This window comes from Erithacus rubecula, assembly GCF_903797595.1.
Source record: "Erithacus rubecula genome assembly, chromosome: 23".
In the NCBI taxonomy this organism is placed as follows: domain Eukaryota; kingdom Metazoa; phylum Chordata; class Aves; order Passeriformes; family Muscicapidae; genus Erithacus; species Erithacus rubecula.
Genome location: NC_136675.1, coordinates 7,462,941 through 7,530,139, shown reverse-complemented (window position 1 = coordinate 7,530,139; position 67,199 = coordinate 7,462,941). Strand labels below are relative to the sequence as shown.

General features: G+C 55.1%; 5 protein-coding genes across 11 annotated transcripts in view; 3 read left to right on the top strand and 2 right to left on the bottom strand.

Moving 5' to 3' along the window:
- Positions 1-8,743, top strand: part of ASAP3 (ArfGAP with SH3 domain, ankyrin repeat and PH domain 3) — a 17,423-nt gene extending 8,680 nt beyond the window's left edge. For 2 of the 4 annotated variants that reach the window (XM_079325556.1, XM_079325555.1), the window contains 19 exons: positions 463-548; positions 1,341-1,416; positions 1,518-1,604; positions 1,824-1,933; positions 2,158-2,227; positions 2,747-2,834; positions 3,318-3,366; positions 3,455-3,642; positions 3,733-3,866; positions 4,262-4,356; positions 4,625-4,805; positions 5,176-5,261; positions 5,373-5,488; positions 5,578-5,645; positions 5,819-5,926; positions 6,048-6,649; positions 7,140-7,284; positions 7,434-7,556; positions 7,833-8,142. In XM_079325556.1, coding sequence (XP_079181682.1) covers positions 463-548; positions 1,341-1,416; positions 1,518-1,604; positions 1,824-1,933; positions 2,158-2,227; positions 2,747-2,834; positions 3,318-3,366; positions 3,455-3,642; positions 3,733-3,866; positions 4,262-4,356; positions 4,625-4,805; positions 5,176-5,261; positions 5,373-5,488; positions 5,578-5,645; positions 5,819-5,926; positions 6,048-6,649; positions 7,140-7,284; positions 7,434-7,556; positions 7,833-7,907 — 2,487 coding nt within the window. In that variant the 3' untranslated portion in view covers positions 7,908-8,142. Of the gene's footprint in view, positions 1-462; positions 549-1,340; positions 1,417-1,517; positions 1,605-1,823; positions 1,934-2,157; positions 2,228-2,746; positions 2,835-3,317; positions 3,367-3,454; positions 3,643-3,732; positions 3,867-4,261; positions 4,357-4,624; positions 4,806-5,175; positions 5,262-5,372; positions 5,489-5,577; positions 5,646-5,818; positions 5,927-6,047; positions 6,650-7,139; positions 7,285-7,433; positions 7,557-7,832 lie in introns of all 4 variants that reach the window. The other 2 variants (XM_079325557.1, XR_013776708.1) reach the window with 2 other exon arrangements.
- Positions 8,744-9,459: 716 nt separating this feature from the next.
- TCEA3 (transcription elongation factor A3) lies at positions 9,460-16,269 on the top strand. Its single transcript, XM_079325448.1, has 14 exons — positions 9,460-9,701; positions 11,124-11,186; positions 11,276-11,381; positions 11,678-11,840; positions 12,104-12,172; positions 12,369-12,437; positions 12,560-12,631; positions 12,912-12,989; positions 13,107-13,261; positions 13,558-13,643; positions 14,517-14,660; positions 15,176-15,322; positions 15,397-15,468; positions 15,606-16,269. Exons 1-14 carry the CDS (start codon positions 9,633-9,635, stop codon positions 15,612-15,614), a joined length of 1,302 nt encoding a protein of 433 aa, XP_079181574.1. The 5' UTR covers positions 9,460-9,632; the 3' UTR covers positions 15,615-16,269.
- An 11,770-nt stretch (positions 16,270-28,039) lies between these two features.
- Positions 28,040-36,106, top strand: OPRD1 (opioid receptor delta 1; the record flags this gene model as incomplete). The annotated part of the gene is made up of 3 exons (XM_079325583.1): positions 28,040-28,411; positions 34,552-34,901; positions 35,577-36,106. The coding sequence occupies exons 1-3, from the start codon at positions 28,146-28,148 to the stop codon at positions 36,104-36,106; spliced, it is 1,146 nt and encodes a 381-aa protein (XP_079181709.1). The 5' UTR covers positions 28,040-28,145.
- Positions 36,107-39,704: 3,598 nt separating this feature from the next.
- RCC1 (regulator of chromosome condensation 1) lies at positions 39,705-48,497 on the bottom strand. 4 transcript variants are annotated; one of them, XM_079325655.1, is made up of 13 exons: positions 48,397-48,497; positions 48,154-48,199; positions 47,727-47,764; positions 47,299-47,345; positions 44,744-44,818; positions 44,452-44,639; positions 43,737-43,916; positions 43,569-43,665; positions 42,870-42,992; positions 42,532-42,687; positions 42,092-42,211; positions 41,540-41,692; positions 39,705-41,029 (listed from the first exon to the last, which is right to left on the bottom strand). In XM_079325655.1, exons 5-13 carry the CDS (start codon positions 44,808-44,810, stop codon positions 40,854-40,856), a joined length of 1,260 nt encoding a protein of 419 aa, XP_079181781.1. In that variant the 5' UTR covers positions 44,811-44,818; positions 47,299-47,345; positions 47,727-47,764; positions 48,154-48,199; positions 48,397-48,497; the 3' UTR covers positions 39,705-40,853. The 4 variants fall into 4 exon arrangements, with proteins under 4 accessions (XP_079181781.1, XP_079181782.1, XP_079181779.1 ...); XM_079325656.1 differs by lacking the exons at positions 48,154-48,199; positions 48,397-48,497 and having other exon boundaries at positions 47,727-48,103; XM_079325653.1 differs by lacking the exons at positions 47,299-47,345; positions 47,727-47,764; positions 48,154-48,199; positions 48,397-48,497 and adding an exon at positions 45,204-45,305.
- A 2,035-nt stretch (positions 48,498-50,532) lies between these two features.
- Positions 50,533-66,903, bottom strand: PHACTR4 (phosphatase and actin regulator 4; the record flags this gene model as incomplete). The annotated part of the gene is given in 19 exon segments (XM_079325637.1): positions 50,533-50,574; positions 50,576-50,614; positions 51,444-51,473; positions 51,475-51,582; positions 52,172-52,233; positions 53,138-53,193; positions 53,773-53,923; positions 54,306-54,327; positions 54,329-54,397; positions 54,399-54,525; positions 55,102-55,651; positions 58,483-58,842; positions 58,970-59,134; positions 59,831-59,866; positions 59,869-59,895; positions 59,898-59,909; positions 60,304-60,343; positions 60,345-60,481; positions 66,785-66,903. Coding segments are annotated over 19 exon segments (2,079 nt in total). The 5' UTR covers positions 66,831-66,903.
- Between the last annotated feature and the right edge of the window lie 296 nt (positions 66,904-67,199).

Genomic DNA, 67,199 nt, shown 5'->3' with positions numbered 1-67,199 from the left:
GCAGACCTCCAGTGCTGGTGTGCTGCAGGTGCTCGCTTCTTGGAATCTGATATTTTGCGAATAAAAGGGCCATGTCTTGAAAAATATTTGGCCTTTTTTTGTTATGTTGTTCTTTGGGGTTTTTTTCCCTTCACAAGCTGCCTTGATTTAATAAATAACTCCAGAAGTAATGAGCAGTGGGAGAAGCATGCTTGGCTGGAAACCCTGGAGGCCTGCCTCAGTCCTTGAACTTTCCATGTCGTGGAGGACTTCCAGAGCCAGGTTTTTTGAGGGTGGTCCCCAGCGAGCTGACTTCAAATCCAAAATCATGACTCTACTTCTTGAAACCCAGCCAGCGTTTTAACCTTGCTCCCTGTGCTGTGAAGGGAATCAAGGGCTGGGCAGGCTCTTGCTTTTTCCTCTGGGATATTTTCAGCTGGTCCTTGTCTCTGTCAGCTAACCAGGTGTCTTCTCCCCCTCCAGTACCTGCTAAAAGCCAGCGAGTCTCAGATGAAGCAGGGACCAGATTTCCTGCAGAGCCTCATCAAGTTTTTCCATGCTCAGCACAAGTAGGTGCCACCTGGGTCAAGATGGTTCATCCCTAGGACTGGTTGTCACCTTTGGATGGTCCCACAATGGTCTAGGGACTTCTACTCTCATCCCAGACCTACAAAGCTATTGGTGGAGATACTGGGCAGAGGCCATCACTCTTCAGTTTTCTCTGGGGAGGTTAAATGTGCTTTGTTGTCTTGTGGAGCTGTAAATGTGTCTATGGGGCTATGGGAGGGGCATTGGCTTGAGATATATCTGATTATTTGGTTTCTGGGTAGATTTCCAGGGATGAGCTCAGCTGAGCAGCTCTGGCATTAGCCATGGGGCTTGTAATGAGGACGTTTGGAGTGAGGATCAACATCCTCTTGCGTTTCCTGTTGCTCTGTGAGGCTGGAATAGCAGTCTGTGGGAGTCACCATCTCCTCCAACTCTCAAGCAGGGAAACTGAGACAGATGGAGACAGTCACTGTGGTTATAAGCTGTGGTTAATGTCTTTGACTGGGACTGTAACCCAAGGACCCTCCAGCATGTGGCTTTTGGCAGCACTGTTCCCCTGTGAGTTGAGCCGGGATTAAACAAGAGGCCAATCCTGCATCCCAAACACCCCAAATATTTGGGGTATCCAAATCCCATGGGCTGGGCTTGGCCTTTGGTGGGGTCTCCAGATCCCCGTAGCCAGAGAGACACAAAACAAGCACAACTTTCCAGGGAGGGGAGTGCCATGATCTCCTGCCACATTTTCTCTAAAAGCCCTCTTTTTTCCTCCACCTTCACCATCTGCATATTAATCACCCTCAACAAACACCCAGTTTCTTCCAAGACGGCTGGAAGGCTGCCCAGAACCTCTCGCCGTTCGTGGAGAAGCTGGCGGTGTCCCTGCACACGGTAAGGCCCCGCCGCTGCCCCCGGCGCCCCTCGTGACCCCGGGGCCCCCGGGGCGCCCGCGCAGCCCCGAGAGCCCGAGCGAGGGCGGCGCCCCTGTGCAGGTGCGGCAGGTGCAGGAGCAGCAGCTGAAGCGGCTGGCGCAGACCCGCGACGCCCTGCGCAGCGCCCTGCAGCTGGACGGCCGCGAGGTGAGCGCCGGGCTGGGCAGGGCAGGGCTGCTTGGGCATGGGCAGCAGAAGGGAGGAGGGAGCTGGGTTAACCCCTCCGGGGATGCTGGGAGGGCCTGGAGCTGTCTGGCACCCTGCTGGTCTCTGCACCCTGTAGGGACAAGGTCACTTGGGGCAGCAACGGCCTCTGTGACTCTCACTTTGCTTTGTAGTTTGGTTTGTTTTGTTGTTTTTTTTCAGGAAAACCTGAGCAGGAAGAACTCTGGCGGTGGCTACAGTATCCACCAGCACCAAGGCAACAAACAGTACGGGATGGAGAAGTCAGGATTCCTGTACAAGAAGAGCGATGGGTGAGGATCAGTGTTATCCCAGAGGCTCCATCCTGATGTTGTCAATGCTTGTGGGAGGCCCCAGAGCTGGAATCCAGCTCACAGGACATTTAGCACTCTATGACTTGGAGAAAGCACAACCCCATGTCTTGAACAGCAACAGGCCTCTGCTGTGGCTGCTTTGGGCTGTGGGCATGGGTGATTGCAGCTGTGCAATCCTCACTCCTCCCCTTCCTTCTTCTCAGGATCCGCAAAGTGTGGCAGAAGAGGAAGTGCGGTGTGAAGTACGGCTGCCTGACCATTTCCCACAGCACGGTGGGGAGCGTGGGGGCTGCAGCCCTGACCCTTCTTTGTGTGCCCTTTGGGACTTGATGTCCACTGGATTTCAGGTTTAGTTTTGCCCAAACTGGTCGCAAATCTGCCTGGCTTAAAATTCAATATGGATGGGACCGGAGGGTCCAAAGGTGCCCTCCCCACCCCATGTCTCACAGGGATCCATGGGAGAGGAGGCTGAACTTGGCTGGGGCAGAGATGGAGACGGGGGTTAGGGTTAGGGTTAGCCCAAAGGGGATGGGGCTGGTTGGGAGGGAAGGGCTGCCCCCTGGCCTTAGAGGCTGGAAACTACAGGAGGAACAGAGGAACATCTTGGAGCCATGTTCTCCTGCAAAAGGTCCCTGTTCTTCTAAAGGGTCAGACAGAATCTGATTTGCATGGTTGTCCCAAGAGAAGCCATCTGTGCTGGTAGTTGTACCACCACAGCTGCCACTGGCGATGGTGATGCCCATCCCACCCCTTCCTGGTCCTTTAACCCACCTTGGTCCTCTCACTCTGCAGATAAACCGTCCCCCTGTGAAGCTGAACCTCCTCACCTGCCAGGTGCGGCCCCATACTGAGGAGAAGAAATGCTTTGACCTGGTGACACGTGAGTGCCTGGAATGAGGTGTTTGACCTGAAGGTGGAGGCTGTGGCAGGACCTCTCCCTTTTTGGAGTGGTTTTCTCTCTGAAACACCTTAGCACCCTCTTGAAATGCTTTTAATCTGGCTCTAGGTGTCTTCCTGGCTGTCTTTACAGATGAAGGACTGATCTCTCCAAGGAGATCCAGAAAGCTGAGACAAAAAGAGGTTGTGACAGGGCTCAGGTGATGGGAGAATGATGTGCAGTGATTTAATTTGTAATTAAGCAGTCCTTTGAAGAGATTTCAGCCGATTCCTGCTGTCCTGGGCATCGCTAGACCATAGAATCCTAACATGGTTTAGGCTACCAGCAACCTTAAAGACTGTCTTGTTCCGCTCCCACACCATGGGCAGGGACACCTTCCACTAGACCAGATGGCTCCAGGCCCTGTTGGGATGGAGACACAATTTCTCTCCTTTCACTTTCTCCCCTCTCTCCCCATCCTTGCAGACAACAGGACCTATCACTTCCAAGCGGAGGATGAGCAGGAGTGTGTTGTGTAAGTGCCACAGCCCATCCCTCCTGCTTTACGTTCCAGATCCTGCTCCGCCTTCCCCATCCTCCTCTTCCTCCTCCCTGCTGCCCAGGTGGGTCTCGGTGCTGCAGAACAGCAAGGACGAAGCCCTGAGCAATGCCTTCAAAGGGGATGGGGGCGGTGGCGGGCTGGCGGCTGGCGCGGGGGCGGATGGCAGCGTGCAGGAGCTCACCAGGCTGATGATCAGCGAGGTGAAGAACATGCCAGGAAACAAGCAGTGCTGTGACTGTGGTGCCCCAGGTACGGCAGGGCCTGGGGTGTCTCCCCACGCTGGGTGTGAGTCAGCTCTCGTGGGGGTCACAGCATCTTTGGGGGCCGCTCCCGCTGCAGATCCCACGTGGCTCTCTACCAACCTCGGCATCCTGACGTGCATCGAGTGCTCTGGTATCCATCGGGAGCTGGGTGTGCATTATTCCCGCATCCAGTCCCTCACTCTGGATGTTCTCAGCACCTCTGAGCTGCTGGTAAGCTGCTCCCTGAGCCCAGAGGTCTCCTGGCTCCTGGGAACCACCTTTTCTGTCTCCCAAACCTCCTGTGATGCATGGTTCATTCCTTCTTCCCCACCCCATCTGTACCCAGTTTTGCAAACTTGCCTCTGTCTCCCCAGCGCAGTGGTCTGGACAAGGGGGGCTCTGCAAAGCCATTTGCTACGTGAGGGGCTGCTGGCAGCTCCCCAAGATTTTCTCCCTCCTAAAACAGATTTCCATTGGCATAAGAAAGCATCATCCTGACAAAGATACTGCTCTACGAAAGCCCTGGGTGGATCCAGTGGATTCCTTCCTTCTGGGATGGGATCTGGCTGGAGCAGGGCGAGTGTAGCCAGGAGGGCTCATGTCCCTCTGCTCTCCTCTCTCCCTAGCTGGCTGTTAGCATTGGGAATGCTCGCTTCAATGAGATCATGGAGGCCACGCTACCCACACAGGACTGTCCCAAGCCCTCGGCCAGCAGTGATATGTGAGTCAGGGACTTGGGTGTGCAGGGAAGAAGAGGAGAAGGAGGAATAGGAGTGCATGGTGGGTGCCTTGTTCTCGTCCCCATGCTGCCACTGCCCATCAGCTCTAAGACAGCCCTGGGATGAGGCATCCTGGTGTCACTGCTGGATTGTGGTGGGGATCTGCGCCTCTTTGGAGGTTTGGCCTTGATCCTGAGGCTTCAGGAGGAGACAGGAGCACAGGGCTTCAGTCCCTGGCTCCATGCCCACCCAAGCCACCCCTTCTGACAGGGCTGCGCGCAAGGAATACATCATGGCCAAGTACATGGAGCGACGCTACGCACACAGGAGCGGCCAGGACAACCCCCACGGCCTCTGGGAAGCCATTCGAGACCGTGACCTCCTGGCCCTGCTCAAGGCCTTTGTTGAGGGGCATGACCTGACCAAGCCCCTGGCCAGCCCTGATGGTCAGGTGAGGCTTGCACCTGACAGGGAATGGATTTTCCCTCTCTGGGTGTCAGTGCTTGGGGTTGTCCTGGGCTTTGGGCAAGGATGTGCTGCTGGGAAGATGAGCATCCTCAGGTCCAGCCTTCTTCTCTCTTACATGTAGGACATGAAGCGTTGTTCAGGCCACTCTACTCTCACTTTCATATCTTGGGAGATGAAGCATCCTTGGGTTCAGCTGTCCTTTCCCTTCCTTCTTGGGGGAGATGAGCATACATGTGTACAGCACTCCTTTTCATTTGGGGGGAAAGATGAGCATTCTTGGATCCAGTACTTCTTTTCCCTTTATCCTAAGATGAGCATTCTCAGGGTCATCTCTCCCTCGCACCTCTTGGCAGGATGCAGATGAGCTGCCGCTGCACGTGGCCGTGCGCCACGCCGACAGATCATCCCTTCCCTTGGTGGACTTCATTATCCAGAATGGGTGCGGCCCCAAGTGCTCCCAGTGTTCCCCGCTCCTCTCCCTCATGGGAGGAACGTACAGGATGCTTGTGTGTTCTCAGGCCTTGACTTTCCTACTGCTGGCCCTGCACAGGGGAACGCTGGACCGGGTGACACAGGATGGAAATACGGCCTTGCACTATGGTGCACTCTACAACCAGCCCAACTGCCTCAAGCTGCTCCTGAAAGGCAAAGCCACCTTCACCACGGGTATGAGGTTGGGATGGGGGTTTTGGGGCTCTTCGGTAGAAGTGGTAAGGCTGCATCTTGGATTTATCCCCATTTTGTCCCTTGGGCAGTGAATGCGGCAGGCGAGACGGCTCTGGATGTGGCGAGGAGGCTGAAGTACAGCGAGTGTGAAGAGCTGGTAGGTGGGATGGAGGAATGGGGGAGAAGTGCAGAGTAGGGGAGAGGGGACCAAGTGCCTGAGGAGGGCTTGCATGAAGGTGGGGGGCTTCTGGGACATGTCCCTCCAGTGCTGAGACCCCTGTGGGCTGCCCCATCCTGGAATCCTCCTGATCTGCCCCATCCCTCTGGCAGCTGGAGCAGGCGCAGGCAGGGAAGCTCTCCCTGCAAATCCATGTGGACTATGACTGGGAACCCCAATCAGAATTCCCCTATGACAGTGAGGATGAGCTGGAGGAGAAGGTACCTGTGGGATGGTGGTGGGGGGGCCTCCACATCCCCAGTGGGGGAGCTGGGGGAGCGCAGACCCTTTTGAGGGGCTGGCGGCAGTGGGACATGCCTGGAGCTGTGCATGTAACCCCAGGTGAGCCCCCTCCAGCGCTCCTTCAAGGGCACATCAGCACTGTCTGCCAGCCCGCTGCCCACCTGCCCCCAGAGCCGCTGGAGCTGCGTGGGGATGGACATCACCAACAAGACCTACGAGAGCATCCTGGTGCCCTCGTGCCCTGCTCCCCGCCGGGCCCACAGCGAGGAGATGCCCCCGCCGCTGCCCCTCAAAAACCCCACGCGGGGCAGCTCTCGCCCCAAAGCCAGCCCCAGCCCCAGCGGTGAGTCGGAGTGCGGAGTCACGGCGGGGCTGTGCCTTCCCCCAGAGACCACCGTTACCGTCCTCGCTCTGTGTGTTCCCCCAGAGCGCCCTGAGCTGCCCCGGCAGGCGTCGGAGCCCCAGTGCCCTGGGCCGGCGGAGGCGCCGGCAGCGCGCAGCCCGCCCTGTGCCAGCAGCACGGCTGCCCCGGATGGCAGCCCCAGCGGCCGCAGCCCCGGCGAGAGCCAGCGGGCGCCCTACTGGGAAACGCGCTCCGAGCCTGAGCCCAGCGGCAGCCGGCGCGGGCCGGAGCTGAGCCCCCCACCCACGCAGCCCCCGCCCAGCGGCACGGCCCTCGACGTCCCCCCTGTCAAGTTTGGGTAGGGACCCTGCTCCAGACTGGGCTTGCGTTTGGTGTGGGGTATCGTTGCGTGGTGCTGGTGGGTGAGCTTCAATCTCTGCCACCCCCATGGGCATGGAGAATCGCTGTGAAGCGAAGGGTCCCCACCTTCTGGGGGCCAGACAAGCTGATGGTGGTCTTGAGATGCAGGAGGAAACAAGGGCAGCTGTGGGGATGCGGAGTTCTCCTTGGAGACAATGATTCAGATTATTTGGGAGAGCACTAAGATCTTCTGTGCAAGTTATCATATGTATTTTTTCTCTCTTTTGGGAAAATGGGATGGGATGGGCTCATTTGAGGAAATTTGGGTGCTGGAGACCCTTTCCATCAGCATCCAGGGTGCTGTGGGTGGGATTCAGGTCCTGTGGTGGAAGCACTGACTCCCTTGAGACCTCACAGGAAGGAAAACAGGGAGGGGGAAGGCAACAGAAAGGGGAAGGGGGTGACAATGTTGTTGCTGTCACCCACAGCTCAGAGAGCACCCGCTCGTACCGACGTGTCAGTGCCATGGTGGCCAAAATGGGGGTGGCTGGGTCCCCCCAGAGCCCTGGTGGCCCCGAGGACCCCCCTCTCAGCAAGATGCCCCCTGTGCCCATGCCCAGGAGATTTGCTCCGGTAGGTATAAATCCTCTTCATTCCCAAGCATCCCGGCTCCTCTTATCCTGGAGTGGCAGACGGAGTAGCAGGGGGTCGTATCCCTGTCGTTGCCTTTTGGATGGCCTCGGGGGGGGGGGGGTCTGTCACCCCTTTTCATTCCATTTCAGGCCAAGGGGAGGCAGAAGCGGGTAAAGGCAGTGGCTGATTGCAAGGGGGACAAGGCACGAGAACTGACCTTCTCCAAGGGGGAGGTCATTGTGGTGACACGCGAGGAGGATGAGCAGATCTGGGTGAGTCACTGTGGCACTGACAGGTGCTGGCATCCCAATCCTGGTCCTTTTCCCCCTCCGGTTCTCTTCTGGAGGAGGCTGGGTTTTTCAGGGGGGGCATGGATGGCAGACTCCTGCCCCATGTATGCATGGAGAAGGGCTGGGAGGGCTCCACTGATGTGTCACCAAAGCTACGCCTCGCTAAATCCCTGTTGGAATTTAGCAGGTGAGAGGTTTTGGGCCTGATATCTCGAGATAAGACTTGCACTCCCCTGAACCCTCTTTCTGCACCTCCAGGTCGGCTTCATCGAGGGTGATGGCTCCCGCACTGGAGTCTTCCCTGCCAGCTTCGTCCACCTCTTGCAAGACTGACCATGTGCTGGTGGCCCACTTGTCACTGTCCTATTGGCTGGGACTAGAGGCAGCTCCCTGCTGGGGGCTTGGTAGAGCCAGGACACAAGGGACATGTGCCCAGGATCCTGGCATGAGACCACTGTCCTCCAAGGGGACCCGGAGCCCCACTGCATTGGGAGAGGCATCCATGGGTGGTGGTGGTGGTGGGGAGCTGAGGAGCAGAGAATGGACATGCTCACTGTGCTGCTGGACTGCTCTTCGTCCTTTCCCGTGGCCTCTGCCCATCCCTCCAGTTTTCTTTTTCCTTCTCTGAAAGGAATTGGGGATGGGGGAGCTGTATTTGGTGTCTCCCACCCTCTGCCAGATAGTCATGAAGCCTCCTCCTTATCCTGGGGGCAGCCATGCACTGCCAGCCTCTTTCTGTACCCCAACTGTGAATGGGATGGGCAAGAAATAGGAGAGGGTTTTTTTGTGTCCATCCCATGTTCTGGCAGCTGCCTGGACTGGCAGAGTTTGGGAATGCTTCAAAGGATCTCCAAAACTGGTAGTGAAATACCGTTCCCTTCTTTAGAGGGCAGGGGATGTTTCAAGTGGTACCACAGAGCCCCTGCCCCATATCCCTTATGTGGGGTGGGTGCTGGATCACCACCCCTTCCCTGGGGAGGGCTCTCAGAGGGGGCTTTGCAGATTTTTCTAGGACCAGAATACCCCTGTACCAGTGTCCTTTGGGAGCCACCTGCCTCCACAGCCCCTCACTTTAACCTTCTCACTTCTGTCCCAAATGCTTAATCTCAAAAAATATTTTAAAAAATGTTTTCTGTCTCTGATTTCTAATAAACCATAATTTTTTTTAAGCACCTGGGAGTTTGTTGAGGCTACAATCCCTGCCCTGGTGGTCCCCAGCATGGTGATGCTGCTAATGTGTCCCCAAGGCTCCCAGTCACTGGCATCTGTGAGCACCATTGTGGGTAGGGCTGGGCTGGGACGTGACATGGGCACATTCTCTGGGATGGATACTGGGATGAGTGCTGGAGCAGGGAAAAGCAAGGATGGCAAGGTTGTCACCTACATCCCCCAATGGCCTGTGCCCCATCTAGCCAGGCCTGAGGGGCTTGTGGTTCCCATCCCAGGCTGGCACAGCAGCAGCTGGCAGGGGCTCTGCTGCTCTTCAAAGACTGCAGGACGTGTCATCACACAATCATGGAATGTTGGAAGATCATTCCTTCCACCCTTGACATAGTGGGGACACCTTCCACTAGACCAGGTTGCTCCAAGCCTGTCCAGCCTGACCTTGGACATTTTCGGGGATGGGGTATTCTCAGTACCAAAATACTCCAATATGTGGAGTACTCCAGTATAAGAACTATTCCTATATACTGGAATTCCACCTATATTGGAACATTCCAGTATAAAGATTATTCCCCCAGCACACTGCAGTGTACTTGTGACCCTCAGGATTCCCAGCTGAGCCATCCCGATGGCCCCGTGGCCACGCGCCTCCCCCTCTCTGGCAATCCTGGCTCTGGGCTATATTTAGCCCTCCCCCGTGCTATTTCGCTTTCCTGGCAGGAGTTTATAACTGGCTGGGACAGCCCCACCTCCTTTCTGCTTTCTCTCCCTTCCCTTCCCTTCCCTTTCCCCTTCTCCCCTCCTCTCTGCTCCCTCCCCCGGCTGCCCAGGAGCCCCTGTCCGCAGTGCCCAGCTGTGCCCACAGCCCGAGTCCTGCTCCCTGCAGCCCCCACCATGGGGCCCGCTGAGGAGCTGGTGCGGATTGCCAAGAAATTGGATAAGATGGTGGCCAGGAAGAGCACGGTAAAGTAGCCGAGCTGCCCGGGGCGTGTGCGTGTATTTACACACACACATGTATTTACACACGTGCTTCTTTACATGTGTGTTTGAATGCTGATGGTGGCTTGGGAAAGGGGGGCCTTTGCTTTTCACACCCCCCTTGTTGTCCCTGGAGGGGCTGAGTGGGTTTAAGGGGTGCTGCCTATGCCACCCAAGCCCAGCCTCAGGACATTGTAGTTGGCACCCAGGGGATTTAATTTTACTTCTAATTTGGGGCTCTCCTGTACCCCATTGCTCCCAGAGACTGGAACTTGGGGGTAAGGGAGGATTTGTCCCATGGGTGGCAACTCTAGACACCACTTGGCAGTGCTGGATTGTGGGCGACAGGTGTTTGGCCCCCATCCTGTGCACCAACACCGGATCAGGGCCAGGGCCAGAGGCTCGTGCAGCAGCAAGGAAAAGCTCTGGGCTGGGGAATGGAGCTGCCTCAAGGCACCCAGCACAGCCCTGCCTGTTGCACAAGTGTGCAAAGGAGGGGAGGGTTCAGTCAGTGTCCTGGGTGCTTTTGATGGTTGAGTGCTGGGGAAGCCGGGACCCAGCCCTGCCACCCTTGTGCCAAGCCAGGATCCATCTGGGGATCCTGCTGTACCAGTGGTGAGTGCCAAGCCCTCCCTCAGGGTTAATATTTGACCATTTCCACCGGCCTTTGCCCTGACAAAGTGCAGGCTCCTGGCTGGGGGGCAGTGCTGCTGTCTCCCTGGATCTGGTGGCTTTTTGGGATGCCAATGCTTGGTATCAAACCAGATCCCATGGCTCTGCCTTCTGCCAGGAATTACCTGGGGTCTCCTGCTGCACTTTGGGATGGGACAGAGCCAGGGTCCAGCTGCAGCACAGGAATGTCCATGCACCCATCAAACTCGGGGGTCCGATCCAGCCCCTGGTGGTGGGAGTCCACGGAACCGAGTCCCTGGGTGGGGGTACATGAGAGATGGTGTCTGCTGCTGAGGCTCTAAAAATACCAAGGAAGAGGAGGGGGGAGAGAGGGAGGAGGAGGAAGGCTACACACAGGACTATCTTTATCCCAGCTGCCACTGCAGGGTGTCAGGATGAAATCCTGGGGTTTGTGTCCCATGCACCTTCACACCCCTGGGTGGGGGACACTGGGGAATCCCCCAGCTGTCCCTAGCTCTCACCAACCCAGATTTTTCTTGCAGATGGGATTTTCCCAAGTTTTAAGAAAAGCTCCTGCTACCCAGCTGTAGGTGTGACCTGGTGGTGGGATGGCCTAGCAGGATTTGGGTGTGGGATTTTCTGTCGGTGTGGTGACACAGAGGGTCAGGCAGTCCCAGGGAGCAGCCCACGGCTGCTTTGGATTCTCCTTTCACACCCTTCCTTGGTGCTGCCTGGTGCCTCCTTGAGGGCCTCTGTGGCTTCTCCCTGCTGCAGGAAGGGGCACTGGATCTGCTCAAATCCCTTACCGGCTACACCATGACCATCCAGCTGCTGCAGGTGAGGGCTTTGGGTGCGGTGGAGCAGCTTGAGCTGTGCCCTGTGCCAGCCAGCACGTCCCTAAGGATTGTCCCTGGGTGTGTTCCCAGAGCACGCGCATCGGGGTGGCTGTGAACTCAGTGCGGAAACACTGCTCCGATGAAGAGGTGGTGGCCTCAGCCAAAATCCTCATCAAAAACTGGAAGCGGCTTCTGGGTGAGTGATGCTGGGGGGAGGCAAGAACCCCGCAAAGCCGCAATCCTGCCTGGGCCATCCCTGCACCTCGAGCCCCGGTGCTTTCTGGGGGAATGGAGTGCAATCAGTCCACAGCTACGATGTGCAGGCTTCTGTAACCTCTAACCCAGATTTTCCAAGGGCTTGTTTTCACTCTGGGATAGAATGGTGTGCCCCACCTAGGGCTGAGCATCTCCACAATCATTCCCCGGACAAAGATGCACCTCTGCAGGTGCCCTGTGCTGGTTTGGGTTGTGACACCCAAATCCTTCCCCCAGAGTCTACCACCACAAAAAAAGAGAAGGATGCAGACAGGAAGAAGGAGAAGGACACAGATGGGGACAAGGAGAAGAAGGGGCTGGATGTTTCCAGCTGCCCCAGTGAAGGGGTGAAGCACAGCAAGAATACAGCTGAGAAGCCCAGGGAGAAGCACAAGGAGAGGTGAGGGCTCCTGCCTGCTGTCGGGGGGGGCAATATGAGACCACCCCCTAGGGGCTTGGTCCTTGAGAGTTTATCCATCCCTGCCTACCCATGGATGCCAGCAGCACCTCTGGAGACCAAACTGCCTCTGGGACAGCACCAGGGCAGTTTTTGGAGGAGGGAGAAGTGACCATTTTTTATTTTCCCTTCTCTAAAATTAATTGTTCCTTGGAAGAGGTCAGTTTGCACAGTGCTTTTCTGACCATTGCTCTCTCTGTCCCTAGGAAGCCCAGCAAGTGTGGCTCTCGTGCCAGCAACACCCAGGGCCACTCTGTCGACTCCAGCCCAGAGAGGTACCTGCTGAGGGAGGCCCTGACCCTCACAGCAGGCTCTGCCAGGCACCGCCAGCCCAGGGGAGGCTTTGCTGGCAGCCTGGGGTGGAGCTCAGGGATGGGGGATGCAGATGCACAGGATCCAGCTCACAGCTTGCCAGAGTATGCTGGGGTTGCTGAGAGCTTCTCTCCCTTCCTTTGGGCCTCTGTGGGGAAGAGAGTCTAGTGATGGTCGGAGCCCCACTGCGTCCTCCAAGAAATCGCCTCTGGATGGCAAGAAGGAGAGGTGGGTGCTGGGCTGGGAGGTGGGAGAGGCTGGACCCCAGCCCCTCACTGGGCTGTGGTTGGGGTGTGGACCCAGCACTCATCCCAGTCGCTGCCCTCTGACATGGGGCTTGTCTTTGCCAGGAGAGCCTCTGCTGACTCCAGGTCCTCAACCATCTCCTCTTCCTCCCCACAGAAGAAACTGTCAGGAGAGAGGTAAGGAGGGGGTGTCCTTGGGCAGCCTAGGGATGCTTTTAGGGTCCCCCTTGGGGATGCCCTAACTATGGAGTGAGAAGTGGCTGGGAGCCCTGATCCTCCCACAGCACTAGGATGTTCCCTGGGAGGAGCAAATCCTCCCCTGGGGAGATTCCTGTTGGCTTCTGAGCACTCTCATCGGTGTGCTGGTGCCTGAAGTCCTGCCCCCAGTCTCTGCCCCCTGTCCTCCCTGCTCCATCTCTGGTGTCATCCCCACTGTTCCATCCCGTGCCACCCCCAGGAGAGCCTCTGTGGGCACCAGCTTCTCTCCAGTTCCCACCAGCTTCCAGAGAAATTCCAATGACAGCAAGGAGGAAAGGTAGGAGAGAGGAAGAAAGGTAGGAGAGAACCAGTCCCCTTCCAAGGGAGCCAGGCGGTCCCTGCGGCTGTGCCAGAGCCCTGGCCCCTGCCTGTCCCCCTCCGTGTGCCCCTGCAGAGCCAACAGCAGCAAGCCCAAAGCCGAGGCGCCACGAACCCCCAGCAGTCCCTCCTTCTCCCCCAGCCCCTGCTGCCTGGCTCCCTGCTATCTCACAGGGGACTCGGTGCGAGACAAGTGCGTTGAGATGCTGGCAGCTGCACTCCGCATGGATGGTGAGCAGTTCGGGCATGCTGCAGCCCAGTTTGGGCTGCTTTTCCTGTGGGACAGTCCTAATAGGAGCATTCAGCCCCAAAAGGAAAGAAAAGGAGGTTGGGTAGGGTCTCTGATAAGGGGGTTGGATGTGAGAGTGCATCTTTGTAAGATTCAAGATGGGTAAAAATAGGTATTTTAGAGATTGAGTGTATGGGGCACATACAGGGGGAGATGTGAGATTTTTTGGGGGAGGTACAGTGAGACTTGTGGCTGGTTTCACAGCTGAAGGTCAACCCTTAACCTCTCCACCCTTTAGACGACTACAAGGAGTTCAGTGTCAACTGTGAGAAGATGGCATCAGAGATCGAAGATCATATCCTTTGGGGGGCTAGGGGACCCCAGGCTCCATCTGCTGGGGGGCGTGCGTGGCCTCAGGAGTGCTGCTGGGGACAGGACAGAGGGTGGCAGGGACAAGGGCAGAGGGTGACAGGCTCTGCCTTGCTCGCTGCCTGCAGAGGGAGCCCAGACATCAGTTAGAGGAGGCTGAGGCTGAGGCTGAGGCTGAGGCTGAGGCTGAGGCTGAGGCTGAGGCTGAGGCTGAGGCTGAGCAAAGCATCTCCTGAGCACCCGCCTTTGTGCAGGGGTCTGCGTGTCCCCCCCAGTGCCCTCTGGTCAGGGACCTGCCTTCATCCCTGGGGAAATAAATCCAAACCCAGCCCAAGTTTTTTCCATGAGCCTGCTGTAGGTTCCTGTGTCTCGTGCCAGAAGCAGTCTGTCACAATGTCCAGGCTGTGCCGTGCTGGCCGAGATGGAGCCACCCGTCCACCACCAACTCAAGGCTTGGGGTTCTCCTGGCAGCCCCCTGAGACCAGGACCAAGCCCAGGATGGTTCTCTTCCTGGGTTCACTTTTTGGTGTATCCCAGACTGTGCCCAAAGCTGCTATATCAACCTGTCCACATCCGTGTTCTTTGGGAGGAGGGACTAGACCGAATCCTCTGCACCCTGAACTTTTGTCCCAGCAGAGGGCTCGGTGACAGTCCCTAACCCCACAGCCTTGCCTGGACGTTAGACATTCCAAAGCAATGCAAAGTTATTTTCTTCCCCACATCTCAAGCTGTGCTTCATCCTCTTAAAGCCAAGGATGGGGACACTTGCCACAGGGAGGAAAGCCCCAGTGAGATCAGCCACATGCACGTGACCATCAGCTCTGGTGACAGCAGCACCCAAGCTGGCATCCCCCCCTGATTCCTTGACGGACCCCACATATCTTCCAGGAGCTGAGGAGCACAGACATGAAGTACCGCAACCGGGTGCGGAGCAGGATCAGCAACCTGAAGGACCCCAAGAACCCCGGTCTGCGGAGGAACGTGCTGTGCGGGGCCATCGAGCCCGGCCTCATCGCCCGCATGACTGCTGAGGTGGGCGTGGGCTGTGAGGCTGCTGCCCCTGCGCCTCATCCACTCTGCCTCTCTGCTGCCCTGTGCCTGCTCTGGGCTTGGGGCTCTCCACAGTGGGGTCTCAGCACCTCCCTGTCCCACCCCTGGGCTGAATGCGGCACAGGGAGCATTAGGAGAAAGCTGGCAGCATTGCTGGGTCCCCTCAGAGCCTTGCAGGCCCCCAGCCCATCACAGATCTGGCTCCGGGATGTCACACTGGCAGGAATCAGGCTGGAGTGCACCCATTTGTCCTCCTCAACCAGGGTCCACAAATCAGAAGCCAGATTTCCCCTGTGGGGAGACAGATCCCTGCAGGCAGCAGTTTTCATTTGAGGATGGGGTGATTTTTTCATCTGGGTGGGTCGGAGCCCTCCAGCAAGCACAGAGAGCAGGATTCCCCCTGTTTTGGGAGGGGATGGGGAAGGTGTTGGACTGTGGTGCCTGGCTGTGAGCAGAGCCGTGGCTGCGCTGACCTGTGCGGCCGCTGCTGGTGGCAGGAGATGGCCAGCGACGAGCTGAAGCGGCTGCGCAGTGCCATGACCCAGGAGGCCATCCGTGAGCACCAGATGGCCAAGACAGGCGGCACCGTCACCGACCTCTTCCAGTGCAGCAAGTGCAAGAAGAAGAACTGCACCTACAACCAGGTCAGGGCTGGTCCTGGGGGCTCTCGGCCTGGGGGGCCAAGGGTCTCCCCTGAGCCGCTACTGCTCCACCGCAGGTACAGACGCGCAGCGCTGATGAGCCCATGACGACGTTTGTGCTGTGCAACGAGTGTGGGAACCGCTGGAAGGTCTGTAAGCATCAGCAGAGAGGCTCTGGGCAAGCCAACCCTTTCCCAGCCTTTGGGGGTGGCAGAACCCCCTGATGTGGTGCTGTGGGGGCTGGCTGAGGGCTCACCACCTGCCCTGGGCTCTGCTTCTCCCACAGTTCTGCTGACGCTGCTGGCGACTGGGCTGGAGGGAGCATGATGCAAGACAAGAGGCTGTGACACCACATTGGGCAGCTGGGGTGGGGAGGAGGGGTCAGGGTGGCACCAGTCCCTAAACCTCTCTTCTTGCTCCCTTGCACTGGGCTCCCTTGGGGAGCCAGCCTCCAGCAATGTCCAATTCACTCAAGAAGGTCCCTGTGAATTCAGTGGTTCTTCCCTGCAAATACCTGCCTGCCCTTTGACTCGGGTATGCTGGGATCCCACTGGGAACAGATTCATTCCTGGAAAGGGAGATTGGTACAACTTGGGCAGCATGTCTCTCCCTGAGAGAAATCTGGGCTTGGATGATTAGAGGGCAGGAGAGACATTGCTTCCTGGACATGGGGCTGTGCCTGGGAGCTGAGGGCAGCAGAGGGCCAGGTTTTAACCCAAACACCTTCTTCCTCACCTAAGTGCATGAAGAGGGAGGACATGGAGGGGACAAGGTGCTTGCAGCATGTCCAGATGCTGTTGGGATGCTACTGTGTCCCTCTGCTCTGTGACAAATGGACTATCCATCCTGGCTTGAAGGAACCGTGGCCAGGAAAGAAGGAAGGATGGCAGGGAGAGGAGTGAGGAAGAACCCTTCCAGCCAGAGTAATAAAGGTGTGAACTATTCCTGCAGCACAGACTGTTTCTTAAGGTGGGTCTGGGACCTCAGTCTCAAGTTTATAGCTCCCCAGTTTAAGACTCAAGGGCGTTCAAGATCCCTCACCAAATTCCAACATATATCTCAAATCCACCAGTCCCAGCCTGGGATAGAACCATGGCTTACTGCTCATCCATCACCTGACTGGTGATTAAAGACCTTCAATTAAGGCTGGAGCAGCTCCCTGGCTTGCTCTGGATGCTTCAGGCTGCCCCATGGCAGGGCAGAACTTCCACCAACAGCAGGGAGCACTTTCCACAGAGAAAGCATCAGGGAGCAGCTGGGAGTCATCCCTTTGGCTGCGGGGTTCTGGGATGGAGCCTCATGGCACCGAGCGTGCACCGGCCTCTCCCCGTGGCAGTGAGGTGTGCTGGGGACACAGGAAGGTCATGGTGAGCATGGGTGACCATGGGTGGGGATGAGGGTGCTGCTCCCATGCCTGCGTGAGCCTGAGGGTGAGGGCGGAGAAGGATGGTGAAGTTAATTAACCCATCATTAATTTTTTAATATTGGGCTGAGGTGTGAATTTTTTGACAGGCAGTGCTGTTTGCAGCCAGACTTGGGTGCTAAACCCTCCGTGTTTGGGGGTCTCCACCCTCCTGAAGCCCCCTGAGAGCTCTGGGCTGCAGTGCTCGTTAACACGCTGAAGTGATTGATGAGCCTCCAAGGCAATTATTTATGCTTGTGACAGTGCGTGTGGCTGCAATTAAAGAATACCGTGGATTGTAGGGGATGAATAAAACATCAGTGTGACCTTGAGCTGTGAGGGGAGCGCAGGCAGGGCAGGACTGCGGCTCCCGGCCGGTACCAGTATGCCTCAGCACACGTTTGCCTGCCACAGGGTTGCAATAGGGGGATGTGGACCTGCATTTTCTTGCAGTCCAGCCTAATACAGTTATTTAAGTGGTACTAGAGGGAGCTGGACTCCAAGCAAGTTACGATGGATCTCCTGGCAGTCCTCTGTATCCTTCTGCCCCCCTGTGAATTTGTCCCCAGGGAAAATATCACCCTGTGCCCCCTCCCCAGGTTCCCTGGGAAATCCCAGAGGAGGAAAGGAAAGGGCGAACTGGGGAGCTGGGAAAGCAGGGGCTCTGCTGGCACCCATGCAAGGATGTCCTCCCACGCACCCAGAGAGAGCTTTTGCACTTGGCTGGGCTGGAGGAGCCCGTGGTGCTGGGAGCTGCTGCAGCCCTGGGGAGCTGCAGTAGTGCCCAGGACAGGGCACAGCGAGGGGCTCTCTGTGTGCAGTTGTTGGCAGCTCCGTCCCCGGGCTGAGCCTCTGACCTGCTCCACAGGCAAGGCACAAACACGTGGGTGTGCGCGTCTCGAAAGTCCAATTCCCAAACTTTCAGTGCCGGACTGCGGACTGAGACCCCCGGGATGACCTGCCATCCCCTCCCACCCCTCTGCTCCAGAGCTCCCCGGAGCTCTCCCCTCTCTCGTCCCCTCCTGCCCTCCGCCGAGGAAGAGGAGCAGGGAGCCGCCCGTGCTGCCAGCGCTCAGCTCTCTCTTGAGCGTTGCTGCAGTGGGCACTCAGTTCTCATTTCTCGTCAGTGCTGGAGAGGTGGAGCCGTGGCTGCGCAGCGGGCAGGAGGCTCAGACACGAGCCCTGGGATGGCTGCGGCAGCCCCAGCCCCATGTGCGGCTGCTCGGGATCCTGCAGCGATGGAGAGCCCCTTCGCAGCTGCTGCCAGGGCTTGATTCACCCAGCCCGGAGCTCCAGGTCTGGATGTTCCAAAGCTTCAGCAGAGACTGGTGCCTCTCCCTGCCTGTCTAGATGAAACACAGAATCTTTTCATTTGGAAAAGACCTCCAAGAATGACTGAGTCCAGCTGCTCTCCCAGCACTGCCAAGCCCACCACTAAACACGTGTGCCCAAGTCCACATCAAAACATCTTTTAAATCCCTCCAGGTCACTCCAATGAAGTGCTCAAACTTCTGACTGATGGAGTTTTTACATTCAACCTCCAACCTGCAACACCTTAAACAACCCCAGAGAGCGTCCAACCTCAGCCAGGCTTCCCTGCGAGGGGACAGCCACTACTGGTGCTGCCAGAGCACATCCCCTCACCAGGGACAGTCCTTAGCCAGCTCAGAGACACTGTTGCACAGAATCTGGCCCATGACCAGTTTTACTTTGCAATCCTGGCTTGCCCAGAGGTCACCCCCCATCATACTCCAGCCCCCCCAGCTCACCCGCAGCACAGGGTTTTGCTGCTGCCCTTCTCCCCCGCATTTTTCTAGCCTTGAGAAAAAAATTCAGCACTTTGCTGTTCTGTGGTTTCCATGGCAACCCCATTTCCCCATCCTCTCACTTTATGAATCTATAACTGCCCCCAGCCCGGTCACCGACCCCCAAAGCACAGTGCCAGGTCCCTGTGCACAAGGATGGGGCAGGAGGTGACGTGTCCTGTCCACCACCAGGACAGCTGACCCTCCTCGGGGCTTCCCAAGCACCTGGGCTTCTTGGAAAGGGATGGAGTGGTGGTGGTTCGTGTCTCTGAACTGAACTGAATTAAAGCAGGTTTGGAGCCCGTCTTTACCTCTCTGTGTGTGTCTCAGTGCTCCTGCTGTGTACAGGCTGCCCAGAGCAGCTGTGGCTGCCCCTGGATCCCTGGCAGTGCCCAAGGCCAGGTTGGATGGGGCTTGGAGCAGCCTGGGACAGTGGGAGGTGTCCCTGCCATGGCAGGGGTGGGATGAGATGGGCTTTAAGGTTCCTTCCAACCCAAAGCATTCCACCTTTCCATGACTGGCAGGCTCTGTGACAAACTGAGCAGATCCTCCTGCCCCTTCCCTTGCTCACTTCCAATGAATAGGTAATGAATAGGCAATGAATAGGTAATGAATAGGAAATGAATGATCCCTCACAGGCGCTCCTGTCTCCCCAGACCCCAGATCCACTCGCAATATTTATCTGGTGACAACCGCAGGCTCTCGGCACGATTCAGGCAGACAGGGTTCAGATCTCCTGGGAAAACCACCCACCCACCCCCCATCCATCCCACCTCCTCATCACGGCTTCTCCCAGGGGTGGTGACACCGGAGTGACGCTGAGAGGGGTGGGCACACGGCAAGGGGACAGCCTTGATCAGGAAGTGGGCAAACTTCCTTTGAAGAGCAGGAAAACACAGCACTGGAGTGGTTTAGGGAGGGCAGGAATGATGAAGAGGGCGCTGTGTGGATTGGGAGGAGTCCAAAAAACTCCCTGTGACTTTGTGACCCGGGAAAGGTGCCCAGCGTGCCCCCAGTACCTGGACTCCAACAGCTCCTCCCCAAATCCCAGAAGGCAAAAGCTGAGCAAGCCCTGCACCAGCCTGGGACTTGATGCTAAATGCAAGCAAGAGCTGTGGAGACCCTAAATTTTTTTTTAAACCTCAGCAGCTGCACTTCATTTGAGCTGTGGCTCAGCCAAAGCCTTCCAAACTCTGGGCTTTTTATTCACCTTTGGTTTAATAAACGCCTAAGCACTGGTTTTCCTAAGCACAAGGTGCTGCCTCTGCTGCAAGGGCAGGTGGGGGCTGCCTGGCTGTGGGTCTGGATGGGGAGCTTGTCAAAGGATGCAGGGTTGTGCTGGTCCCTAAACACCCGGAGGAACCAGGCAGGGGTGTTTGGCAGGACACTCCCAGCACTGAATGACACACAAATAGCACTGAAATAGGAGGAAAAAATTGCTAAGCCTCCCAGTGCTGAGCCCCTGGTTGGGATACAAATGGATTTTCCTTTCTCTTTCATCGTTTAGTCTTGCTCTGAGTGATTCAACTGCTTTGGAGTGGCTCTGAAATAATTAGTGATTGCCCAGGACGGCCACATGATCCAGCCTGGATCTTCAGCCGAGCCAAAATACTTGAAGCAAAGCCATAGATTTGAGCTGGCTGGATATTTGCTTTGTGATGTTTGTCCTGGGAAAAAAGCAAACAAAAAAAAACCCCACCAGTTTTTATCTGCAGTGTTTCAGTGTTTGCTGTCCATTGGAAGGCAATGATTTGCTGAGGTGTATGGCTGCAACTTTGCACACCAGGCTTTGTGATGGTTAAAAGCACAAAACAAAACAGCCAAAATTGGACCCAGACCTTTATTTCTAAAGTGAAATTTGTTGCATGGAAAATTCAAGAATATAATTTTTTTAAAGAAAAACCCTGTGCCCTTTTATTTCCTGACCAGAGAGGTTTGCTGAGTCTGCAGAACACTTTGATCTAAGCCTTCCTAAAATCACAGTGCTTGGCACTGACCTTTTTTTACCCCCTCCTTTAGCTGAATACATGGAGAACTGAGCAAAGATCCCCCATCAAAAGCAAAAATCTCTCCACAAAGTACAATTTTTCCTCACTTTCAGCTGGAATCATTCACACTTACAGCTAGGATGGAGGAGATGACAGCGAACAAGCCCCAGTAAATGCTGCAAACCCCCCAGCTCCCTCAAACCACACAAATTCCCATCTCTGCACTTCCCACATCAGTAGGTCGACCTAAATATTGCAGAGGGAAAAAAACTTTAGCATTTTTGCCTGCCACTTTTTTTTTCCTCCCTGCCAGGAGCTCTTGGGCTCTTGGCAATTAGGAGCTGTGGATTAATCTTGAGGGATATAATGAAGTGCTGGTGGCTGGAGAATAGAGCTGGTGAGGGGGGGTGGTGGGGAGGGGAGTTGCTGTACAGATTAACGTGATTTAGGACAGGTTTAGTGCAGGTAGTGCACCCAAGGTGATGGGAAAAAGGAGGAGGAGCCTGGGAGGCTCAGTGAGATATTGCAGCTCATCCCTACTCCACGATCCTCTGCACCTAAATGCGTGAACTGGACAGGGCTTGTATTGCAGGGGGAAAAATATCTTTGCACACTTTCTAACCCTGCTTTGCTTGTAATGTCCACAAAATATATTTCCACCTGTTTTACACCATCCCAGTCTCCCAGCCTCATGTCAATTATTTATTGACGAAAAATGCCGCAGGAGGGCAGGTTGGGCAGGTCCCAAGCTCTTCCCCAGCCATACTTGTGCCCCCTTTCACAGTCACAGAATCACAGAGTTCTTGGAGTGTGAGGAGCCCTTCAACTCATCCAACCCCACCCCTGCCATGGCAGGGACCCTCCCACTGTCCCAGCTGCTCCAGCCCCAATGTCCAGCCTGGCCTTGGGCACTGCCAGGGATCCAGGGCAGCCACAGCTGCTCTGGGCAGCCTGTGCCAGGGCCTTACACCCTTCCAGGGAACAATTCCTTCCCAATATTCCAGCCATCCCTGGCAGGGGAAAGCCATTCCCCCTTGTCCTGGCACACCAGACCCTTGTAAAAAGTCTCTGTCTGTCTTCCTTGACAGCTGCTGCAGTACTGGGAGGCCACAATTATGCGACCTCCAAGCTTCTTTTCCAGGCTGAACAATCCCAGCTGTCTCAGCTCTTTGCCTTCTCTCAAAGGTCTCCATAAGGCTGAAAGTTGAGAGCAGAGGGCACTGAGGGCCACGTTCTCCCACCAAACCACCTTGTCTTCCCAAAATGAGAATATTAATAGCTCATCCTGTAAGGCTGTCATTACCCAGGAGCTGTGCCACCAGCACCGGCCACTCACAGCAAACCCATTACCCATAGCAGCCAATTTATTCCCAGCCATCAGGGAAGCAAATGCTAATTAATAGCACTGTGCAAAGCTGGTCTGAGTACGGCTGTAATTAGTGAGCAAAATGCAACCATCCCAGTGCTGGGCTGTGGGGAAAGAGGACACGGAACAGCCACCGAGGAGGGAAGGGGGGCAGCTTCAGCTGTAGCTTGGGATGAGGGCCCTGATTGCACTGGGGACACGAGTGTCACACTGTCACCCTGACTGCGCTGGGGACACGAGTGTCACTGTCACCATGATTGCACTGGGGACACGAGTGTCACACTGCCACCCTGACTGCACTGGGGACACGAGTGTCACACTGCCACCCTGACTGCACTGGGGACACGAGTGGCACACTGTCACCATGATTGCACTGGGGACACAAGTGTCACACTGCCACCCTGACTGCACTGGGGACACGAGTGTCACACTGCCACCATGATTGCACTGGGGACACGAGTGGCACACTGTCACCATGATTGCACTGGGGACACGAGTGTCACACTGCCACCCTGACTGCGCTAGGGACACGAGTGTCACACTGCCACTCTGACTGCGCTGGGGACACGAGTGTCACACTGCCACCCTGACTGCACTGGGGACACTCCGTGTGTGTGCTCGCGTCCCTCTGACCCTGCAGCCCCTCTCTGCTCCAGCCCCCATCCCTGCTGCCTCTGCCCGGCCGTTCTGCAGGTAAGCGTGACATTTCCTCGGGGCAGGAAAGACGCTGGGAGTACAAAAGCTCCTGGCGGTGGGAGATGCAGAGCCCAGGAAGGAGTCGTGCTGATGCCCTCGCAGCTCTGCCGTGGTGAGTCATGCGGGCCCTCAGAGGATCCCGGCTCTGCTTGGATACGGGCAAGGAAAAAGCACAAGGCGAGATGAAAAATTTCTTTGCTGAGAAGATATCTCGGTTACAGCGAGGAATAAAATTGTCCCCTTGGCACTCACCCTCAGCTCTGGCCCCACAGCCACGGGGAGGAGGGTGTGTTGTGCTGTTGGGTGGGCAAGAAGGGCCCCATTTGTGGGAAAATGGGAATACTTAGCCTAGAACATTCAAGTTGTTAATGGAGTGCAATTATAAGTGGAAGGGAGGAGGGTGGGTGTTTCCATCAGGCTGATGGAAAAATCCGTTCTTCAGGCTGGAGCATCACCTTGCAGGTGGGGATGGGCAAACTCTGCCTCCCTTCACCCCGGCAGCGCCTGCTCTGCTGCACAGTCCCTCTGCACACCCCTCTGGAGTGTGTGCTGCTCCTTGGGGGGACAGGGGGACAGCTCCTGCCAGCTGTGGCCACCCCAGCCAAATTTGCTCCCTTCTGTGCCATGGGGAGCAAGCCAAGAAGGGCAAGTTAAAAACCCAGATTAACAAAATTCTTTAAATCATCGACATTTTATCTAAGCCAACACCTCCCTGAACCGGGGCTGGTTCTGCCTCCACTAAACCCAGCAGCAGGAAGGGATTTATACATCAAACATCCTCTCCCTCAAACTGCTGAAGCCAAAACCTTGAGAGAGAGGAAAAAAATCTGTTTCCAGCCGTTTTCCTCTCCATGTAAATAAATATCTATTGGCAGAGCATTTCCTTCAGCCTAAGGCTTTCATTGGACATAATTTATTTAATATTGCTCTTTTAAATCCTTGTGTTTGGCTCTCAGCTGCTTCGCCCATCTCAGAGCAGGAATGTTGGCACCTTGTGTTTAGAAAATGTATATCTGTGTTTAGATAGGCAGACAGATAGCTGTGGAAGAGGAGCAGTCCCAATCATTAAACCACCACTTTCAATTTTTCCTTATTACTAGTCTTCATTTAACGACAGGCCAGGCTGGCCAAGTGCTCTCCGGGGACAGCCCAGCTGAGCCCAGCAGGTTATCAGCTCTAAAAAGGGTCTTGAGAAAAAATATTACCCCAATCTGTTAATCAGGGAGGAGATGTTTCCTGAAAATGTCTTCCCAAGGCAGAGGCACTCAGGAGGGGGACCATGACGTGGCTGGAGTCTGATCCTGGCTGCCTGCTAGGCTGGAATATTTTCAGAGAGGAAGAGTGGGACAGCAGGTGGGAGGAAGATCCCAGCGCCTTTTCAAGATGCAGGGGTTGAAAGGGTGGGTTTGGTGCCTTTCAGGAGAAGAAAGAGAAGTGGTGCAGACACCCTGCCCTGAGGGACAGCCTCTCCACACACAATACCGAGGAAATGGTGCTGCAAAACCCCCACCTCACACACACCGCGCAGAATGGTGAGGCAGAGAAGAATCTCATCTAATTTTAACTCCCCTGACGGATGGGCTTTGTTCTTTGCAGCAGCTGCCCCGCAAGGTATGAAAACACTCAGATATGTTGACGTGGGAAAACAAAACACACAAATCAGCCCATTTTCCTCTTCAAGGCTGATTTATCTGGAGCTGTCAGCGGAGGGAGGGGAAGTGATGAGCCCTGGGGAGATGAGGAGCAGCCTGGACTCGCAGCTCGGTGGTTACCAGTGCGGTTGGGCTGATGCTCATCGAGCATCTGGTCCATTCTCTCCCAAGCCCCAAAACGTCTCAGATCTACAGAAAGCAAAGTGACATTTTCTGCTGCAATTCCCCAAGGTGTGATTCTGTGCATGTCCCGGCTCATCCTTATAAATGGGGGGAGCCAGATGCCAATGGAGCCCCCCAAAGTGGTTCACCACAAGCTGAGCTCCATCCTGGGCCCCCATCGCGCTGACCACTTGGTTTTCTGAGTTGGGATGGGTGGGAGCAGCCCCTGGAGAACGGCAGCAGCTCAGGGGGAGGAGAGGAGGCTGGTAAATCCCTCTGCAAGGGTTGGTGCATCACTTGTGTAAGGGGAAGGGAAGGGAAGGGAAGGGAAGGGAAGGGAAGGGAAGGGAAGGGAAGGGAAGGGAAGGGAAGGGAAGGGAAGGGAAGGGAAGGGAAGGGAAGGGAAGGGAAGGGAAGGGAAGGGAAGGGAAGGGAAGGGAAGGGAAGGGAAGGGAAGGGAAGGGAAGGGAAGGGAAGGGAAGGGAAGGGAAGGGAAGGGAAGGGAAGGGAAGGGAAGGGAAGGGAAGGGAAGGGAAGGGAAGGGAAGGGAAGGGAAGGGAAGGGAAGGGAAGGGAAGGGAAGGGAAGGGAAGGGAAGGGAAGGGAAGGGAAGGGAAGGGAAGGGATTCATCCCCCGTTTCCTCCTCCATTAACCTCCAGAGGTTGCCATGGATTTTGACTGGAGTCCAGCCAGAGCAGATCCATGGCTCCTGCCTGTTATATTTATGTCCATTTTGATTAAAACAAATAAATTCCAGAGGAGAGGGTTTTCTCACCGTGAAATGCACTTCGTCAAGTTTGCAGTCTCTGGATAAATCAAAACACTGCCATTAGTGGCTCCAGCTGTAAATCCTCTTGGATGGACCTTAACTCAGCAGGCAAATGAGTGACATGGATTGTGCTCCTCGACAGCCTCAGCATTGCTCTCACCACCTCAATTTGTTATATTATTTATTTTTCAGGGTGTGGGGGAGAAAATAAGAGCTTAGGCATTGCCATACAGAGCTTCTTAAGAGAAGCTCTGTGGTACTCTATCCAAGATCACAGAATCACAGATTGGTTCAGGCTGGAAAGGACTTTAAAGCTCATCCAGTCCCACCTTCCACTGTCCCAGGTGGCTCTTTGCCCCATCCAGCCTGGCCTTGGGCACTGCCAGGGATCCAGGGGCAGCCACAGCTGCTCTGGGCTCCTGTGCCAGGGCTCACACCCTCCTGGGGAAGATAAAGTGGCATTGATCAAACTCAGGATGCAGAGAGAAGTCCCAGCAGCAGTGCTGGGGGTGAGGACCTGCCAGACCCACCAGGCTGCATGTATTGCATTAGGGTGATGCTCTGCCCCTAAACATGCCCCAGTTTCCCTAATTTTGGGAACTCCATCCACGGCAGCAGCCAGGCTTGGCTGCTGGAACAGCAATAGCTGAGAGCAGGCAGATGAGCAGCAAAGCCCTTTAAAGATTTTCCATTGGTTTTATGTGACCACTGGGTTTATTTTTAACATTCCAGCTGAAAAAAAAAAATTCTGAAGAAATGCTGGAGCTGAGCTGAGAGGACGTGTTAGCTGGAACCTGCCAGGATGATTAGTCCTTTGCAGATAACCCATTGGAAAAGGGTCAGTGTGGGGGCTCTGGCCATGCTGGGAGCCAAGGGAAGGGATGGGTTCTCTTCCAGAGAGCTCCTCAGCCACACTAAAAGCTATTTTACACTCCCCAACCTGATGTTTCCTTTCCACTGGGAGAGGTCAGTAACTGGGCTGCATCAGAGCTGGGCACAGCAGACACTCAATACCTTGCTCTAGGTCTGGGAGGCTGTTTTCACCCAGAAAGGTGTTTAATTCCTGTATTCTGGACCACACAGAGGTGCAGAACATCCCCCCTCTGTCCTGCCTGGGCTTGTAAAGCCACTGCAGGAGGGGAGCAACCTCTGGTAAGGAGACTGATGCGTCCAATGTGCAGGACCTGAGGTGCACAGGTTCAATCCGTCCCTGTGGTTCCAATTCCTGCCTTTACCCATCCCACCAGCCCTGTGGGACAGAGCCAGGACCATGCCACCTCCCACTGTGGGAACAGAAATCCACAGCACACTGCTCCTGCCCCTGCTCAGCAGCCCTGGAGCTGGTTGCCATCTGAACCACGGGATGAATGAAAAGCCATTCATTCCCTCCGGGGCGTTTTTATGAGACTCTTGATGAAATGTCTGGATGCTTCAGCACTGCAGGAGTTTGATGCTGGCAGAGCTCTGCACAGACTGAGAACCCCATCTCCAGGGTTGAACAAACTGGTGTCCTCTCCTGCATGTCCTATGTCCCCTGCTCAGTCCCTCTGGAGCCAAATGTACCCAAAACTGCAGCAAATCATCCTCTTTGCCTGAGCCAGCACTGTCCCAGGGCACAGGGCAATGAATCAATCCATCCCCAAAACAAATAAGAGATGGGGACACCCCAATGACATGCACCCACAGCCTCCCCCTCCAGTGGGGCTCCAGGGAAAATAAGGTTTCTGCCTCTCAGCTTTGCAGACCCTGAAAGGAGGGAGCCCTGCCAGAAGAAGGTAGTCCTGCCCCAAGGCTGAATCCTTGGAAAGGGGAAGGTGACCCTCAGCTTCCCACAAAGCCCAGCTCTGTTAGGCTGTTGCTGGGTCTGTACTTGCAGGTTCAACATCTCCCTACATCCTTTAGCCTGCACAGCTCCCCTCCTAAGCTCCCAGAAACCCTCTTTAGTGCCCCCAGCATCCCTACTTACTCCCTTCTAAGCATTCCTCCTAAATCCCCCCAACATTGCTCCCCAAATCCCTCCTCAGTATTCCTATATCATTCTCCTCCCAGCACCCCTGCAATTCCTTCCCTCATCCCACAATAATCCTCTTGAATGCCCCTTCAACATCCTCTGAGACCTTCTCAGTGCACCCAGACCCATCCAGCACCCCCAACCCCACAGCACATGGTGGGGAGACTGAAGGAGAGAAAGAAAGAGCAGGGGGCAGGGGGAACTGGAGACTGCCCGGCTTTGCTTTGTGGACATGGGGGCTGTTTGTCCCCCTGCTTTCTTACAGACAAAGAAAACCCAAAACAGTCCCAGCATCGGGATCCATCGCTCTCCCCCTGCAGCCAGGGGACCCTGGCCGGCTCCGAGGATGAGCGACAGGCAGGGACCGGGAGGGGCTGGGGGGAGAGGCAGAGATTAGGAAGTCAAGTAGGGAGGGGAGGTAAGGGCAGGAATGGGGTGATGGGTGTATGGGGAAGGAGGCAGGGACTGGGGAGAACGGGGTCAAGCAGGGGCTGAGAAGAAAAGAACAGGGAGGGGAGGCTGGCAGAGAGAGAGGAGAGGCTGGGGAGAGAGAGTGACAAGCTTGGGAGCGGGAGAAGGGGGGCGCAAGAAGGGGTCTGTGGAGGGAATGGAAGCATGGGGAGAGGCAGGCAGGGATGCGGCGAAAACGGAACCGTGGAGGGAAGACAAGGCCGAAAGGAAAGAAAGGCAGACAGCGAGTGAGGTGGAGGAAGGCGGGGACGGGGGGGACAGGTAGGGAGCGAGGGGATAATCGCGGGCGGGGAGCGGGCGGGGAGCGGGCGGGTGGGCAGGGCCGCCCCCGGCCCCACGTGGCTCGGGAGCACCGCGGCTATAAAGCGTTCCCGGGCCGGCGCGGGGCTGTGAAGCGCTCCCGGGCCGGGGCGGGAGGCGGCGGCACCGGCCGGAGCGGCGCTCGGACCCGCGCGGCTCGGATGCGCCCGGCGGCTCCTGCCGGACCACGGCCGCCCGCGGGCCATGGAGCTGCCCCTGGGGGTGACCATGGACGTGACCGTGGGTGTGACCGTGGAGCTGCCCTCGGTGCTGCCCACGGCCACTGCCTCCCCCTGGGGCAACGACAGCGCCTGGGTCGCCCTGCCCGGACACGGGGTCAACGAGACGGGCCCGCAGCGGGCCAAGAACGCGACATCCATCCTCATCGCCATCGTCATCACCGCGCTCTACTCCGTGGTGTGCGTGGTGGGGCTGCTGGGCAACGTGCTGGTCATGTACGGCATCGTCAGGTGAGAGCGGCGCTGCCCCGAGCGGCGGGGGGGAAGCGGCAGCGAGAGCACCGGGCCGGGCCAGGGACAGCGGGCAGCGCACGCAGCCCTGAGGCGCTGACACCGAGTGGGTGTGCCCCAGGAGTGAGTGTGCACAGAGTGTGAGTGTGCCCGGGTGTCAACCAGCAGCAGGAGGAATGGGTGTGCCCCGGCTGCTTGTGCACAGGCAGCAGCGGGTGGGGTGTTCCCCGCTCTGTGATGTGTGTGAGCAGTACCTGTGCAAGTAGGGGGGTGCAGGGGCTGTGTTTGGTGAGGGGAGTGGGAATGGGGGGACACAGCCCGACCCCAAGATGTGTCCCTTGTCCTTTGTGGGGAAGAGAAGCCACGGGGCTGGTCACCTCCGGGTGGAGCTGCCCTCTTTGCAGGGGCGGGTGGGGTCCCAATGCTGCCACCCCATTTCACCCATGGGAATTACCCACCCAGCCCATTCCCAGTTCCTTCTTGTGCCAGCACCTCCTGCAGCTACCTGACTTGTGTTTTTCTCTAACAAAGAGCAGAAACCGCATGGCCCAGCCCCATCTCCCACAGCAGCTGAGCTCCCTCTGGTCCCCTCAATGTGGGTACCATCTCCCGCAGCCAGGACTCCTGCTTTGGCTTCATTCAAGACCTCGGCACCTGTGGTGAGGCTTTCCCTCAGGAAAGGGTCTGTGGGGTCTCACACCCCAGCACAAGCAACACGACCCAAATGGCCCCTGCTTTAAAGGTGGGGCATGGCAAGGTGCTGCTGTATCCAGCCAGGCACTTGTGCTTGGGTACAAAATCTCACCAGTCCCTTTGTCTGAGACACTGGTTAGTCCTACCTGGGTAAGATGGGCTGACACGGAAAATGGGACCATAAAGGCAAGTCTTGTGGAGCACAGGAGTAGCAGCAGCAGTGTGGGCTAACAGAGCTCCTCTCCAGCCCTGCCAGCAGCAAAGATAGGGCTGTGCTGGCAGCCACACTCTGTGAAGGCACAGGCCCCAGCACCTCCAGCCTGACAGGAGGGAGCAGAAGGGTCTCACTGGGTGCCACTGCTTTGGAGGGGGCTTGTTCCAGTAGGTCAGAATTTGTGGGATAATTCCAATTCCCAATGCCCCAGGTGGTGCTGTAACCCCAGCTTGGCCAAAACCCTAGAGCCGAACCAGAGCTCATGGCTTGATTTAAACAAACCCCCCAAACTCACATTTTTTAACCATTCCCACACTCATTTCCCCATCTGTTTCAGTCCATAGCTATTGTTACAGGAGGTCAGCACAGCCTGGCACTGCCTGCACACAAATAAATGTGGTGACTCACCGGAGGGAAGGAAAGCATCTTTGGCAGGAAACGTGTCCATGAGCCACCATGGAGTTCCCATTGCCCTAGTATCAGGCTCTGCTGCCCCTGCTCCCCAGTCTCTGCAGGGCTCTGCTGGGTGGTTTTAACCACCCAAGAGGGTGAGCAATGGGGAGTGGGAGGGGGGAGAACCTCACTGACCCAACCTGACCCCTAATGGGATTTTTCATCCACTCATAGTGGCATTAAAAATAAGGCCTGGTCTGAAAAAGCAAACTCAGGTATTTGCGGCAGAGACAGATGCCATGAGTGATGTCAGGGTGAGGGATGAGCGTTATTAGACCCCCTCCAGCTGGTTCTGCTCTGGGAAGAGAGGGAAGGCATCTTTAAGAGAGTGATTTCATGTGCAAACAACATCCTCCCTATTTTACTCCCTGAGTAACTGCATGCTAGCCTGGCTTTAGAAAGCCTGACAGCCATGGATCCCATCCCTTCTAGGCCCCCATTTTCCAACTGATGCTGAAACTGAACACAGAATCTCAGAGTGGTTTGGGTTGAAAGTGACCTTATGGATCATCTTGTTCCACTACCCTGCCATAGGCAGGGCTGCCTTCCGCTGGACCAGGTGGCTCCAAGCCCTGCCTGAGCTGGCCTCCTCCAAGTGTGGGGAATTCATCTCCCATGAAATGAGCAGATACCATCCTCCATGCCCCTGGGACAGGAGGGGCTGCAGCAACACTGCCTTCACCCCTTCCATGGCCAAAGCCACCTGCAGTTCCCCGGGCTCCTTGTCAGGGTCATTCCACGTCCACAGAGTTTAGACCAGGCCCAGGGGAGAGCTGTGTCCACGCAAGAAAGGGCTGTGAGGCAGGATCAGCTTGGGTTTGGACCTCATTGCCAGGGAGATTCCAGGTATTTGCCCTGTGTTCTTCTCCTAGTTCCACCTCTCAGTGCCCCTGGAGTCCAGGAAGGGTGTCCAGGCAGTCTGGGAGCACGGCTGGAGCACATCCTGGGGATCAGGGACTTCTGGAACCACACTGCATTTGCCACAAAGCCCATGAGTGCCAGCAGCTGGCAGATGCAGACACAGGACTCTGGCATTTAGCTCTGTGAATGGACACACCATGAGCCAATATGGCCAAACTCCAAATGAACCACTCTCCAGAGCAGCCAAACCTGCACATCTGGAGGGAGCCCAGCACACCCAGCCCCCTCCCCACCACAGCTCTGACCAGCCCTGCCATGCCCACTGCATTGTCAGGTGATTTTAAAAATACTCCTGGAAGCAATTTGCAGCTGTGAGTTCGGGCTGCAAGTGGCCTCATCCCCACCGAGCCCATCAGCCCCCAGCAGCTCCCAGCCAGGCTGCAGGGACAGCTGGGTGCAGCCTTGGGCAGCCAGGCTCTCTCAGGCGGCGGCTTTTAGCAGCTCCCGGAGTTTCTCTTTCACTTATTATTCGCTTTCCTTTCACTTATTTATTTTCCAAGAGGTTTGGAGAGGGCATCCCTACTTGGGAATCAGGCTGGAATGCAGAGCTGCCCTGTGCTTGCCCCATCCCCTCCCTTCTCTTCTCTCCATCACCGCCTCCCAGATTGTTCCGTTCAAGTACATCACTTCCCAATCAAGGCACTCACTTAATTGCAATGGGTTTGGCAGCCTGGGGAGCTCCATCAGCAGCAGTGGATGGTTTGCTCTAATGTGGGCAATAAACCTCTTTCTTGGAGCAGCAGTTTAATTTGCAGCTCAGGAGGATCCCCAGGATACATGCCTCACCCTGTGTAGGGGGTTGAAACCTCAGCCCAAATCTGGAGGGGGCTGAATCTTGCCCCAAAACCCCAGTGCTGGAGGCTAAATTGCCATCCTTACTATCCCAATCATCCCTATCGCCATCCCAAGTCTTTCCCATCATCCCAGTCAAGCCAGGTATCATCAAGTTATCCCCATCCTCGTCCCAGTTATCCCCATCATTCCAGCCACATGCATCATCAGAGTTAACTCATCACTCCAGACATTACCATTATCCTCCCAGTCATCCCCATTATCCCACTCATCCCTGACACTGCTTTGCCCTCACCAGCCCCATCCTGCCTGGGGATGAGTGACAGCTCTGGCCCTCGTGTCCCCCACTCCTGGCACATCTGGCAGGGGGTTGGGAAGTGCTTACCCAGCACAGCCAAGCACATCTGGCAGACCATGGAATGAATAACAGAATTTTTTTTACCATTTTACGCAAAAAAACAGAGACCAAAGACATGTGAATCTACCTGAACTGACTGTTCTTACTGGAGAGGCAAAACCTGACAATACCACAAATTCTCAGCATTTTATTTAACCTGGGAGGAAACTTTTCTGCAAAAGCGCTTGGAAAATAACACTAAAGAGAACAGAAAAGGACTTTTCAAGGACAAGACATTTTTAATGCCATATTTAAATTTAAAAAAAAGCTCAGCTTGAATATTTCCACCCTTGGGCAATGGGCTGCCATTTGCAGCCATGGTGTAGGAGACAGGAATGCTCTTGGAGCTGGGAGCTGGGTTAAGCTGCTGTTTTCTATTTTCTCTGAGAGAAATGAGTTTTTCAGCTCCAGTTCCCAGTTGTATCAACAATGAAACCTGGTGGGTCTCTGTCCCCACCAATACACTCTCTCGACCCTGCTGACATGGAGAAAGGATAAGGGGAAGGGATTGGGTACCATCCTCAGTCCTAGGGGCCTCTTTCCCACACCAACAATGCCCCGAGTTCCAGCCAGGGCACGACCTGACCGCTGACTCCCTAGGTGGGAGCCTGTCAATCCCCCCCCAATTTATTCCATGTGTCCCCAACATGGAATGAGCTGTTCCAATTGTCACAGAATCCCAGAATGCTTTGGATTGGAAGTGACCTTAAAGCCCATTGCCTTCCACGCCCTGCCATGGGCAGGGACACCTTCCACTGTCCCAGGTTCCTCTGAGCCCTGTCCAGCCTGGCCTGGAGCACTTTCTGGGATGGGGCAGCCACGGATTCTCTGGGCAACCTGTGCCAGGGCATCACCACTCTGATATCTGATCCAAAGCTGCCCTCTAACAGTTTAAAACTGCCTTACTCCTATCACACATATGAAAAGTCGCTTTCTATCCATTCCACAAGTACTCCAAGGAAAACAATCTTTTAATCCCAGCAACAAAGGTGTCATCTCCCCTCTCTGTGCCTTACCCCACTGCTGCTGCAGGCAGGTTTAGCCATGCACAGAGATGGTTTTATGCAAATTGACCCTGGCATTAATTAATTAATTAGGGTACATCTAAAAAAGCTTGGGACTGTGAGGAGGATGCTGTTTGTGAAATGAGGATTTACTGGAAGGGAGCACAGGAAGAGCTGAAGCTGCTGCAGAAACCCTGCAAAGAGCAGGCAGCCTCTACAGAGGTACTCCCACCCCATGTGCTGGCCTTTGGAAGTGCCCAGCAGATCCCTCAGTATCTATTTCCAAGTATCGATTTAATCTATCTATCTATCTACCTATCTATCTATCTATCTATCTATCTATCTATCTATCTATCTATCTATCTATCTATCCCTCAGTATCTATTTCCAAGCCACCACACATTCAAAGCATCCCTTTGTGCAGCACTTGCAGGACTGGATGCTCCTGGGACACACACACACACATCCCTGCTGCTCTGGCATCTGCCATATCTTTGCCTCATCCCTTCAGGAAAGGTCTGGACACGAAGGACCAGGCGTTTCTCTTGCCATGGTGTGACAAGAACCAGAAGCAGAGCCAGCCCTTCCCAAACGCCCTGGGGGATACAGCCAGACTTCCCCAAAGGCTCTGCAGCTCCAGCCTGGCTAATTGGGCTGCTTCCAGATGGCCTCTTTCCGGGGCTAATCGATCCAATTTCTGCAAGCAAACTTGACAGGGAAACAGGCTGGATAATCACAATTTACTGGGTAGAAAATCAAACGGAGACGGGTTGAGGGGATAAAGGACATTTTGCAACTGGTTCGGGGAAATGGAGCACATCAATCTCCTTGGAAAATGGAGTTATCTAGAAAGTTCTTTATTCCTTTGAATAAAAGCAGGCATGGAATGAGTGTAAATTCCCTGGTCAGGTACAGGAAAACCATGTGGCAGGGGCCAAACCATGCTCGGCATGTCCCAGCTCAGCAATGTGGATGTCATCCCCTCCTCAGGTACCAGGATCTGGTGCGTGGCTCCCTGCCTATGGCTGAGGAGTGAAATGAGCTTTAAGGTCCCTCCCAACCCAAACCATTTTGGGATTCTGTGATTTTATTACTTCAGCACACAAGAACACAAGTACAGAATCATAGAATGGCTTGGGTTAAAAGGGACCTTAAAGCCCCTCCACGGCAGGGACACCTTCCACTATCCCTGTTGCTCCAAGCCCCGTCCAGCCTGGCCTTGGACACTTCTAGGGCACCCAAAGCTACTCTGGGCTCCTGTGCCGGGGTCTCACCACCCTCCCAGGGAAGGATTTCTTTCCAATATCCCATCTAATAGCCTGTCACTCCAGTCCTTTGTGAAGAGTCTCTCCCCGTGTTTCTTGCGGGCTCCTTCAAGGACTGGAAGGCCACAATCAGTCACCCCAAAGCTTCTCTTCCCCAGGCTGAGCAATCCCAACTCTCTGTCTTTCCTCATAGCAGAGGTGTTTCATCCCTCCAGCCATCTCGGTGGGCTCCCCTGGGCTGTCTCCTTCCTCAGGGTGCACGTGGAAAGCTGCTGAGCCCACTGGTGCTGCACCAAGGCACATCACACAGCTGGTGTCACTCGTGAGCAGGCAGGCTGTGCCCCCCTCACCACATCAGTGCCCTGACCACCTGGACCACATCCTTTCTCTGCCCCTCCCAGGTACACCAAGATGAAGACAGCCACTAACATCTACATCTTCAACCTGGCGCTGGCTGATGCCCTGGCCACCAGCACCCTGCCCTTCCAGAGTGCCAAGTACCTCCTGGAGACCTGGCCCTTTGGGGAGCTGCTCTGCAAGGCTGTGCTCTCCATCGACTACTACAACATGTTCACCAGCATCTTCACCCTCACCATGATGAGCGTGGACCGCTACATCGCCGTGTGCCACCCGGTCAAGGCCCTGGACTTCCGCACGCCGGCCAAAGCCAAGATCATCAATGTCTGCATCTGGGTGCTCTCCTCCCTCATCGGGGTGCCCATCATGGTCATGGCAGTCACCAAGTCAAAAGGCAAGTGTCTCTGGGGACATGTCCAACCCGGGGGGATCTGGCAAACTTGACCTCTGGTCCTGTAGCAGATTTGTGGTCAGTGGTGGGCACCTCTCTATGACACCATAAATGCCCTGTCTTGGAAAAAACATCATGGTGTGATTTCCCATCTTGGAAACTGCCCCAGAAATTGTCCTCCCTTCCCTTAAGTGTAGGAAATCCCACACCTTTCCCCACCTCCAGTCCAAGCAGTGCCCCTCCCCACCCCCTGGGACACAGATGCCTAAAAAAACCCCCAGGGCTGCTGCAAAGTCTCCAGGTGGTGTACATTGAGACCTGTGGCTCCTGTGTGGGGACGCTGGCCTTTGGCTGCTAAGAAAGCTCTGAGCATCTCAGATTTCTGTGGAGGGTGACATGGTGATGTAACATGGGGATGTCCACCCTGGGAGTTGGGAGAGGGCAGGATTGGCCTTGAATGGCCCAGGAGGCTCTGCAGGGTCACTGCATACCCTCAGTATCGTGGACAGGGGTCTGACGGCACAGAGCTCCTGGGGAGCCTCTGCCAAGAGCAGGCAGGTAGGAATGCATCTCCCTGGGGTTTTAACAGGCCATGACCGAGCAGAAGGCAGAATATTCTCAGAATATTCTCAGCAGATGCTCCTCCAGCTCCCTCTTCAACCCTCCTCTCCCCTACAGATGGCGTGGTCCTGTGCACTCTCCAGTTTCCTGATCCTCCCATCTACTGGGACACCGTGACCAAGATATGCGTCTTCATCTTTGCCTTCCTGGTGCCCATCCTGGTCATCACCGTCTGCTACGGGCTGATGATCCTGCGCCTGAAGAGAGTGCGGCTGCTCTCGGGCTCCAAGGAGAAGGATCGCAACCTGCGGCGCATCACGCGCATGGTGCTGGTGGTGGTGGCCGCCTTCATCATCTGCTGGACGCCCATCCACATCTTCGTCATGGTCTGGACGCTGGTGGACATAGACAAGAAGAACCCCTACGTGGTGGCTGGCCTGCACTTCTGCATCGCCCTGGGCTACACCAACAGCAGCCTCAACCCCGTCCTCTACGCTTTCCTGGATGAGAACTTCAAGCGGTGCTTCCGCGCGTTCTGCCTGCCCGCCCGCGCCCGCGCGGAGCCCGGCGGCTTCTCCCGCGCCCGCAGCACCACGCGCGAGCTGCTCTCCACCTGCAGCCCGGCCCCACCCCGCGCCGCGCCCTGACGGGGTGGGGCAGCCCCCAGAGGGGCATGAGCCACGCCCTGACGGGGTGGGGCAGCCCCCAGAGGGGCACGAGCCGCGCCCTGACGGGGCGGGGCAGCCCCCAGAGGGGCACGCCCGGGTCACCTCCACAGAGCTTTGCCACAACGGGGCCGGGGGCTGCGGGCTGCTGGGCTGGCGTACAGACCGACTGCAAAAACCTTTATCGTCCTGGGAAAGAGAAATGGGAGAATTGGGGCTCATCACGTGATGTAGGGAGAGGACCAAGAGGCCAACAACACCCAGCAGGGGCTGTCACCCTCCAACAGAGCACCAGAACTGCCATATCCACGTGTTTCTCCTCCTGCACAGGTCAGGATGGCACCACAGCCCATGGCAGGAGGGGAAAAACTCACATGGCAGAAGGGAACCGTGCCAGGAGGTGATCACAGGATCACAGAATCATTCAGGCTGGAAAAGCCCTCCAAGACCATCAAGTCCTACTCTTCTTTCCCCACTACCAAGGCCACCACTGGCCCATGTCCCCAAGTGCCACATCCACATGGTGATGGTTAAATCCCTCCAGTGATGCTTACTGGACAGCCCTTTCAAGGAAGAAGGTTCCCTAATATCCAGCTTAATCCTCTGGAGGTCATTTCCTCTGCCACATCATGGGGACCTCGTTCCATTCCCCCCTGAGCTGTGTCCAAAAGACAACTGCAGATGGCAAGAGAAACTTATGCCACTTCAGAGACACTGGTTTCGAAAAGTTCCAGATCCACTGTAAAAATTCTCCTGGAGTCCCTCAAACTGGCATTGCTCCCAGAGAAAGCTTTCTACTGTTAATGCCATTCCTGTGTTATTTAGAGACCTCTGACTGCAGCTAAGGCTGCCCTGGCCATGGGTGTGATGCTGGGAGTATGGATATGGCCAGGGGATGGAGCAGGGCACATCTGAGGCTGAATCCCATATCCATGTGCCAATACCAAATTCCCAGGTGACAGGGAACTGATGAAGTCATTAAGCTCAAGAAGAACCCCATTAAGGGAGTAATTTATGGGAACTTGAGTTGGTTCTCACAGTGCTAAAGTAATTAGAATGGAATAACAGGCTGCAATAGGATGGAATAACAGGCTGCAATTAGGATGGATTAAGGGCTGTCCTTGCCCTGCCCATCAGAAGGATGAACAGCATTGCCCAGATTTCCTTACCAGAGACAAAAAGGATAGGATGGGGTTTTTGTTTTTTCAGAAGATCTCAAATATACCACCTCCCTTTCACAATTCCTCAAGCAGGAAGGTTGTGCAGGCACCTAGAAAGGACCCACAGCCCACAGGAGGCAGAGATTTGAGGATTTCAGCTCTCATCTGGATGGGACAGCATCCCTCCAAAGGCAGAGCTGAACTTCAACTCCCAATGCATCCTGCAGAGCCACCCTCCAGGGAGCTCCCGACCCACAGCTGAGCGATACTTGATGGTTTCAGTCACCCCCACAGCCCCGGGCCACATTCATGAGCCACCACTTCTCCTTCCTCTCAACTTCCCACTGTCATTGCCAGCTGCTCAGGCAGCCTGAGGAGGAGGATGCTCAGAGGAAGCAGTGACAGCATTGAGAGAATGAGCTGGTGCAGCTGGAGGAAGCAGCACGGACACACCTGGGGATGGAAGCAGAGCCTGGCTCGTGTCTGGTTTCTCCAGCTGTACCAATTTAGGCTGATAAAAGCCATTGCCTTTCTCCAGAACTGGGTGAATTGCAGCCCTCCCCATTAGAAAGACAGAGCCCACAAGGCAGTCAAAACCAGTTTCTCTTTCAAAGCAACCAAACAGGGTGGCACTGCCACTGGGGTGTCAATGTGCCAGAGGAAAACGCCTCTTGCTCAGTGCTGCACCCAGCTGAACATCTCCAGCTCTTCAGAATCCCTTTGCAGGCATCAGTGGAATCCTGGGCTACTGGCGTGGCCACACTTGGGCTCCTCACCCTCTGCTACCACAAGCCCATCTGCTCATGAAGGCCTTTTTTTCCATCTGCCAAATTTTTAGCCTGCTGGAAAATATGACTGCCATGGCCTTAAAGCAGCTTAAATGCTTCAAGTAATTACTTTTTAAAATGCCACCATGCTTGGGCAGAGCTCAGAGCCTGGGACTAGGCAAAGAGAGTGGCTTTCCTGAGCTTCAGATTTGCTGACTTAGAGAAAAATAGAATATTCCTGGGAAAAATGGGTGGCAAGCAGCACACCAGAGCATATGGGGTGACGTGGACCTTGATCAGCCCATCCTGGCAGCATCCCAGTAGGGATCTTGGGGCTGATTCAGCTTCTTCCCACCTCAAATCCAGCTCCTCCAGCCCCTTGTCTGGGCTGGGAAATGGGGACAAATCCTAGTCCAGGGAAAGAGCATGGGGAGACCCTGCCTGCTCAGACTGAGCAATGCTGCAGCCAGGCTGCTCGGAGGGAACTCTCTGTGTACTTTTATAAATACAAATATAAATATGTATGTATGTCTGTGAAATTAAAGTGACCCTGAGGCCTCCCATCACAGCTCCCACCACAGCAGCTGCTCCAGGTGTGATGGAGCTGAATATGCCAGATCCATAGCACCTCACACAGTGCTTCAGCTGTTATTTCCAGCTCCAACCCTTGGGATTTTTGCCTTACAGTGGCATTTCTGTACAGGAAACCTGCTTTCTAAAAACTAAAATAATAAAGTAACTTACAATCGGAGATAAGAAGCAGTTTCCAGCTGTCTTGTGAGCCCCAGGGCATCCAAAATGAGCAGGGTCTGGCTCAGGGTCCCTCTCCCGTGTCCCCTGTCCCCCTCTGTCCCCTCCCTTGTCCCCTGTCCCTCTCTGTCCCCTCCCGTGTCCCCTGTCCCCCCCCGTGTCCCCTGTCCCTCTCTGTCCCCTCCCGTGTCCCCTGTCCCCCTCTGTCCCCTGTCCCCCTCTGTCCCCTCCCCTCTCCCGGCGCTTCCCCCCAATAGCTCCTGGCGCGCTCTCCTGCTGCCCCCTGGCGGCGGCGCCCCGCACTGCACACAACACCCGGACACCGACCCCGGGAACCGGACACCACCCCGCGTGTCCCCAAAAACAGGCACCATCCCGCGTGTCCCCAAAAACAGGCACCACCCCGCGTGTCCCCAAACCAGCCACCCACCCCGCGTGTCCCCAAAAACAGGCACCCACCCCGCGTGTCCCCAAAACAGGCACCATCCCGCGTGTCCCCAAAAACAGGCACCCACCCCGCGTGTCCCCAAAAACAGGCACCATCCCGCGTGTCCCCAAAAACAGGCACCACCCCGCGTGTCCCCAAAAACAGGCACCCACCCCGCGTGTCCCCAAAAACAGGCACCACCCCGCGTGTCCCCAAACCAGCCACCCACCCCACGTGTCCCCAAAAACAGGCACCCACCCCGCGTGTCCCCAAAAACAGGCACCCACCCCGCGTGTCCCCAAACCAGCCACCCACCCCGCGTGTCCCCAAAAACAGGCACCCACCCCGCGTGTCCCCAAACCAGCCACCCACCCCGCGTGTCCCCAAAAACAGGCACCATCCCGACTGCCTCCAGGAGCCACAGCAGGGCCCACAGGAGAGCTGCCCACCCCTCCAAAGCACAGGAAAAGCCTGGGTTTATCAAAACTCAGTTTATTCCAAATGTTAAAAGATGAGTTTTTTGTCCTTTCTGCCTTGATTGATCAACCAAAATACATTTTCTTTTTTTAAAAAAATCCAACCCCTTAGGAACCATTGTATAATCCCAGACCCCCACTCCCCAGCCACAACCCGCACTCCTATTGCTATGATTTAGGTCTTCACAGACCCCCTCCTCACTCCAGGCACCCAGAAGGCACCTCCTGTAAGGAGAGGATGAAGGGGGGTGGGCACAGGAAGCGAGGCCGGCTGGATCAGGGAGGCGATGGGCAGGAGGAGTCCTATTGTTACCGGCGACTCCGTGCATAGCTGAGGTCTGGGTGTCTGCTCAGAAAGCCCTAACAGCAAATGCATCTCCTTTCTCAGCAAGTGAAAGAGAAAAAAAATTAAAGTAACAGTGCTCACACCCGTGGGATGGATTTGGTTTGAGTTTCCGAAGGCAATGGCAAAGAGGGAGTGGCCAGGACTGCAAAAAGCAGCGCTGCAGGCGGCTGCTCCAGGCTATGGGGAGTGGGGAACCGGCTCCTGGTCTCACTGCCTGGGGACTTTCAGCTTAGATACTTGAGGGATGGGAGGCAGGAATCCCCCTTCCGTTTTCCAGTGTGCTGGGCATAATCCAGCAGCACTCCCTCACTAGGCAGAACAGCCCCCAGAGCAATCATGAGTTCTGGGTTAGAGCATAGAGCCTCCTGGGCACATTCCTGCAGGACTCAGAGGGGTTTGGTGGGGGGCAGCAGACACATCCAGGCCAGAGAGGTATATGAAGGTGAAGGGGTGGAGGAGCATCCAGATATGGGGAACACAGGGACCTCTGGGATACTGATACCCAAACCTGATTGAAGAGCAAAGAACGAGACCCTCAGCTCTGCTGGGCCGAGAAATGTTAAAAAACCAGACAAGGAGTGGAAATCCATCCAGGCACGCAACTGGGATCAGTTTAGGACCAAGCTGACCCAGGTTGCTGACAGAGCACCGGGCCCCACGGGAAAACAGACAACTGCTGGCAGGGGAGAACCCACGGGCACCATGCAGGCGCTGCTCCACGAGCCCCCTGCCCTCCCCAGGTAATGGGCTCCCTGAGCCAGGCAGGAGTTTGGGGGTCCGGGGTGCTGGGCTGGCGGCGCTGGTCAGCTCTGCTCCCGGTCGCTGACCAGCAGCACGGTGTGCTGCCCGCCGCTGGACACGGCCAGCACCCGCCGGTTCTCCAGCTGCTTCCCCGTCATCTGCACCGGGCTCCACACGTCGTCCTCCTCCCCGGTGCCCAGCTGGTAGTTCGTGCCCATTCCCCAGGCAAACGCTCGCCCTGCAACAGAGTTGGAGCAAGCTCTGAGCTCCGAGTGGCTGCACTCGGAAAGGGGAGCCAGCACCCAAACCCAAGACATCGCACCCAGTGAGCTTCTATGAGGCCAGAAGACAAACAGGAGGGAGAGGGAGCCCGCTTGAAACTCAAACGGATGTTCCACCGCAGAGCCAAGGAACTTTCATCCCTTTGGGGGAGAAAACTAAACCCACAGCCCACTCCAAACCCTCCTTTCTTGCAGACACTGCACACAGGCAGAAGCAGCACCAGAGCACGGAGGTCTGGTAGCAGCGGAGTCAGAGAACAGATCATCAGGCCAACAACCCCTTCCAGGTGAACACCACCTGACCAACACTGCTGCCACAGGCCCAACAAGCACAGCTGAGCAGCCACTGCCCAGGTGCCCCCAGGCGATTGGCACCAGGCCATGACACCAGCGCCAGTGTGTGATGCTGGTGCGCAGGGTGGGGTGAAGAAGGGACACAAGGCAGTGGTCCCACAGCCAGCACTCACCATCACTGCTGACAGCGTAACCAACTGACGCTCCGCAGGCCACCGAGGTGATGCTGGGCAGCTCCGGGATAACCGTGGGCGTACTCTTCTCCTCTACCCCTGTCCCGAGGCCCAGCCGGCCGTACTCTGCCCTGCCCAGGCTGTAGGCTTTACCTGGAGCACAGTGAACACACATGGCAGGTGACTTGAGGGGGGCAGAAGCTGCAGGAGGGCCAAAGCTGGACCCTTTTCCCAGGTCTGACTCCTGAAAGAGCATCACTGCTCCTTACCACACCCTGAAACCCCATCCAGAAGGGGCAGAGTCCTTTCAGCTCCCCAAAATCAATGAGATGGATAGGTGCCAAGAGCAGAGTTCACAACTGTGTCCAGGCTCCTGTTCAGGTCAGCTTCCCCTTTCTGCAATCTTACACCAACCCTGTTTCCTTGAACACTGAGAGCTTGGAGGGCTCTGGCACATAATCCTCATCCCAACAGCTTCTTGGCCAGGATGAAGGCCATGGGATCCCCCCATCCTGCTGTGTGTGACTCCCAGCCCACCACAGCGTCACTCACCCTCGGAGTCGACGCAGACCGTGTGATGCTGACCACCAGAGAACCCAACCCAAGACTTGGTGGAGTTCTTGAAGCACGTGAGGTTCTGCGGGGAGAAGCAGGGCTCGGTGTCCTGGGTCCCTGCAGGGTGGGACGCACAAACCCGGGTGGGTCAGGCCGAGGGGATGGACAGCCCAGGCCAGGCTGCAGCACTGAGCCATCCACCCTGGAGCTCACCCCCCCAGAGACCAACACAGCCCCCAGCCCCAAATCCAATTTCTGCTCAAACCCGGTGTGACTGGAATTACCCAGACCCCAGAGCTGTGCGGGGTGAGCCCCACCCCCAGTTTCAGCTGCAGTACATCCAGTCTTTAGACTTCAGGGCAGCCAGCAGCTTCCCCCAGCAGGCCAGGGCAGCAGCGCACCGGCAGGAGATCAGAAGGGACAGAGGTGAAGCTCACCCAGCTGGTGGTAGTTGGAGAGGCCAAAGCCATAGATGTGTCCCTCCCGCGTGACGGCGAAGGTGAAGTAGGCCCCGCAGAAAGCGTCCTGGAAGCGCATTTTGCCTTTTCTCCCTTTGCCTTTGACAGGGACAAGCTGGGGGACCAGCAGCCGCTCTAGGGCAGGAGACAAGGTGTCATACAAGGACTAAGGATTTACACCCTCCCTGCATCTAAGGATATGGCTCACTGCATTTAGGTCACTGATTACACAGAAGCCCTTGAGCATTAGGGACCGAGGTCCCTTTGTTGCTCTGCAAAGGGCACAGCTGGAGCCACAGGATGCTAAATGCACTCACGCAGCCCCTTCCGTCCTCCTCGGTTGGCAAAGAGCGCTGGCACTCTGCCCAGCTGGCCCTGCTCGCCACAGCCACACGTGAACAGGTCTCCATCCACTGTCAGCATCACCAAGTGGTCATTTCCTGGGACAGGAAGGAAAGAGAAGTCATGGAGAAGTCTTCAGCAAGCCCTGGGGGCTGAGAGGCCACAGGTAAACCCCAGTTGTTCCAGCTAGCAGGGTTTACTGCACTGGATACCTTGACACCAATTGTGCCACCACCTAAAACTGCAGGACCTCCCTCTTCTTGATCCCAGGAATTCCAAATCCAAAACCAGTTTTTCTGGGAAGGTGCTAAGGACACCAGGTGTGCCCAAACTTCCCCTGGGCCCTAGACAAGCTCCCTGGCTGCTGTGCTCCACCTCCCCAGGCCTCATTAGAATGGAAGTGCACTAGCCCCATGGGGTCACAGTTCAGGCCACTCTTGGAAGGCATTCTACATCAGACTAGCCAAATATTAACTCAATACGAGAATCTGTTGGGGCTAAAATAGCTGTTTGGGTTAAAAGGTCTGTTCTCTGGAGAGTCAGAGATGAGCAAGTACACCCTTGTACCAGGCTCAGACCAAGCCAAGAGGGAGAAAAAGGTCACAGACCTTCCTTAAGGGTTGTGACAGCCTCATGTACCTGCCTGACCCTGCACACCCCAGGGCCCCACTCACCTGAAACTATTTTAACAACAGGCGCCTTGAGCTGGAGCAGCAGAGGAACGGAGCTGGTCTTCATGGGCTCCAGCAGGCCGATCACTCCGTTGTTATCCTGCGGAGCAGAGGCGGGATGAGCCAGGGAGCAGCAGCCCCACGGAGCCCAGCCCCGCGCGCCCAGCGTACCCGGAAGGAGCCCCAGACGAAGACCCTGCCGTCCTCGGTCAGCGCGGCTGTGTGGCTGTCCCCGGCCGACACCTGCACCACCTTCTCCTGCAGCTCCACCGGCCCCGGCGACGTCTCGGAGCCCTCGGCCGACGTGTCGCGCCCCAGGGCGCCTTCGTCATTGCAGCCAAAGGTGTAGATCTGCAATCGGGTGCAAGTGCTCAGGACGGGGCCCAGAGGCCAACAGGCTGAGTATGAATCAGGCTCATTTATAACAGAACCATGGAATAGTTTGGGCTGGAAGAGACCTTAAAGCTCATCTCATTCCACCGCCTGCCATGGGCAGGACCAACTTCCACTACATCAGGTTCCTCTGAACTCTGTCCAGCTGGGCCTGGAACACTTTCAGGGATGGGGCAGCCGCAGCTTCTCTATTCCAGAGCCACATCACCCTCGCAGAGAAGAAATTCTTCCTAATATCACATCTAAAATGGCAGTGTCACCCATCTACTCTGCCAGTATGAAGCTATTTCCCCTTGTCCTATCACTCCATGCTCTCTTTCAAAGTCTTTCTCCAATTCTCTTGCAGGCTCCTTTCAGGTCCTCCTTCTGCCCCCCTAACATTCTGTGGTCTGTGTGAGGCCATGCTCACCCTCAGAGCTGGAACAAGATGTGGGAACAGTGGCTGACTCCTACCCTGTGCTGCAGAACCCAGCCCAGAACTTGCTGCACTCACCTTTCCTGTCTGGCTGAGACACACCGTGTGCATCCCTCCAGCTTCCACCTGCACCACCATCTCCGGCAGCGTGACCAGAGCTGGCTTCTTCCTCTCCATGATGTCCTCACCCAGGCCCAGCTGGCCGACATTGCCCTGGCCCAGTGTCAGCACCAGCCCAGGCTGGGAGCGGTGTGAAGAGTGGCTGACTGCGGGGTGGGAGGGGGAGAAAGAACAGGTGGGAGGTAGAAATTTCCAGGTAAAAAATCACCCCTGGCAAAGTAGAAGGAAAAGTCACAGGGATTTTTCTTACCTTTAACCTTCTTTGTCTCAGGAGACCCATCTGACACTGGGTTCTTCGCACTGCGTTTTCCTGGCATCTTGGAATCTAAACACCAAAAAGAGCCTGTAAGGGGTCACCCACTGCGCTGTTTGTTCACTTTTTGGGGTGTCCCCTCACACCTTAAAAATCCACCTGAGGGACTAGTGACTGAGTTGCGATTTGCACACGGATCCCTTCTCCTGCTCCGGGAAAATGCACAAGTCTTCCCTTGTGTGTTTTAGCCATACTCCCTACCTCATGCAGATTGTGAATCTCTCCAGATTTCAGGTCCAGGCAGGCAAGGAGAGAGGGAAGGGGAAAAGAAAGGACAAGAGGGAAAAGGGGAAGGGGGAAAAGGGGAGAATGGGAGCCGAGCCCCTCCCGCTCCGCACGGCCCGAGCGCCGCCCCCGCCCGCTCCCGCCGTTCGAATTCCCCGCGGCGCCGCCTCACGTGGGGCCGCGCAGGCCACGGCCCGGCCCGGCCGCTCCTCCCGCCGCCGGCAGCTCTCCGTGCGTGCCCGCTGGGCGCGCCGAGGGCGGCCCGGGCCCCGCCGAGGACGGCCGGGGCCCCGCCGGGCTCCCTGTGGCCGCGGCCCCGGCCCCATGCCCGGCCCGCCCGCTCCCGCCGCCCGGCCCGCCGCGCTCCGCACCGCCCGCCGGCCACCGCGCGCCGCTCTGCGCCTGCGCGGGGCCGCGCCGCACGACCCGCCGCGCCGCACCGCGCCCCCTGGCGGCCGGGAGGGACGGAGGCGGGGACAGACAGGGGAACAGGGGACAGACAGGGGGACAGGGGACAGATGGGACAGGGGACAGACACGGGGACAGGGGACAGACAGGGGGACAGGGGACAGACAGGGGGACGGGAACAGGATATGGGGAGAGGGAACAGGACAGACAGGACACGGGGAACAGATGGGAGACATGGGGACAGGACACGAGGACAGGGGACAGACACGGGGACAGGACAAGGGGACAGACAAGGGGACAAGATAATAAGGACACGCAAGTAGCAGCAATACATTGGCCCCCGTGCAATAAATCCCTGACAGTAACTCAGCCTGCTTCTAACCCCCAGAGACGCGGCCAGCTGTGATGGAACAGAGCTTCTGCAAAAAATGGCAATCCAAACTGAAATCCAGCAACCCTGAGTTCCCACCTTTTTCAGCAACTGACTGAATAAGGAAGCAGACTAAACTTCTGTTTAAGTGAAGACAGCACAATTCCCTATAAATGGCATGAATCATCCTTACTTTACAGATTAATTCTGCTGTTCCAGTCCAGAGGCCTTCATTTGGGCATAATACCGCCAATTCACTAATAAAATCAAGTTGCCGATTAATCTTAGCTGGTACAGCAGCCTCACCCGATTTTTTTTCAGACCTTGATCCCCAGGGGTGACCCACAGCCCACGCGAGGTACCACACCGCGCATTTTTATCCCAGGCTCGTGTTGGGACTTACTTGATGAGCAGACACACAGCCATTCCCAATCCTTTCCCTGGGGACTTGGCGGCGGGACAGGACATCGGCCAACTGCTGGTGCCGTTCTCACCAACCCACACCAGAACCACCCCCAAATCCTCCCGTTAGCACCAGCCCCATTACAAAAATGGAGATGTGGGATCCTCCTCCCCCCTCCAGCCCCACCCCGCGATAAAAAACCTAATTAACCCTTCCTAATTTAGCCATTAGTGACGTGAAGCGTTGTGTGCCCCGAGATGAGCCAAACCTGGACTAAAGGTACGATCTGCTCCTAATCCTGCCCCAACCGAGCATTCCCAACCCCTTAAACCCTGAGATATGTCAGCAGCACAGGAGAACCCCATTTTACACAAGGGATACGCACCACCAGGAGCGTGAGCTTTTCTTCATGTTCAAATCACTCAACAAAAACACACACCGAGCCAAAAAAAGTTCAGTTTATTGAGCTGTGTCCTGCAGCCAGGTACAGATTGAGTTACCAACATGAGAGTAAGGGCTGTATTTCAAAACTAAACACGTGGACTGACACTTCCACCCACATCCCATAATCCTCCCACTTTAGCATCGCCTTCCCTGGAACATCCTGACCCGACAAGGTCGAATGGATGGGAAGGTTGTGAAGTGCAGTGCACAGGAGAGCACACACCGTTCTTACCCACCCGATCCCGGCACCCGCCTTCCCCAGCCTCACCGGTTTCAAGCACCCCAAAATCAGCTCCTTGTTGGACCAGCCAACCCCACACGCCCGCCCTCGACCTTCGAGCTGCACTTCAGCAATCCCACACCCGTGCATTGCCTCTTTCCTTCCCGTGCAGCTTACCGACACCGGGCCCAATTCCAGGCCCTGCTCCACAAAATCCAGGAGGTGCAGGTCCCACCAAGGACCAGGCACAGGTTTTTATTTTTGGTGCTCCAGGCACATGCCTTAGGAGACCACTACATCCACTCATCCCTGGTTCCACCGCGTTTTGATCCCTGCGGCCACATTTGAATTACCAATAGTGCACCAAGAAACCTGGGAAATTGCTGCCCACCTGATTAAGCAGACTTTTCCAATCTACTCACCCTCTCCCACTGAAGGTGGATCTTCTTTGCATTTGGACCAGCAGTTTCTGCAATATTTTAGGAAAGACAGACTTTTGTTCCCGCTCTCTTCTCGTGTCCCACATTACACAGAGGTTTAAGTTCGCTAAGTCTATCTCTAGCAGTGTTTTTTTTCCTGCCTGTTAAGATTCATGACCGGTTTTTCCCCCTTAAACAGTCCCCAACCTTTTTCCCCCAAACTATCGAACACAATAATGCAAGTTAGGAACCTGCGATCTGAAGGTCCATTATCACCACCAGTTATTTTTTCGAATTTTTATTTGTTTTCACTAAACCGGTACAATATTTTATAACACCTTTAAAACAGCTAAAAAAATTACTTGAAATGCAGTATTTTAAGGAAAATAACTAAATTACACACAGTAATAAATTTTAAACGCAGTTATTACCTTCCGACAATCGCGTTTCACTTCTTTCAACTTTAGTACTGGAAATACAAAAAAAGGTACTTTAGGGGTCTGCTCAGGAGGTGTCTCCACTCCCCCCCGGGTGTCCGCACGCGTTCCCCTCGCACCCCGCGTGTCAGTGTTTCCTGCATGGTTTGTCTCCTCTGTCACGGCCCGAGGGCTCAGAGAAGCAGTAGGAATATGCAGGCTGCAGGCTCGAGGCCCGGCTTGTTCTCCAACGTCGTGGAAAGGGACTGTACGTCACGGGCCCGAGGGCCTGCGCTCCCGTGCGCCACACGGACAGAGCCGAGAGAGAGCGACTTTCTCCGGGTATCCACGTTGGGAAGTTGGTTTTCAGCCTTTTTAACCACCCTGGCCGTCCCCCCCCCCGCGCGTCCCCCGCGGGCCTGGCCACACGGCAGATACTCACGCTGGTGCGAGCTGCGCAAACCAAGCTTATCAAGCTTTGGGGGAACCTGAAAGGAAAGGAAATGGCTGAAGGGAGGCCGAGGCGGCCCCGCAGCACCCACAGCCACGAGTAGCTCACGGCACATTTTAGCGTTAAAACGGGGCTGCAGCGGGCATCCGCTAACAGCGCGGCGCCGCGCGGACCTCGCGCCAAAGCAAGCAAAGGGTGAAGAAGGTAAAAAGGTAAAAGCCGAGTGCACCATACCTAAGAACCGCACCGCTTCCCAAGGTGAAAGAGGCCGAACCACGCGGCGTGGCGACTTTTATAGGGCGTGGGGGCGGGGCTAAAGTGCGCGCTCGCGCCCTGCCCGACGGGCGGGCATAACCCATATATGGGCACGGGAGGGGACACTCGGCGGAAGGGACGGCGGCAGGGCGGCGCGCGGCGGCGGAAGCGCGCGAACAGCCGCGGCTGAGGGGAGGCGCCGCCATGGCGGCACCCGCCCTCCCCCCGCAACCTCCGCAGCCGCCAGCCGCGCCTTGGCTGAGAGCAGTTGGAAAGACACGACCACACAGGCAGGGTTAAGAAAAAAAAATTCTAAAATACTTTTATTTAATAATTAAAATCTGTTTGCTGAGGAGACTGATATACAATTCAATGACGGCTGTACAGGGGATGCTGTGAGGGAAAAGCCCCCAGCAGACGCTGGGCCGTGGCCGGCGTGTTGCCGCACTGGTCTGTGAGCGAGACAAAGTTCTTCTCTCCCTCCCCACCTCAAACTCCGCACAAGTGGCATCTCACACAGAGTTTAGTTTTGTGCATAATACAGCAGTAGCCCTACCAGATTTTTTTTTTTTTTAACCTGCACTGAGGAAGAATATTTTTTCTCAGAAGAGAAATACCGTCTTTTTAAGGTCACTTTTTAAACCTATTATTCCCCTCCTTTCGACCCACACAGTGAAATTGCCAAGTTTCCAGTAGGTTTAGCTGTTAAAATGAGAAAAAGGCAAGCTTCAACCCTGATTTGGGACAGTAAAAAACATCGGAGAGAAAGCCACAATAAAAACAACTGACTACTCTCACAGTTTCCCCCAAATTAAAAATTTTAAAAAGGCAACAGTCATTTTTCCTGGTTCTTGTAATTTGTTAAACAGCCTAGATATCTCAAGATCTGTTATTAAGATCACAGCAAGTGTGAGAGAGTGCAGAGCAAACGTTCTATACATCTGTTGGGGTTTTTTCTCTCTCTTTTTTTTTTTAATTTTTTTTTTTTTTTTTACAAAAAGATGCAGCATACATTAATACCTATACAGTTCCCTTCCATGACAACAAACCGTGGTCAGTAGTGATTCAGGGCATTGAGGGCATGGCAGAAACCAGCAAACCCCCCAAAATAACGAGTGCCTGCCAGGATTCTCTGTACACAGCCAATACACACACACGTGCTTCTGAGCACCTGCTCTCCTCAGCTTCCCAACATTAGAGCTGCCTTTTGTGTTTCTCCCTTCCTGATGAAAGCAGGAGGAAATGAGGAATTGCACACCCAGACAAGTCAGTACAACTCAAGGAAGGGTCGCTCCCCTGGGCAGGTCTTGGCAGAGCCCTGGTGCCGAGCCACACGAGGTATAGTGTCAGTTCCAGCCTGATGGCCTGGGAGATGTGTTTGTTCCAGTGAATGCTACATTCAGACAGGATCCCCTGCCTGGCTGAAAGCCCTTCTCTGGATATGTTTGGAGGCAAATCTTGGAGGAGCTGAGGTTCCACCCTCACTGTATTGCCTCGGGGAGGGGTGCAGAAAACTTCCAGTGCTCCCGGGTTTCCTTGCTCCCTCCTTGGAATATTATGGTCGATGGTATCTGAAAGCCAAGTGAAAAATCTGGGTTAAATCAGGTTAAACTGTTTGCTTGGGCACTACCTGTGGCCAAAGAGAGTAAACTGAATTATCTCAGAGCTCTCAGCCCTCAGGGAAACTTAACATCAAACAATTGCACCTCCCTGTGCTCTGCGCTCAACTTTGACACCAGCTGGAAGGAAAGGAATCCTTGGGCCATGATCCAGAGGTGACTCCACAGATCACATCCAAGGTAACCCATTAGCAGGTTTTTGTGGCTGTACATCTCTAGCCCCAGCTGCAGGCCCCACAGTGGTTTCAGATACACCTCAAACTAGACACTGGCCACTGAGTCTTCAGGATGGAAGGCCCAATTTAAGAAAAATCAACCCATTTTGTGTCTGCTACTGCTCCAGTCACCCCCTCAGGACGAGACAGAAAGGGACATTCAATCTCCAAGTGCTGCACAAATAATTTTTCTTAGGTTTTAGTGCTTTGTCACTGAGCACTGTCCTTGCAGCACAGTTCTGAGAGCTCTTACAAGACCAAAACTCTAAGTTAACACGTACTCACCTGGTGAACTGCTTGCTTTCCTCATGCACTTCCATTTCAACAGCTCTTAAACTCATTCAGCTCCTTCCTGATGGCAGCCTGCACAGAGCACGAGAAGATTTTTTTGGAAAGGAAAGGGCTCAGACTGCAGCAGCCACCCCAGCTTTCCCAGTCCATTAACACCAAACTGAGTTTAATCAACCCTCTTGGATGAGGGCTGGGCAAGTGCCCAGAGGCTGTGGGGAGCACAGAGGCAGATGGCAACATGCCAGCTTCTTTCAGCCTGCAGGGAACTGCTGAAACCAAGAGCCAGTGTCCTTGGTGTGTCCAGGAAAAAAGAATGGGGCTGGGGAAGGATCTGGGCACCACGAGTAGCTGAGCAAGGTGGGGGGACTGAGCCTGGGAGAAAAGGCTCAGGGGAACCCTTCTTGCTCTCTACAACTCCCTGACAGGAGGGGCAAGCAAGAGACAGAACAAGGGCAAATGGCCTCAGGGCTGAGCCAGAAGATGTTTAGATGAGATACAAGGGAACATTTCTTCATGGAAAGCGCTGTGCTAGAATCACTACCCTTGAAGCACTCAAAAATGTTGCAGGTGGGGCAGCTGGGGACCTGTTCAGCGGTGAACACGGCGGTGCTGGGTAAACAGCTGGACTCCATGATCTTCAAGGGCTTTTCCAACCTTAACGGATTCCATGACTGTATGATTCTTACATCACTCCGAAGCTGAGGCAGAAGCCTCACCTGGGCTCCACCGTGCCATGAGGCAGCAGGAAGCAGAGCTGGGGCAGCACAAGCAGGGAAGGGACGGCAGGGTGCGGCGGCAGAGGGAAAGCTGAAGAGGAGAAGCCAGAGGAGCAGAGCCATCTCCCTTCTGCGCGGGACACCCCGCAAAGGCTCCCCTTCCCACCTGGGGACAAGACAGTTACCTTGTCAGCTGGTGTCAGCTTTGTCCAGGGCCTTATATCGCTCGCGGTCATAGTCTTGAGCATCCGTTACTTCCACATATTCATTAAACCTCAGGATCTTCCTGGCCTGCAGCTCTGCCACTGTAGGCCTTTGGCTAAGCTGAAACTCCAGCAAAAAACAAAGGAGGTTAGTCTGAGCCTTGTCCACAAAGCACGTCCAGGACTCAGCACCCCAAGCAAAACTAAAACCAGCGCCCTCACCGTGCCTTAACCACAGACATTACCAGATCTTGCTCACAGCCTGCAAGGACATGAGGGGTGTGGAACAGCCAGGGTGAGCCCTGCGTGCCACCCCTAAACACAACGCCAGCGGTGGCAGCACCCACACCTCACACCCACGGGCCTCAAGGAAGCTGCTCCCAGCCATGAGCAACAATCACAAGTACCTTGGATGCGACAGCTAAAAGCAGCTGTTACTCTGCCCAGCTCCCACACTGCTGTTGCTTCAGAAATGGATTTTAGGGAGCCTGCTGTGAAGGGCTGTTTTAAAGCAGCCGGGCCAGCAAGCCTTTCAAGTGTCAGGTGCCAAATTTAGTTCTCATCTCGGTTTTTACACTCGCCGCCTGCTCAGATGCGTCACTGCCAAGCAGGGCTCGCGGTGGGTGACAGTCCCATTGCAAAGGCACGGGGACGCTGGCAGCAGGGGCTGTGCCCAGTGCCCCGTGCCAGAGCCCCGGCAGCCGCGGTACCTTTCTGGTGAGCCGCCGCTTGATCTCGCGCTTCTCGGCCTGACGGTCAGCTTCGTTCTTGGCTGCCAAGGGGAAACAAACGCATTCCTGTCAGCATCAGCCTTGCAAAAGTGCTTTCGAGGCTCCAACAAAGCAGAGTATGACCTGGAGCAGATTATCTGCAGATCTAAAGGCTTAGGACAGCACAGAGCACAACTCAATACCCTGTGCCACCTCCTGAACTGGCAGGGGCAAATATGCCCCTAACGCAGCACCAATGAGCCACTGGTGTCCAAGATTAATAGCCATTTCACCAAAATACACCCACGTCACTGTGCAGCTAGTTCCTTCACAAAGCTATTATAGCTTAGAAGAAAATAACAGCACAGATAAATATTTTAAATGGAAACTTCCTGAACTGACATTCCCATTTCCTCAAGATGCTTATTTAAAACTTTTGCAGAACAAGATATGGCCAAGAGAAACAGTCCTGACTTCATGATGCACTGCTGCTTTAAAGATCATGCAATGCTGTAATGTCTGGAACACAAAATCCAGCCCAAACAAAAACACCTTTACCAGTCCTTGCTGTGCAACAGCAAAGTCTGAACCAGCCCACACACTCTTCTCTGAGGTGGCAGGCAATGGACAGGTTTCTGTCCGTAATCATATGATCCCAGAATGGGTTTGGTTGGAAGAGTCCTCAATGATCACCCAGCCCCACCCCTGCCATGGCAGGGACACCTCCCACTGTCCCAGGTGCTCCAAGCCCTGCCCATCCTGGCCTTGGACACTGCCAGGGATCCAGGGGCAGCCACAGCTGCTCTGGGCACCCTGTGCCAGGGCCTCACCACCCTCACAGGAAAGAATTTGTACTTAACATCTAATCTAAATCTCTTTCAATTTAAAACCATCCCCATCTGATACTTTAGATGTTAAAGGCAAACTTATGGTATTTCTCAGGACCATCAGAGAAGTGCTACTCACGCTGAAGAATGTTCCTCTGTTCCAGTTCTTCTGCAGTTGGTCTCTGACTCAGTCGCCTGAAGAGAAGCGTTACAAGTGCAGAATGTTGTATCTGGTCACTCAGCAGCAGCAGCAGATGAAGGATAAACCTGCCTGGTTTCAGTGCACTAGGCAGCCTCCTCCTCACTGCTCACTCACCACTGAGGATCACTGCTGCCCTGTTTTACACTGTGCTCTGCTCAAACAGCTGCTCAGCCACTGGCACTGCTTTGGGAAGGGCTATGGGCTCTCCAGCTCAGAAGGAGCTTTGCAAGGAGCTCTGACAGCAGAGCCTGGGCTGTCACCAGCTTCATCCACCACCAGCATCCACCCTGCATCCTTCCACATCTTTTTCAACCACCTGTGTTCTACTTGTCTGTAATCCTTGAGATTTTCCCCTCTCAGTCCATTTAGCCTCTGGAAATAGGGGCCTGTCAAGGGAGATATTGTTCAACTCCAGGAGGAACTCCTAACTTTTCTAACGGAAGAGGAACAGCAGCACTCAACCTCCCAGCCCTGCCCAACCACCCACCCTCTTCCAGCACAAGCTGCTTGGACAAGGCACCAGCTGTGTCCAGTCCCACCCTGCACACAGTGAGCACCATCACTGTCTGTACCTGATCAGCGTTGTCCCAATCTGCTGACGGATTTCGTTCCACTCCTCCCTGCTCTTCCGAGGGAAGACGATCTTCTCCTCCTGCGGTGTTGTTGTGCTCCCCAGCTTCATAGCCAGCGTGTCTTTCCTCTTCACTTTGTTGGCCAGCATGCCTGTGGGGAGGGAGAGCAGCAGGATGCAGCAATGCCAGCCCTGAGCTCTCCCTGAGGGACAGCTGTCCCCTGGCTTCTCTTCCCAAGCTCTGTGCTCGCTGCACAGCAGCAGGCAGCACTTGTGTGACACCACTCCCTCCCCTGGTGCTGTCCCACCTGAGGGGCTGGGACAGCACAGGCTGTCACCAGAGCCATCTGCAGCTGAAGGGGTGCAGGTGAGTGCACAGCCTCAGCTGCAGAGCCTTGGAAAAAGCCAGGCACAGGACATGCAACCAGCAACCAGCTGCTTTGAAGCGCTGTGGGAAGCAGTGCTTTGATCCAGATCTCAGTGCAGCCAGGCACAAGAGCAATAAAAGAGCCACCTGCCAGGTCAAAGCCTTACTGTTCTGACTTTCATCATCTTCCATCCTCATCATCTTTATACAGGATGGGCCCCTCCGAGTCAGAGTCGCTCATCCCTTCGTCTCCTTCCTGCCTCCGGGAGGACTTGGGGTACCAGTTTGGGGATGACTGTGACAGATGGCACATCTCCAATATACACACGAGGACCTGAATTCTGTTCCTCTTCCTGGTCATCTTCTTCCTCTTCCTCATCATCTGGACTAACGAGAAGCACGCTATTACACCTCTGCACATGGGCTGCAGAATGTCCCTAGAATCAACAGATCCTCATCTCTCCTCAGGGAAGCCCAGAGGTGCAAGAGCCAGGGGAGGATCCTGCACTGTGCCCTCTGTCAAAAGCACAGGGGGCTCTGGCCGAGGGAATGACAGAGGCAGGTTCTGCAGAACCAAACACAGCCCTGACCCCACTACTCTGTGACTTGGAGATTCAGCTCTGCTATAACACAGACAGTCCTTTTCCTACTTATGTTTAGCAAAATGAAAGGCTAAGGAAGGCCACAGATGGATGGAATGCAGGACTTTGCATGGTCTTGGTGCAGTTACAGACAGTTCAGGCCTGGATACCTGGCATGAACCCGTGTTTGTAGGTTGGAACCCATTTCCCTTTGCGAGCAATAAAATCCCAAAACCAGGGTAATTTCATGGGGAAGATGCACTGGCTCTTAATAGCCTGAAACACAGATTTGGCCAACAGGGAGAATGGTTTCAGCAGAGACCCAAGCCCACCATCAGTGCTGCGGAGGCGGGAGAGCAGCACACGCACGGGGAGTACTCACACTTTGAGCATCTCAATGGTGACAGGCAGGGATCGCGTCCTGCCCAGGGCGCCGCCGTCCTCGCCGAAGGCCTCGCTCTCGAAGAGCAGCGAGTGGGCGCGGTGGGAGCCCTCGGGGGGCAGGGGGGCGGGCAGGGGGCTGGCCAGGGCCTGCTGGATGCGGATGTGCAGCGGCACCGGGGGCAGCCGGGGCAGCGCGGGGGGGTCGCCGCAGCCTTGCTCCGCCGTCCTCTTGGATGCTTCCGCGGACCTGAACTCTTCAGCAGCTGCAGCAGGAGTGTCCTTGGGCAGGTCCAGCGAGCGCGGGGGTCTGGGCAGGGCTGCAGGCGGGCAGGGCGGGGCGCGGGGGCTCCGGGGGGACGTGGGTGGGCAGCGGCGGCGAGGGGGGAGCTGCTGCTGCTGCTGGGGGGGGCGGCTGGCTGCCCGCTCGCTCGGCGCCTTGGGGGGCGCAGCCTCGCACGGGCCGCTGGCCAGGACGCCCCTCTTCGGGGGCAGGGGAGGGGAGGGCTTGCACAAGGCCGTGCCACTGCTCATGACCTGGGAAAGCTCCGCTGCAAACAAACCACAGAAGCCACAATGTTGGACAGGGTATTTTCCAGATAACCTTCACCAGTGCGGAAAAAGCGCAGCAATGCACTCAGATCCTTGGACTAAGCATTCTCTGCTACTTTTTACTGGAATATCATATCAGAAATAGCCAGGTGGCAAGGCTCTAGTTTGTCCTTCCAGCAGCAAAGGTAAGACTTGGGAGAGCGGCCAAAAATGAGCAGGCTGAGACAGGTTTGTACATCCTGCTGCTTCAGAGAGAGAGAAAAGGCACCAGCCCTTGAAAGACAGCCCAGGAACCTGCGCAGGAATGCAGCTATGTGGGCACTTTACGGCTCTATTTACAGCATAAAGGAATGCAAGACACCCAGGACACCCCAGGCTCCAGTTGTGTTAGCGGCTCCCCTGCACATTAAAGGACTCAGAAAGTCTTGAAGTCCTACTTTCTGCTCAGAGGCAAAAATCAGCACAGCTGTAGGTAGCAGTGTGCTCCCCCCATTGTATTTATTCTTCAGACCCAGCCCAAGAACATCGCAGTGCCAGCAACTCCTCAGGATGAGTTGTGCTTTACTCCCTCTGAACTCTGTTCCTTAAGCCTCATATAAACTCATTTGCCACTACAAAGTAACTAGAAAAACTTCCAAAAATACCTAAAGCCGACAGTTTAAATATTTGCTGTTTGATGGAGAAGAGAGGAAGAAATAGAGACATGAGAAATGCTTGCAGTGGGCAGTCACAAGATCCTCAAACTCCCCTCTGTTCCTAGGGAAATTGCACCAGTAAAGACTGCTCTTGCTTTAGGAGTTTGCAGCTTTTAACATCCATGTATCCATGGCTTCTGGGGCTTGTAGAGGCTTTGCCTAAAGCAGCTGAGACCTGCTGCACATTGCCCTGGAGCGGGTGACGGCGACACGGGGATGTCCCCAAACAGAGCTGGGAGAATCTGCAGTGCAGACACCACGAGAGGGTGCTGCAAGTGGGAGAGATAAGGCCACATAACTGGAGAGAGGTGGGCACATTTGTGAGATGTTTAGCATTTTTAGACTTTCCCCTTGTAGATTAAGGGCCAGATTGTGCAAACAGAGCGCCCTCAGCCCCTGCCCAAGGGACTCCAGTGTCTCTTGAGCAGTGCTCCAAGCCCGGCCAAGGACCAGGCTTGAGGCACCTCTGGGTTAGAGAAAGATTTGAGAGTGAGGAGCTGGCAGAAGGAAGCTGCTGCTTAAGACACCAGAACTGCTCAGGGAATGAGCATCTTGGGCACAGACAAAGGGGTGACCTGCACAAAGGGGTGACACCTCAGGCTGTAACAGCGGCACAGGACAGCCCTGCAGGCACAGCAGGCACCAGAGACCCGTGGAGAGCTCACAAAGCCAATCCCACTCCTGCTGTTCAGCAACAGTGACAACACAAGGCTCACACAGCACCACGGCAGCTCCAGCATGCCAGCCCAAGGCTGTGGAGCCTCCTCCACACCTGCACTCACACCCAGAGACAAAGGAGAACTGCTGGCTCTCTCCTCCCTGCATGCTCCCAGCACAGAGGCAGGATGGCTCTGAACACCTTGGATACACTGCTGTTTCCAGCCACATTTTTTGTTCCACAGGTAGCTCCGGCCATTAGCATTGGGGCATTTCAAATGCCACCTGCAGTGTGTGCAAGCAGCTTAAAGAAAACAAGAAGGCATTTCATGGAGTGCTCAAGCATGGCCAGGCTAATCAAGCTGGTGTGGCACAGGGGGTTGTTAATACCACACCAAGGTCACCTGCGAACCTGCCAGAGCAAGGTGAGCCCCAAGCAGAGCAGAAACCCCCACCCACACTGAAAGCAGTGGCCCAGGCTATTTCAGATGGCAACTGGCACATCCAGCACTCAAACCACACCTGGGTAACACCTCCAGTTTCTGTGGGAACAGTGCAGACCTGTCAGATTGATCTTCCCAGGAACTTCCCTCCCGATCTGTGCTAACCTCTGCTAACCCTGACCAAAGATTAGGAGGTGTCTGTGAAAAAACTGCCTGAAATGCCAACAGGCTATCGCTGCATGAAGTCATCCCAATTCTCAATTGCTGCATCTTTAAGATCCCCAGAACTCCCACAGAGAACAGAGACTGAGCTTTAAGAAACTCTTGCCCAAATCTTCTGCTTAGAAAGTTTACAGAGATGAAAACATTTAATCCTCTAAATGGGAAGATCAGTTCAAATTACAGTTCAGCTGATTTATCCATGGGACAAGACATAGGGACAAGACTCAGCCAACAGCCCAGCCACAGATCTTAGAGGAGGTGCCTGAGTATAACCAGGGAAGTCTGAATTATCCCTGGCAGCTCTTGGTCTCTGCCCTAAGAAACCACATGGCCTGGCAGTGACAGCCAGGACAGACATTGTTTGGTGTAATGTGGAGTTTTTGGGTTTGTTTGTTGGTTTGCTTTTTTTTCTCCCAAGAGGAGCTGAAAGAATTGTCACTAACCCACCTTTCACAAAGCAAACCTCATCCACCATTCCCCAATCCCAGCTGAATCCAGCCCCCCCGTGAAGCACCAACATTCAGACACTGCCTTAGAGCTGAGAGAACAGGCAAGCAGGGATTCCTCCCTGCAGGTAACTGCTGGGAACAGACTGGATAGCTCATGGCAGAAGACTGCAGCAATTCCACTGTTCCCAAAGGCGTGTGCCCTGGCTACACACTGACAGACTGGAGTCCAAACTGGACTGTTTTCAGGAAAGATGGTCAGACATGGTGATGCAACTAAAAACCTTGCCTTATGAAAGGAAGAGAGTCTTGGAGCAGTGGCTCCAGAACATCTCAGGGTACCAAAAGCACCTCATGGGTCACTTACCTATGAGCGAGCTGCTGTTCCTGTTGCTGGGTTTGGGAGGAGGGACGGGAGGCTGTTTGGCAGGAGCTGAGCTGGCTGCACTGCTGGCAGCAGTAGTGTTGGCACTGGCAGGAGCAGGGAGCACAGTCCTGGGGGCTGGGGAAGGGGCAGCTGTGGAATTGACTGTCTTTGCTGCCGTGGGGGCTGTGTTGAAGGGGACAGTTCTTGCAGTGCTGCTGGCAGGTGCTGGATCCTTTGCCTGCACTTCATTTGCCTCCTGGGAAGTGGAAGGAGGCCTTTTTGGAGGAAGCAGAGGTTGTCTGGGAACATGTGGCTCCTGAGGTGGTTCCAGTTCAGGGCCAGGGTGGCTGCTGGAGGAGCCTGCAAAGGGAAGCAGCTCAGCTTAAGGCACTGTAGGGCCTACTGAGAGTGGGAAGGATCAGATGAGAATTCAAAACCGGTTACAGGAGAATGTGAAGCCTGGTTTTGCACACATCTGGTTTCTTACCCTGCCTCTTCTTTGGCTCCTCCACTGGAACAGGCTTCCTAAGGCTGGATGTCTTTGTGGCCTCTTCCTCCTGGCTGGGCAGGTCACAGAGCCCAGGGCCCCCAATGGGGACAGTGTGGCCATTCTTCAGTGCAGGTGGGTTCAGCTTCTCTGGCTCTTCACCATCTGCAAGGGGACGGGGGGAGAGAGAAGCAAAGGGAAAACACTCAGAAAGGCAGGGGAGAGGAAGAGGTGGCTGAGCTGATTCAACCACCATGCAGCCATCCCAGCTTCCTTGTGGCTTCTGAAACAGCTGGGCTTCAGTCACCTGCACAGGACAGCACAGCAACCCAACCAGCTGGAGCTGAGAGCCCTAGATTTCATTATCAACAAATCACACAGCACTGTATGCCGTCAAGGGTTTTTCTTCTCCCTGTCCTGCCCCTCCTCCTGTGTTACAGGTTAGTGAGCCCAGTGCTGTGCTGCAGCACAAGAAGTTGTAACTGAAGTCACGAGTCTCCAGCAGCTTTTGTATCCAGCCTCCATCACGGAGCAGTCACCAACTCCCTGCTGCAATGCAGAGTCCAACAGGAGCCAACTCATCTACTGCGTGTGCAATAACAGACTTTCATAAAGCCTTCAGATTAGTGGAAGCACCTCTGCTTTCCTTGTTTCGACCCTGAATGTGGCACCATCTTCCTCCCTGAGCAGGCTGCCTTCCTCCCAGGTGGGAAAACAGACAGGAGAGAGCATTGTGAAGGGTAAGGCAGACAGCAATCACTTCAGCAGAAAGCCCCTAGATTTGTCTCCCAAGGGTGAGGTTTGGCCAGAGGAAGATCAGCTACACAGACACAGACAGGAGAAGTTCATTTGCAGACTCACCCTGCTCAGGCTCTTCCAACAGAACCCCTCTTTTACCAGCTCCTCTCTTGGCTTTCGCATAGAATCTTTCGTTCTAAAACTGATATTAAATTGAAAAAAAGCACTCAGAAAACAGAGCAAGCTTGAAGAAGATTTTTTTTTTCTTTTAAAGAGATTCTCTAGAGGAAATAAAAGAGCTTCAAATTTCACTGGTTTGCAAGAATTAAGAGGAGAGAGGAGGAACTGCATGTTCAGACCTGCATTTCACACTGCACTGCTGATCATGGAGCAAAACCTCCCTCCCCAAGCTGCTAGGGAAGCTTCCCTGAAAGAAAGGAATTAATCTGTCTGAAACTACAGCTCCACGGCAAGGTGTTTCTGGAGAGATTGCAGGTGCCAGCTGATCACCAAACCCCATTTTGGTTTTACACCTGCCAGCAAGCCCTTCTCAGATGGATGGAGGAAGGGACACCCTCCAGCCCCTGCTGCTTTACCTTCTGAAGTCTCCTTGAATTTGTCGCTACTTTTCTTTTTTCCTCCATTTCCAGGGTTTGAAAATCTTGCCAAAGCTTGAGAACTTGCTTTTCCTCTTTGTAGGAGGTGTGGTGTCACCTGATTCCAAAACATCTACCCCCATGCTGGCATCACCTGGGGCGTGATCCACCTCTTCAGCTGCACAGAAAAGAAGGAAAGGAAGAAAGAAAATTCTTGTGTGCTGCAGCTAACAGCTCCCATGTCCCACCAACCCACCCCACACTGGGAATGGCTGCACAGGCTCATGCAAAGAAGGGAACAAGACTCTGTCTGTGGCTCACTGAACCCTCACATCAGCTTGGGGAGACACAAGTGGGCTTCTCGACACAAACAGGGCAAAGGGGAATGGGTGAGAGCCTTCCTGATGAAACAAAGATTACAGAGAATCACTAAGGCTGGAAAAGACCTCCAAGATTGTTGAATCCAATGTGTGCCCAATCCCCACTTGTCACCAGCCCAGAGCACCGAGTGCTGTGTCCAGTCCTTCCCTGGACACCTCCAGGGATGGGGACAGCCTGTGCCAGGGACTGACAACTCTTCAAATGGGTAAATTCCTCCTGATGTCCCACCTGAACCTCCCCTGGCACAAGCTGATGCTGTTTCCTCCTGGTCTGCTCCTTGTTCTGTGGGGGCAGAGCCTGACCCCCACCTGGCTGCACCTGCCTGTCAGGAGCTGCAGAGAGGGAGAAGGTCCCCCCTGAGCCTCCTTTTCTCCAGGCTGAGCTCCCCCAGCTGCCTCAGACACATACTCATTTAATTTTGCAGCGTCACAGCTTTGCCCGCGAATGCAAACCACTTCCCTACATTTTCTTATTTCCATTTGGAAGCAGCAGGTGCTGGACACAAGTCATTACACAAACACCTTCCAGCCCACTGAGCTGAAGTTCACAACTGCCTGCACCCCGAAATCAGCAGAGCCATTCCAGCAGCTGGATGTGCTTCATTTTCCCCCCTCTGATTTTCCTTCTATAAATACGGGCAGCAAAGCTGGCCAAGAGCAACAACTCCACAGGAAAGCAACACAATACAGGCCTGTGCTCCACCTACTGCACAGGAGTCTCTGGAGAACAGCACACGGAGCAGGGAAGGGATGAGAAAAAACCAAACCAAACCAAACAAAAAAACAAAAAAAACACTTTTGAAGCAGAACCAGAGCACAAAACACTAATCTGGGGACTGTTGATCCTGCCTTGCCTGATGTTGCTGTTTTGGGGTCTCTGATGGAACACAGAGGACCACTTACAAAGAGCAGAATCTAGCACTGCCTGCAAAACAAACAAAACAAAAAAATCAGTGCACACAAGCTAAGTGAAGCCAGCTGGTGCCCACACCATGGCAGGATTTCCAGAGCCAGAATCCCTCAGCTTCAGCACTAGAGACAGGAGCACTGCAGGGCTCAACAAACAAATGGAAGATCACTGAAACACAGTGAAGAGAAGAACAACAGAGGGAAACCAGAGAAGGTCTGAGCCACTGTTTACTTGTTGGTTGTACTTTTTTAAAATCAGCCCCATAAGAGAAAGTCCCTCACTCTGAACCAGTCAAAAACTGATGCCAGCCAACATTGGTTTGCAAAAGGAGGATCAATTCAGCATCTGAGATGCTTTTAATAAATAAATAATAAATAAATAAATAAATAATAAATAAATAAACACCAACCCAACAACCCTGACTTCATAACGAGAGAAACTGGATGGGAAATAACATACACCATGGCAGCACTGATCTGTGATTTTCTGCAGGGATGGAGGGAGGGGGGATGGAAGGGGGGGCACAGGGGGCAGAAAGGCATTTCAAGCTCCCAGAAACCCAAGAGGAATTGTCTGCATGTTTAGAGGCACTTTCTTCAGAGACCACAGCATTAGCCCTGGAGTTGTACACGCAATTTTAACAAGCAGTATTCACTGTGCTCAACAGAGCATTCCCAAACTTCCCCAGGCAGGCAGGAGCACTTGCCAAGCACAGGCTGCAGATGGAATTTGAAGCCCAAGTGTCATCACAGGCATTTCCCTCACCTTTCCAAGGAGAGGGGTCGAAGGCAGAAGCACCAAGCCTGCCTTGCATCGACCCCTCCCTGGGTCGCTCTGCAGTGTCACTCGTGCTGCACTAAGCAAAGGAAGCTAGCAAAACAAAACTCAACCACCTGGTCCAGGGACTAATGAAGAGCCTCGGAACCACGGAATGTCTCCGCTCCCGGTGAGAAGGGACGAGCATTCCCCCGGCACAGTCCCCTCCCAGCAGCCAGGAAGGAGCGCAGGACATGGAAGGACGAGCCAAAGCTGCAGGAGAGCACCGCACCTCCGAGGGAGGGCAGAACCCGCATGTGCCTGCTGCTGGCAGCAGCTCCCACAGCCCAGCTGTCACAGCAAATACCTGCCCAGGGTGCAGCCTCACTGCCAGAGCTGCAGGTGAGCACAGCAGTTGCCACAAGAGCTGCACACCAAGAGCAAATGCCTGGGTGCTGTTCTCGGCATCCCGGCTCCGTGTTACAGAGCCAGCTGCTGTCCAGCACGGACACTCTCGGTTCTGGTGCTGCATTATCAGCTCCATGCCCAAAGCAGCCGGGCAAGAGGGGGAGACAGGCGCGCACAACTGTCCAAATCATTCCCAGCACCCTTTTGCTCTGCGTAGAATCAAACTTGACGTGTTAGAAGATTCTGAGACCACTGCAGCCCACTGCTCACACTGCAGCCAGGGCAGCAATCCCTCTCCATCCCCACCGGGATTCGCTCTGAGAACTGCCGACCCTTCCACAGCACTCTTCCTTTTCCCATCCCCATTACCACGGGGACACAGACGTTTAAAGCAGTCTGTTGGGAAGCAATTATGACACTGAGGGCTAATGAGCGGGTGGATCAGCAGCTGGAGGTGAGATTTACAGATCTGCATGCAAATAACTTTATTGTTCACTGATTGCTCACATTAGATAGTGCTGGCACTGCTTCCCAAATGGACCCTCCCTCCCATTCCCAGAGCATTTCCAGCTCCAAGCTCCATGAAGCGGTGCAGAGAGGACACCTCTTCCCTGTGAAGGCAGAGCTCCCACCTGGCCGAGGCTGTGCCTCCTCCCGCTCTGCTCCACAAGGAACACGAGGGTCCTTAAGCCGCTTTGCAATGCAAGGGGGAAACCCTTCCTGATCCGAGTCACGCCCCGGGAAACCGGGGAGGAACCACCGCACAGCCCTAGGGCAAAGAACAGGGCAAAAAAAAGGAACCCGACTTGAGGGAAGGGTGGGAAGCGTCAGGAATCTGCTGAGAGGGAGACCAGCCTCACCCTCACCATGGTGCCAGCCTGGAAAACCCATTTTAAATGCACGGAAAAGGTGAAATGAGGTAACCCAGCCGTGGGTGAAGCCAGCAGTCCTCATGAGAAGGTCAGGAGATTCCCAGCCAGCAGGTCCCTACAGTGAGCCCGGGCTGGAGCACAGCCTTGTTTAACCCTTCTGGAAGCAGCAGTCCATGCTCTGGAAAAGGGACCCCCAGAGCCCACCCTGAGAGCTGCATGCTGTGTTCAATGTCCCAACAGAGCCCTGCTTGAGGAAAAATCAGCAATAAAACACGTGCTGCAGCTTCAGCATGTTGCCTGATGCTCCTGGGGAAATGGCCTGGAACACTGGGGGCTCAGAATGCAGCCGGTCCAGGGACAGGGAGATGCCCCAGCTGCCTCCTGCCATTTCAGATCTGCTCTCCCAAACACTTCAGCTGTTCTCATCCCACGCTATCCAAACAAGCAGGTGAATTTGAGCTGTTTAAAACAGCAGATTTGTGTTAACCCAAAATGTTTAGACTGAAATAATCTAGGAAAGCGTCACAAAATTGGCACAGCCTGAGCACACAAAAAGGCAGGAAGCTCCAGCAGTGCCAAGCAGCTTGGGATGCAATTCCCTATGGTCTGCCTGGCCAGCTGGTCCTTACAACCCTCTCCTGCAGACATGCTTTTGCTGAAGTCTTGCAGTTAAATTTCATGCAGAAAAAAGCTCTTTTTCCACTACATCTTGTGCTGTTGAGTGATCCGAGTCTTTCTTTTTTTTTCCCCGAAACAGAGAAGCCGTTTCAGTGGAAGGAGCTAGAGACCCACAGTTTGTCTCTCACACCCTCAGCAGGTGGCTGTGGTGATGTGTCACCTGCTCCCAAAGGTCCTGGCAGGCCAGGGGCTGCCATTCCCATTAAACAGCATGAAGCTTTCACTTCCACCACTGCTCTCAGTGGGTGAAACTGGTGCAGCCAGGATTCATGGGGTCAATTAAAAACCCCACACATGGTCACACCATGGCCACACACACAGGAGGACTCAGCAGGCAGCTCCCAGATGGCCCTGAGAACCCCACCTGTGAATGTTGTGGTTTAATGGTCACATCATGGGCCGGGGAGGAAAAGTCACAAGGTGAGCAAGGAGAGTTATCCTCATCTTCAGGGGTCAAGCCCCAAAATACCCTTTTGTAGAGCCAAGCACTGCCAGCCTGGAAACAGCACAGCAGAAACCTCAGAGACCAAGAGGAATAACTAAAAACCATTCCTGCCATTAAGGATCATTGCCAACGTGGAGGACACCTGCAGTTAGAGCAAATAGAGGCACCTCTGATGCACAGGGTCTGAATCGTGAGCTTGGGCCAGATTCCTTCCACCCACAATCCAGAGTTCACCCAGAAGCTGATCCACCTCTTCTTGTAGGAGTTACTGCGGGATTTCCACAAATCCCAGGAGTTTCTGGTCATAAGGAGCTTGCTGGGCATTGCTGGTTTTGGGCAAATGAGGCAGATACAATGCCACGGCAACTCTGCTCAGTCACCTTGATTTCCTTCCCTAAGGAACCTCCCTGAAATTCTGCCACCGAGCAAGGCACCAGGTGCTCGTTCCACACCTGAGGCACCTGCAACACACCAGGACCTGTGGCCCCAGTGACACCACCAGAGCCCTGAGCCAGTGCCAAGGCACTGCCACAAACCTTCTTGTTGCCACCAGTGAGGATGCACAGGCTGCAGAGCAACCCCACTCCCTCCTTTCCCTCCCTGCTGTGTCCAGCACAGCACTCAAGAATCCCAGAAGCTTCCAAGCAAACAGCCACAACTCAAAAAGCAAACACTCTTTGAAGGAAATGCTGTTAAAAGTATCCAAAAAGCACTTCAAGTAAATGTTTCTGAGCTTCTCTAAAAACAGCTTTTAAAACTTGGTGTGTGCTTTCCTGAATCGTCCAGGGAAGATATGAATCCTGACCTTAAAGGAATAAAAGGTTGTGGTCACAAAACAGCCTCAAATAGTCCCAGCCCTCGGCTTCCCTATGCTTTGTGTGTTTCTAATCACCATAATCTTCACGGGACTCTCCTTAACAGCATCCTGCCACAGTTAATGCAAGAACCATCTCTTCAAGTTCCACTGTGAGGAACTGTGAGAGCTGTGCCATGAAAAAAGACTTCAGAGAGCAAATGAGCAGTTGAGGAAACACCAGGTGTGCTGGCCCCGGCCTCCAGAAAGCACAATATCATTACCCCAAGTCCACTCCCTTGGAAATTACCACTGGTCTTGCTGCTTGATGAGGAAAGAGCCCAAGACTGACCAGGTTCTAACAGTGACTAAATCCAAGCAAAAGATGCTGTTAACCTCCACAGAACAAAGACAACTGAAGTTTTACTTCTCCCTTCCACTCTCTCTATGACTTTATTTTTAGCAACTCTTGAACAAGACCAGGTGGAGTGAACCGGTGGTGGGGAAGAGAATCACTGGTTTCATCTGAGCCCTAGAAATGCTTGACAGGGTCAAAGTTATAGAAGTGAAAATAACGAAAATAACAGTATGAAAAATAATGAAAATAATAGTCCGTATCTGGAGGGTGTCTTCGTCTGCCAATGTCAATTCCTTCTCTAAACATTAGAAAAGTCCACTTCGTAGATGAGAGTGAACAACTGAGCCCCGGCAGCTAGCAGCAAGTGGGAATGACAGAAAGGCAAGAGCAGGACGTGCAGACTCCTCGCCCACAGGCAGAGTGCTGGAACAGCCCCAGGACAGAGCTGGGGGAGCGCTGGAGCCAGGGCTGCCCCTGCGCCCGGCACGGCCGCTGCTGACAGCGCAGGGGAGAGCGAAAACCAGCGGGGATGAGCCCTTCTGCCCCGACACCGGGGGATCGACCACCAGGAGCAATTCCTGCTGGCTCTGCTCCAGGGGCTCACTGCCCCAAGCGCTCTGCCAAGGGAAAATCCCTGAACCCACGGCAGCCAGAGGCTGTCCCTAAAACAGCGGCGTGGAGCCTGCCTGAAGATCAGAGAACGTGCTGCACGGCGATTCCATGTGAAATAAGTGAGAGAAAGCACGGAAATGGAGTTACTCCGTGGTTTCTCTCCCCGGCTGGGCGCAGGTTACACTAGTTCCACATTCCACCGCTCCCTGCCGGTTCCACCTGCGGAGCTGCAGCTCCGTGTGCCCGTGTCCCCGGCCCGCATCACTCACCGAAAGCACCTGGAGCCACGGGCCGGGAGAAGCGCGGCTGCCCCATGGATCGCCCGGGGAGGAGAGGGGTCAGCGCTGGGAGCCCCGCAGCCCTTCAGAAACCCGCTGCGGGCACCGGGCCCCGGGCGAGCTGCGAGCGCGGCTGCGGCGCTCAGAGCCCGGCAAGGGTCCCGCCGCCCCCGGCCCCCATGGCTGGCACCGGCCCCAGCACCGCGCCGTGCCCGCTCCCTTCCCGCAGGAATGCCTGTCATTCCACAGCCAGCTCAGGGCGAGCTCAGGAAGGGGAGGAGACAGCCCCGACCCGGCCCCTGAGCGCACCATCCCGACCGCCGACCGGCCCAAAACTGCACCATCCCGATCACTGCCCCGGCCCCAAAACTGCACCATCCCGATCACTGCCCCGGCCCCAAAACTG

What these genes read in the sequence shown, in the direction of transcription:
- TCEA3 (XM_079325448.1), top strand. Translation starts at nt 9,633, where the DNA reads ATGGGGCCCGCTGAGGAGCTGGTGCGGATTGCCAAGAAATTGGATAAG. An exon ending in GTCGACTCCAGCCCAGAGAG is followed by an intron (nt 12,173 to 12,368) that starts GTACCTGCTGAG and finishes TCTGTGGGGAAG; the next exon opens with AGAGTCTAGTGATGGTCGGA. An exon ending in TCGCCCGCATGACTGCTGAG is followed by an intron (nt 14,661 to 15,175) that starts GTGGGCGTGGGC and finishes TGCTGGTGGCAG; the next exon opens with GAGATGGCCAGCGACGAGCT.
- RCC1 (XM_079325655.1), bottom strand. Translation starts at nt 44,810, where the DNA reads ATGCCAGGAAAACGCAGTGCGAAGAACCCAGTGTCAGATGGGTCTCCT. An exon ending in TGAGACAAAGAAGGTTAAAG is followed by an intron (nt 44,640 to 44,743) that starts GTAAGAAAAATC and finishes CCCACCCCGCAG; the next exon opens with TCAGCCACTCTTCACACCGC. An exon ending in GTCTCAGCCAGACAGGAAAG is followed by an intron (nt 43,917 to 44,451) that starts GTGAGTGCAGCA and finishes ACCCGATTGCAG; the next exon opens with ATCTACACCTTTGGCTGCAA.